The 72089-nt window shown below is 44.4% G+C and overlaps 2 long non-coding RNA genes across 2 annotated transcripts; both read left to right on the top strand.

Moving 5' to 3' along the window:
* Window positions 1-38909: 38909 nt before the first annotated feature.
* LOC111591307 (uncharacterized) lies at window positions 38910-40990 on the top strand. Its single transcript, XR_002750468.1, has 2 exons — window positions 38910-39014; window positions 40689-40990. It is a non-coding gene; the product is annotated as an uncharacterized lncRNA (long non-coding RNA).
* An 8045-nt stretch (window positions 40991-49035) lies between these two features.
* LOC111591306 (uncharacterized) lies at window positions 49036-51146 on the top strand. The gene is made up of 2 exons (XR_002750467.2): window positions 49036-49170; window positions 50845-51146. It is a non-coding gene; the product is annotated as an uncharacterized lncRNA (long non-coding RNA).
* The last annotated feature ends 20943 nt before the right edge of the window (window positions 51147-72089 follow it).

Raw genomic sequence — 72089 nt, 5'->3', positions numbered from 1 at the left:
GGTAGCCTCGGCGCACCCTCTTGTCGAGGTGGGCTCGACGGTTGCGGTGGTGGTGCTCGTTGCCGAGGCGACCCGGGGCCGCAGGCGCCGTGTTGCGCGTGCGCCCGGTGTGGACCGAGGCTTCTCGCACGAATCGGGAAGTCGCGGCGCGATGCTCCGAGGGGTACCCCTGCCTTCGGGAGGTAGAGCTTTCGGCCCGTCGAACCGCGGCATCCTCCAGGAGATTCTTGAGCTCTCCCTGGATACGCCGCCCTTCGGTGGTTGATGCTTCCGGCATCGCGCGGAGTAGTATTGCTTCTGCAGCCAGGTTCTGGCCGACCCCACTGGAAGTCGGTGGCGGCCTTGCCCTGACGTCGTCGGCAATGCGGTGCTGGATGCCCTGGGGTAGATGACGCGCTTCTCCGGCGGAGCTTGGTCTGCCCATTCCTGCCCGATGTTCTGCCGGAACTACTCAAGTGGTCCTGCTCCCTCGTCGAGCCTGGCCCGCATCTCGTGGATTTTCTTGAGCTGTGCGTCCTGACCCCCCGCAGGGACTGGGACCACAGCTAGCTCCCGAAGGATGTCAACGCGAGGCGCAGGCCTAGGGGGATCACCGCTCTCCGGCATACCAAGATGGTTGCCTTCGCCGGGACCCCCTAGATCGACGTGGAAACATTCACGACTTGGGCCGCAGTCCTCGTCACCGAAGCTGCGGCTACCATCGGAACAATCAGAGAGGCAGTAGTCGCATGCGGTCATGAAGTCCCGCATGGCACTGGGGTTACCAAGCCCAGAGAAATCCCAACAAAAAGTCGGGCTCGTCATCTTCCTCGGAACCCGAGGGTCCGTAGGTCGAGACGACCGTCAGTCTGTCCCAGGGCGACCGCATATGGTACCCCGGAGGGTTGGTACATGCCTCTATGAAGGCTTCCATCGAAGCGAGGTCGCTTGGTGGGTCGAAGCTGAATCCAAAAGGCACGAGACGGGAATCGGTCGGTACCTCTTGGTCGACGGGTGGTGACGAAGTCGCGTCAGGGGCGGACTGCACCGTTGTCTCAGGTATGAGGGTGACGCCCAGCAAGTCCTTCGCGAGCGTGCTGGCGTCGTTCGTCTGCTTGGGGTTGGCGTGTTGCAGGGAAACGGCACTCGTCTTCGTCTCAAACGCAAGGTCGAAGCCCGACGTGTCCCCCGCTAGGGCGCCGGCATCGTCGACTTGCTCGACAGCCGATGAGGTGTCGCCTCCTGCTTAGCCATGGTTGCCTCGCCTCCTCCTCCGTCGGTGGGGGAGGTGACAGGACAAACCTGGATGTTGTTCTTCCGCCATGTAGGGAAGACATCGTTGATTCCGCCGCTGGCGGGCGGGCTGACGGCCGCCATTGTCGCTGTCGCGCGGCGGAGGAAGGAGTATCATGTCGTAGCTGCCGTCGAGGGACATGAACTCAAGACTCCCGAAACGGAGCATCGTCCCGGGTTGGAAAGGTTGCTGGAGACTACCCATCTGGAGCTTGACGGGAAGCTGTTCGTCAACACGTAGCAGGCCCCTACCTAGCGTGCCAACTGTCGGCATTTTGACCTCGGGGGGTCCCTGGACCGACGAGTAAATTGTCGCTGCGTGTCTCAGCCCAGATGGGTCGGTGCGAGACGGGACACAAATGGGGGAGAACAGTAAGGGGAACCAGCGGCCTTCGTGTTGTCCTGCGCCCAGGGCGGATGGATGCGCTTGCAGTAGGGGGTTACAAGCGTTCGCGTGGGAGAGAGAGAGCGAGAGCCTTATGCGTCGGCCCGTTCTCCCGCGCGGCCAACCCTCTGTACGAGAGCCCTGGACCTTCCTTTTATAGACGTAAGGAGAGGGCCCAGGTGTACAATGGGGGGTGTAGCAATGTGCTAACGTGTCTAGCAGAGAGGAGCTAGTGCCCTATGTACATGCCGTCGTGGCTGTCGAAGAGGTGTTGCTGCCCTGTTCATGTGATGTCGTGGTTGTCGGAGGAGAGCTGGAGCCCTGCAGAAGTACAATTGTCGGGGCTGTCGGATCCTTGCTAACGTTTCCTTGCTGACGTAAGGGGCTGGGAGCTGCCGTCGTCATGGAGCGTGCGGGGTGTCATCATTACTGGTTTACTGGGGCGAGCCAGATGGGACGCCGGTCTTGTTCCCCGTAGCCTGAGCTAGCTAGGGGCAGGGTAATGATGGCCCCCCTGGCGACGTGGCCGGTCCGGACCCGAGTTTGGGCGAGGTGGCGATTCCTCCGAGGTCGAGGTTGAGTCCGAGCCCTGGGGTCGGGCGAGGCGGAGTCCATCGTCTTCCGGAGCCGAGGCTGAGTCCGAGCCCTGGGGTCGGGCGAGGCGGAGTCCATCGTCTTCCAAAGCCGAGGCTGAGTCCGAGCCCTGGGGTCGGGCGAGGCGGAGACCATCGTCTTCCGGAGCCGAGGCTGAGTCCGAGCCCTGGAGTCGGGCGAGGCGGAGCTCGTCGTCTTCTAAGTCGTGGTTGAGTCCGAGCCTTGGGGTCGGGAGAGGCGAAGTCCATCTTCCGAGGCCGAGACGGGGGCCGAACCTTAGGGTCGGGCGAGGCGGAGCTTCTTATGTCGCCCGAGGTTGGGCCTAGCCTCTGTCGACCTCACTCTGGCGAGTGGCACGACAGTCGGAGCAGGACAGGCGGCGCTGTATTCCTGTTAGGTCGGTCAGTGGAGCGGCGAAGTGACCGCGGTCACTTCGGCCCTGTCGACTGAAGAGCGCGCGTCAGGATAAGATGTCAGGCGATCCTTGCATTAAATGCTCCTGCGATATGGTCGGTTGGTGTGGTGATTTGGCCAAGGTTGCTTCTCCGCGAAGCCTACCTGAGCTGTGCCTCGGGCGAGTCAACGGTGCGTCCGTTGCTTGAGGGGATCCTCGGGCGAGGCGTGAATTTTCCGGGGTCGGCTGTCTTTGCCCGAGGTCGGGCTCGGGCGAGGCGGGATCGTGTCCCTTGAGCGGAGCCTTGGCCTGAATCGCGCCCATCAGGCCTTCGCAGCTTTGTGCTGATGGGGTTTACCAGCTGAGATTAGGAGTCTTGGGGGTAGCCCTAATTATGGTCCCCGACAAATCTGTTCATGATCGTTATAAGAAAGTTGTAGATGTTTTTCTTATCTTGCTAGTCTTAAAATTTCACAACCATAGGCCTGACAGTTTGGGAATTATGAATTTTACAAACTGATTGCTGTGTTCTGTCCACTGACAGAACAGATTTCGAAAACTGTATTGTTTGATTTATTTAAATATGGAATCACTTCTTGGTAATTATAAAAGTTATGTAGTGCTTTTGCTCAGATTTTCAAAAAGTCTTGGATCACTCTTTTTTGTGATCTCAAGATTAAGTTATGGATGTTTAAAGTGTCAAGACTGAATTTGTCCAGTTCTGGACAGCAAAGCCTTCTAATGTCTTTTATCCTAAATTGCATAGTGGATCACTTTGGAATGTTTATAAATAATTTGTAGAAAATTTCATTAGCTTTCTAGAAAGTCCAGATTCACCTATTTTGGATGCATGAGTCTCTGGTTATGAATTTTTGAAGTCGCAAGCCTGAATCTGTCCGAATCTAAATAAAACTGTCATGTATCATTATTTAACCTTATTAAGTGTTTAATTACCTTGAGATGAAAATACCAAAGTTATAGAGTGTTTAATAAGATTTCCAAAGAGTATTTGTTCACCATGTTTGGATAAATAACGTGTGAGTTATAACTGAAACAAGCAACTGCTATGCTGCTGTCCCAAACATGTTGAATGTGATTGATTGCCCTACTTTGTTGTAGCTGTCTTGAGTCGACTGCTTGTTTGTTTTGGGATTTGGCTGAACATGAGTAATAATAATAAGTGACTAGTATAATTGGGGTTATATATAAGTAAGTAGTACACATCTCACTAAGTTAGTGAACTAAATTGGTTAAGGTCTAATAAGTAGCTTAGCTTAATCAACAGTTAGCAAGTAATCAATGAATAATGAATAATGTCCTGTCATTGGCTTTCTGCTAATACTACTAAGTAACAACGTCATTAAAGTAGTACAATTTGTAATTGTGAATAAACTATCTCCTCATGTGTGTTCTCTGGGGTGTATGCTTGCAGTAGAAGGTTGTGAATGATTGTAAAACCCGATTAAGCAACTATTCCTTTTTAACTAAGTCTGTCTATGTGTAAGTCATCGTAAATTTATGCGTACTTAACTAGTTTAATAATAAGTAACCAATGAATGATAAAAGTGAACGTGGTGAATGCTTGTACTTATGATGTCGTGTTTGCAATAGATAATTATAGGAAGTGTTTGTTATTTTCCAGTGATGATTGACTACGTATGCCCGATGACGTATAGATAACTAGCGCTTGCGTACAGTTGTCGCGGTGCCTTACAATTTAATGTTTAGTTCGCTACCGTCTATTTTGGGATTGTCTTGTGATATATTTCATCATATTCATACATATGCATCCTGCATCTAATTTAGGACCGAGAGAGGATGATCATGCAAGTGATGTGGTGCCAACCACAAGTTGTAGTCGGTGGACGACCCAAGGAAGGATGGACTTAACCAGTGGATGCTTGCCAAGCGAGCACCTCCCCCAGCAAACACTACCTAAGTGTTAAATTAAAGGCAAGCCCCGGTTTTATGCATAACCGTTTATATATGCTATTTTACTACACTTAATCTTTGTAGGCTTGTACCGTGCACTTAAGTGTAGGAGTTGGTTCAAACCCTAGTTGCATGAACTCAGGATTCCTTTTGAGATGGATACTAGTATGCTAGGTCGAGTAGCTGCTATGCTAAATCAGGATCTCGGTAGAAGTCGAGTGATTTTTCTAGCACTCGCGCGAGGTCAGGAATTGGTTGTATCCAATTTTGATAACAAAATGATGATGGTCTATGGACACGGATCCATGGGGATGCGTTGTCTATGAGACGAAATTGGAATAAGGATTAACGTGTGGATACCTGTGTCAAGCGTTTGGACGTACTAAACACATGTCGGGAAATATGGTAACCGGTAAACCTAGTACCTGAGTGAAGCCGAGCGCAGACTTTATCCCTCACGCGACTTGAGACTGGGTCTCCCATTCTAGATATGGTGGGTACAAGTGCGGCCACTTCACACCGGCGGCCGGGGTCAGTGGAGCATTGTATGCCAAGGCGGTGAGGCCTGGCCGCGAACGCGGAATCGATGGGGACGGTTGACATGTGTGGGGATGGAGTGCCCTGACATGTCGTGTGTTTAGGTTTACCTTGCAAGGTTAAAACTCGATTCGAATCGTCTACTTCTCGCAGCTAATGAGACTGCTTGATCCATTGTACTCATTGAGTAAGAAGTGGAAATGAGACACAAGCAAAAGGTGTTGATTGATATAATGTTTGATATTATTTATGGATAGTTAGGTACTCATCTAGTCTAAATTATTATTCTAGAACTTGAAAAGCTAAAACTTGTTTTTAGACTCAGCTAGTGCTTTTGGCAAACCAAACCCCTCAGCCAAACAGCTGCATGGTCTAGAGGTAGAGGAGTAGACTCCTCACACCGGGTAAGTCTAGCTGAGTATTAGTATACTCAGCCTTGCTTGTGGCATAATTTTTGCAGGTACCTCCTTGATTTGGTTGATGGTGTGACTTGGCCTCCATCCCTGCCACCGGGATAGACGGTCGAGTGGGTTACTGCTTCCGCAGGAGAGGACCAGGAGGAGTAGCGTGGTCAGGCTTCGCCATGTTACTCAGTTTTCTCCATTAGTTATTTCCGCTGCACTAAAAATATTGTTATTGGTTTTGAAACTCCGATAATGTAATCAATATTGATACTTATTAAATTTGTGGTATTATGTTTTATTGTATTTCTCTGTGCCTCACCTTTGAGTGAGCTAGTGGTATTCGATCCTGGATAAGTGGCTTTATCGGACTAGATCCGAGGGACTGATGGGTTATTCCGATTTAAGTGTGTTGCTGCCTTTAAGGGTGCGACTTGGGCATTTAAGCTGGAATAATTCGGGTGGTTCTGCCACAGCTGGTATCGGAGCGAGTACCAGTACAGAGAAGTCAATAAGTCATGATTTCCAACCTTTTCTAAAGTAAAACTTGCTTAGAAACCAAGTTGGATAGATGTCAGGACGATAAGTTAGACATAGGACGTGAAGCCTTAGGAAATAGATGGGTAGCTAGGTGGCTATTTATATAGGCCATAAAGGCTACTACTACTATTAGGAAGGATGTTGTAGATGCATCTGAAAAAATAGTTAGGTCTGAGAAGACGACTAGAATGAGCATGCATCATGATTGTCGCATTATAATTGTCTCTTGTGCATCAACATGCTTCTCTCACCTTTATTCCAATAATAAGAACTTATGAATAATGTGATGTACTGCTATGTTAGGAACTATAATAAATGTATTACCTCGCGTCGGATTGGTAAGTCTTGTTAGGTCATGCTATGTGTTTCTCTTGTCTTGCTATCTAGGTGGTATTGTAATTGTTCAACCCTTTTTACAAAAAAAATGTTGTCTGTTCTGCTCATGAAAAGACCCCCCTCCAAACAGCCTTGTGGTTAGCAAGTAAAACCTTTAAAAAATTATCATGTGCTTGTTTTGGTGTTTCTAGCCCTTGTGTGTTTTACACTTGAATTTACACATGCACATCTTGTAGACCCCCATGGCTTGACCGCTAGACCAACCCAAGTCTCCATGTGCCTTGTTGTGTCAAAGAAAGAAAGAAAAATTGTTGTTTGGTGTCTAGTTGCACAAACCCTATCAAGGCCATGTTTCTTCCATAGATCCTGTCCCGAATCTTCATAAGCTTTCTGGTGCTCATCCTAATCGATCTCATGCGACTACCTCTCTTTTCGCCTGGATCTAGTAACCTTTACCTTTGTGAATCATGTTGGCTTTATCATCTGAATCTCTGGATCCCTTAATGATTCTGCTCAGTTATCTGGTTATCTGCTATAACCTGTTCTCATGTTATCAAATGTGGATCAGTCTAATATCTCATTATGAGCGTTCTCATACTCTTCTCTGAGGATCATGACGATGTTTTATTGATTCTATCTCTAAGCGGTGTGTCCATTCGGTTCAGTGGATTATGCTGTTGACCTTAGTTCTCTCATGTCTCAGCAAGTTGCCAATCTTGATCTCATGGTTGGTTCCTCCTCATATCAAATATCATACTAGTCTCTTGCCTGATAATCTCCATGTTGATCATAAAATAGTTCTCTGAGTTGAAGAAAATTCTCATGTGATGCTCTTTTACCAACAATCTCTGCTTCAACTCCGGTCACATTCTTATTTTCTGAGCCATACTCTCATAGGCTCCATCTATATGTGCTATGTGGATTTCTCATTGGTTGCGTTTGGTAATGGTGTTATGACTAACGACCGATGGTGCCGCGACGAAACCGAGAGCCTCCTATGGTGCACACATGGTTGAGCTGCTCGGCACGCGCTGGTATCACGGTTAATAGTCATGATCCATTATAAAACTATGCTGATGTGCTATCTTTTGTGAATATTCTCTCAAAGTTATCGCTGCATTTTGTCTCAATATGTCGCGATATTCTGTCCAAATCTATCTTTCGTATCATGTCAGATACTATCTCGTGAATTTGCATTTATCTTCAGCCTGGGAGCTACATGCTTCTCCACCCTTAAAGATCCTCATTCGAATCTCGGGACGAGATTCTATTTCGCGTTATGTCGGGAGATTTATCCTAATCTCGGATGCTCAGTGAAAATTTCTATTTCTCGATCACATCTATCTCCATTCATCAAGTTACTCATGAATGTTTCACCAAGTTTGGAATTATTCGATCTCAAGAACAACCAAATTTGGAGTCTGTTAAAACTTTTTATTCTTGAAGCAAACACAAATTCGAAAGTCAATCTCGTCTCGCAACTCCCATCCAGACTCATTTATTCGAACTCTAGATAGTTGTTATGTTATTCAATCGGTGTCCGAATCCACTTTCTCGATAATCGGTCTACGTCCAAATACTTAATCCGAATCCGCATTCTCTAGCGGAATCTCTGTAGTGTCAACCTCTAATTATTTCTTATGCAATTCAGCTTGCTATATTTATGTCATCATTTATCTCTATCTATCAAGTGTATTCTAAAGATTTCTCAAAGTTTGAACCAAATATTTATATGAAATTATAAATCATACGCTTGCTTGAAACTGCTGATTAAGTAAAAGCAAATTTAGACATTCAACCAAGTTATGCCAACCTTTCCAAAACACTCTATATAAACTTTACAACAAAAGTTATTGAGGGTCCATCCCAAGAAAATGTCAAGAAAATAGTCTTATTGCCTTAAAAATATAATTGAGAGCTTTATAATGATACTACCTTGACCAAAGTGAAACTTTTATTTATATTCAAGATATGAGGTTTGACCTTTAATAAACATTGTAAAACCTGTGTAATACGACAAATTTTATATTTAAACCAAGCCTTGATTCAATCTCTCAGTATCTCAAACAGTGCCATCAAGACAGAATAAAAATCTGATTTCAGGATTCGAGTTCTTCTAAGTGTGAAATCAGCATCGTTCGGGTCGACGTCTCGCGTTCCCAAATTTTTGTTGAACAACTCAAGTTTTTCTAAATATAAAAGTTGTTAATAATTAATAGGGGCACAACATATTAAAAGATGGCATTCATCCGATTCCGTTTGACATGCTTTGACACTCAGTTTTCACCAGTTTCCACTAATTTCTAACCACTGACAAAACCAATTTTCGTGGGTCTATAACTCTCTAACCAGTGTCCGAATCACCTTAAGTTCTGTACAAAAATTGTAGAGTGTAGATCAAGAAAGATATTTTGTGCAGCAACCAAGATCCGATTCTAAGTAGAAAATACCAAAACACGCCGTCCAAGGTTGTCACTGTAGCACCTGCCACCTGCTGCAGCTTGCTGACATATCCAGACCTTGGCTCTATAAATGGCAGCCCCTGCCCTCTCCCTTCTCTTCCCCCACACCATCTCTCCCCCTCTGCTCGGGCTCTCCTTGGTGTGCTGCTGTGGAGCCATCCATCTCTTCTCTTCTCCCATGGCAGCAGCTAGGATCCCTTCCCATAGCCATGGAGCCCTCAAACCTGCAGCAAACCGGAGTGCTCACGTTCAGGTCCAAGGAAGAAGAAAACTCCTGAGTCTATGACAAGTGGGCCCGAGGCGAGATGTGAGTATACAAAGTTGCAGATTTTTTTGTTATGTTCTAAAATTCATATCTTGAGTTTCGGAGCTCCAAAAATCACAAAATTTGTTTTGTTGGCTTCCTTATGAAATGCTCTAACTATTGTATCTATATGTTTGTATATTTTAGTGGAAAAGTTTTTCTGTAGAAATTCGTATTTAAAAACTGGTTTAGAGAATAAATGAACTTGCTTCTCTCCATAATTTTATTTATAAAAATCCAAAAATGATGGAACCTGTTTTGTTAGTTAGATGTTGTCATACTCCATCAAGGAAAAATAGAAAACTTATATGTTGTTCACTGTTTTCTTGGTGTGCTAATTAAATCATGTTAAATAGGAAAAAGAAGATTTATTTGCTTATTATTTTTGGATCTGTAGCTCTAGTGCTCCAAATGGGTTGATATTTTTACAGTAGACTCTTGGTGTGATGCTTGGTGACTGGTAAACATTTCATTAATTGTTGTGCATGTATGATTAAGTTAGTGATTTAACTTGTTTAATGCACCTTAGGTAGTTTTAAATGGTTTATAAATAATATCTGAGTGTAAAAATGGAAAATGGTGTTCCACTGTCCTTGCATGGTATTATATTGGCCTAAGAAAACTTAATATGGTCATGCATCCACAGAAAATAATTAGTTTTAGATTTAACTTGCTCTCACATGCTTTATTGCATTAACAATTTGTTATTTTTGTAGTAAATAAAATATAAAATCTGAGCATGTGAAATTTATATATTAGTCATGATTTGTCATTACCTATGCCTCATAAAAATTCCAGCCCCAAATTAGATAGTTTCATATGGTGCTAAAATAACACCCCTTTTATAATTACAAGAGTTAGTGAAAAATTAGAAGAAAACAAAATCATGCATGTTTCATGGAATGCTTGAGTTACACCTTAAAACTAATTAGAGATTTAATGGTTATGTCATGGTGTTCTAAAGATAAATATTAATAGTTCTTCATCATGATTTTGTGTGATGTCGGACATGTGTGCCGAAGCGTTTTATTTTGGTGAATGCGTTGTTAATGGTGTAAGGTAATTCTAGTGCACGAAATAACTCGTATAAATTTAGTAAGTCTACTTGTTGATCCTAATATGATTGTTCTAACTCTAACGGATGGTAAAGTGTTAGAATAATTTAATTCTCTAAAACGAGGCAATTCTTGAAGTAAATAGGGGCTAGTTGCTGTTTTGGACTGCACGCAATGATTTTCTCGTTTTGTATGTTTGATGAACTAAATCATGTTTTATATAGAAAATCCATATAGAAAAGTTGTAGATAACTGTATTATCTTACTTGTGTTAAAATTTGACAGCCATAAGTCTTATCGTTTAAAAGTTATGCTTTTTACAAATTCAGTAACTGAATCCGTCCAATTTCCGTACAGATTTTAGAAATTGAATTGTTCTCTTAAGTTAATGTTACAATCTGTTCATGGTCGTTATAAGAAAGTTGTATATGTTTTTCTTATATTTATTGTGTTAAAATTTCACAACCATAGGCCTGACAGTTTGGGAATTATGAATTTTACAAACTGATTGCTCTGTTCTGTCCACTGACAGAACAGATTTCGAAAACTGTATTGTTTGATTTAGTTAAACATGTAATCACTTCTTGGTGATTATAAAAGTTATGTAGTGATTTTGCTGAGCTTTCCAAAAAGTCTTGGATCACTCTTTTTGGTGATCTAAAGATTACGTTATGGATGTTTAAAGTGTGAAGACTGAATCTGTCCAGTTCTGAATAGCAAAGCCTTCTAATGTCTTTTATCCTTAATTGCATATTGGATCATCTTAGAATGTTATAAATGATTCGTAGAAAATTTCATTAGCTTTCTAGAAAGTCCAGAATCACCTGTTTTGGATGCATGAGTCTCTGGTTATGAATTTTTTGAAGTCGCAAGCCTAAATCTGTCCAAATCTAAATAAAACTGTCATGTATCACTATTTAACCTTATTAAGTATTTAATTACCTTGAGATGAAAATACCAAAGTTATAGAGTGTTTAATAAGATTTCCAAAGAGTATTTGTTCACCATGTTTGGATAAATAACGTGTGTGTTATAACTGAAACAAGTAACTGCTATGTTGTTGTCCCAAACATGTTGAATGTGATTGATTGCCCTACTTTGTTGTAGCTGTCTTGAGTCGACTGCTTGTTTGTTTTGGGATTTGGCTGAACATGAGTAATAATAATAAGTGACTAGTATAATTAGGGTTATATATAAGTAAGTAGTACACATCTCACTAAATTAGTGGACTAAATTGGTTAAGGTCTAATAAGTAGCTTATCAACAGTTAGCAAGTAATCAACGAATAATGAATAATGTCATGTCTTTGGCTTTCTGCTAATACTACTAAGTAACCAACGTCATTAAAGTAGTACAATTTGTAATTGTGAATAAACTATCTCCTCATGTGTGTTCTCTGGGGTGTATGCTTACAGTCGAAGGTTGTGAATGATTGTAAAACCCGATTAAGCAACTATTCCTTTTTAACTAAGTTTGTCTATGTGTAAGTCATCGTAAATTTATGCGTACTTAACTAGTTTAATAATAAGTAACCAATGAATGATAAAAGTGAACGTGGCGAATGCTTGTACTTATGATGTCGTGTTTGCAATAGATAATTATAGGAAGTGTTTGTTGTTTTCCAGTGATGATTTACTACGTATGCCCGATGACGTATAGATAACTAGCGCTTGCGTACAGTTGTCGCGGTGCCTTACAATTTAATGTTTAGTTCGCTACCGTCCATTTTGGGATTGTCTTATGATATATTTCATCATATTCATACATATGCATCCTGCATCTCATTTAGGACCGAGAGAGGATGATCGTGCAAGTGATGTGGTGCCAACCACAAGGTGCAGTCGGTGGACGACCCAAGGAAGGATGGACTTAACCAGTGGATGCTCACCAAGCGAGCACCTCCCCCAGCAAACACTACCTAAGTGTTAAATTAAAGGCAAGCCCCGGTTTTATGCATAACCGTTTATATATGCTATTTTACTACACTTAATGTTTGTAGGCTTGTACCGTGCACTTAAGTGTAGGAGTTGGTTGAAACCCTAGTTGCATGAACTCAGGATTCCTTTTAAGATGGATAATAGTATGCTAGGTCGAGTAGCTGCTATGCTAAATCAGGATCTCGGTAGAAGTCGAGTGACTTTTCTAGCACTCGCGCGAGGTCAGGAATTGGTTGTATCCAATTTTGATAACAGAATGATGATGGTCTATGGACACAGATCCATGGGGATGCGTTGTCTATGAGACGAAATTGGAATAAGGATTAACGTGCAGATACCTGTGTCAAGCGTTTTAACGTACTAAACACATGTCGGGAAATATGGTAACCGGTAAACCTAGTACCTGAGTGAAGCCGGGTGCGGACTTTATCCCTCACGCGACCTAAGACTGGGTCTCCCATTCTAGATATGGTGGGTACAAGTGTGGCCACTGCACGACGACGATCGGGGTCAGTGGACTATTGTATGCCAAGGCGGTGAGCCCTGGCCGCGAACGGGGAATCGATGGGGATGGTTGACATGTGTGGGGACGGAGTGCCCTTACATGTCGTGTGTTTAGGTTTACCTTGTAAGGTTAAAACTCGATTCGAATCGTCTGCTTCTCGTAGCTAATGAGACTGCTTGATCCATTGTACTGCATTGAGTAAGAAGTGGAAATGAGACACTGCAAAAGATGTTGATTGATATAATGTTTGATACTATGTATGGATAGTTAGGTACTCATCTAGTCTAAATTATTATTCTAGAACTTGAAAAGCTAAAACTTGTTTTTAGACTCATCTAGTGCTTTTGGCAAACCAAACCCCTCAGCCAAATAGCTGCATGGCCTAGAGGTAGAGAAGTAGACTCCTCACACCGGGTAAGTCTAGCTGAGTATTAGTATACTCAGCCTTGCTTGTGGCATAATTTTTGCAGGTACCTCCTTGATTTGGTTGATGGTGTGACTTGGCCTCCATCCCTGCCACCAGGATAGATGGTCGAGTGGGTTCCTGCTTTCGCAGGAGAGGACCAGGAGGAGTAGCGTGGCCAGGCTTCGCCATGTTTCTCGGTTTTCTCCATTAGTTATTTCCGCTGCACTAAAAATATTGTTATTGCTTTTGAAACTCCGATAATGTAATCAATATTGATACTTATTAAATTTGTGGTATTATGTTTTATTGTATTTCTCTGTGCCTCACCTTTGAGTGAGCTAGTGGTATTCGATCTTGGATAAGTGGCTTTATCGGACTAGATCCGAGGGACTGACGGGTTATTCCGATTTAAGTGTGTTGCTGCCTTTAAAGGTGCGACTTGGACACTTAAGCTGGAATAATTCAGGTGGTTCTGCCACATTATCGCTTCATTTATTTTTCCCTATTGTCCTCCCCATTCCTGACCAGGCAAGATCTTGTGCTAGGTTCCCTGTTCCGTGCTAGTGGCGGTGCATCCTAGCCGTCGAGCGCCCGACGGTGGCCCTCTTAGCGCTCAGCGATGACGCCCTCGCAGCGCAGGTGGCGACAGCCTTATGTGCGGTTGCGCTGCTTTTCGCTGCCCGTGTTGGCGCGTCCCGGTTCATAGCAGGGCCATCCTTGCAGTGCCCGGCGACGAAGGCTATCCTCCTGGTCGACAACCCTCTCCAACCCGGTGGCAGTATCTGCAAGGAAAACAGTACGTAGATTGCCTGTTCGTGCGATCGATTTTCTTTTTAAACGCAAATTCTTGTGCGTACATGCTTCAAATTCCGCGAGTTCATTTGGCATAACTTTATCAAAAAATATCTTTGTCGTATATCGTACTCGAATTTGTGTCACATCTATTCTTCTAGTTTGCTTGTTGATATCTATCTTTTTTCTAAATTACTACTAGTTTATCACCTTGTTTTCTAGTTTCATCTCCGTTGTCCAGTAGTTGAAGAGCTAGCGTGATGTAGATGCTACTACTGGTCTGTGAAACAATTCAGTCATAGTCAAATGAGTCAAAAAACAATTTTGTGTGATAATTTGCAATGTGAAACATATATTTAAGTTATAACCAATATTCCCAAGCAATCCATTCACCTCGTATATAGGGACGCGAAGCACGGAGCACCTCCTCGCACTCAACGGTCTCGTCGAGGCGGCAGAGGCCAATGAGAGTGGCAGCACGGTTGCCCCAGCACGCGGCATTACCAGCGATGGCATAGTTGTAGAGCCCAAGGGCCTCCTTGAAGCAGCCCTTCCTGGTCGTTCCCGACCCTCTTGAGCTTCTCCGGGTCGGTGATCGACATGGTGCGACTAAGGACTATGTCGTCGTCGGTGGCAGCGGTGGCGTGGGAGCGGATGATGCTCTCGTGGTTGTAGTTGACGGTCCTAGAGCTAAGCACATCGTGGCGGGAGGCGTGGGGTGGGGGCAGGGGTCGCGGGGTGGCGGCGAAATAGGAGGTGGGGAGCGGCTTGGCGAGGTGGCTAGATGGGTAGATGTTGCCCACGGGGAGCGCGATGATTAGCGGCAAGGTGGCATAGCTGGAGCATGCGCCAGATGTGAAGATGAGGGCCCAAAGCCGGTGCGACAGTGACCGAGGCGCACGGCCCCGTGTGGGGGCACGTCGGAGGGGAGTGGGATCTCGCTAGAGTGGCTCCACCGTGCAGCAAGGTATTTCTGCTCGCACGTGTTTGCAGCGTTTCTGTTCTGCAAATCTCTACTACTCTATAAGACTTCAATGTAGGCGTCCATAATAGTGTGCCATGTTCTACCGCGCAATCCTCTCCCTCCGCTCTGCTCCTCATCGCACAGATGCGCTCCCACCACACCACAACCGCTCTCAATTGCCTACCCCACCGCGCCAGAGCCGCAATACGTGCCTCCCCCACCACGCCCTAGCCGCAATCCGCGCCTCCCCCATCGTGCCCTTCCATCCATGGCAGTCGCTGCAATCCATGCATCCCCCACTGCGCCTACAGTGATGGCTCTGCTCCTTATCGCACGGATGTGCTCCCACCAAGCCAGAATTGCTCTCAATCGCCTCTCCCACTGTGCTCCTCACCCATGCCTAGGACAAGACCACCTCCCTCCACGCCCGCCTCGCCAATGCCACGACCACGGCCACGACCACACCCCTCCCCCCATGGCTATCGAGTCCAAGTGGTGGAACCAGCGATGCATGCGCGTCGAGGACGACGAGGAATAGGTGCTCCACCGCGGGCACAACAGGCACGGTGGAGGTGGACGCGTCGGTGGTCTTCACGTCGACGAGCACCATCTAGTTCTGGCATCACCAACCGCGATTTCCAGCACACGATTGCGCCCCCGACATCACCAACCGTGATCCCCTTCTCCCCTACCTCTCTCCTCTCTGCTCCCCACAGGTTCATCTTCGACTTACCATCTTCCTTCTCCCTCACTCACGGCTCCCCGCGGCTTTGAATGTTCGTCCGCTACCTTCCCACCTCTCCCTCACATGCCCGCACACTGGATCCACCGCCCCCTCCCCCGCGATCGCCTGGTTCCACCGAGACAACTGTGGGGCTAGGGTTTGGATTCGTGGGTGGAGCCCAAGGCTAGATTCAGCAGGGGGAGGGAGGTAGAGGAGGAGGGGAGGGAAGGGGTGGTGGGCACAGCTGGCACGGTTTACTTCATTCGCTTTGTGCTCTCCCGACAATCCAGGATATGAATTCCTGATGCAGCTTGATATTGAAGCATCCGTGCGACAATCCAGGATATGGATTCCTGAGGTTACTTCATTCGCTTTGTGCTCTCCTGATCGTTCGTGCTTTGAGTTTTCTTTTTACTCTCTTTTTAAACCACTATGTTGATATTGAAGCGCTAGATATACTGGAGCTCCATTACCTAGCCAGCTTGCTACAGTATCGCATGATGTAGATTCCCAATGTACTCTTCATGACACATGACTGATCCCCATTTAACTTAGAGTGGCTGAAATATGGAGTTGAAGTCAAGATGTTGAACAATGTTAGTTATTATTTTTCAAAGTGAAGCCAAATTTCTATATGTTTTATCATTGAAAGCACCCAAGAAAACCATGAGTGTGGGCACAAACACTGCGACTGCTCTTAAAGCATAGGTACGTTTCTTGTTTCTTTTCTTATTCCCTCAAGGAATCCATTATTTTACTATGTTGTGCATTTAGGAAAGTAAAGGCAATTTTGGGCTATGTCTTTTTCATCAGAAAGAACAAATGAACAGAGTTGTTATAGATTCCATCTATTTCTCCATCAAAAATGCATCTCAGTTGGTGAAAGAAATCGGTCGACATATAGATTCATTTTACACTACTTACAGGAACATGTCACATATTTAGGCCAATGCTACTCATATAGCTATGTATAGATTCATTTTACACTACTTACATGAACATGTCACATATTTAGGCCAATGCTACTCATATAGCTATGTATAGTGCGTTTGTTAAAGTAAAAACACCTTTTGATCTTGAAGTCCTGGTTTCGTCGTTCCTACTTTATGTCATTCTTGTAAATTGTAAACATTTCCAAAGTGTTTCTATATTAATACAGGCTGGACAGAAATTCTGCCATCAGTTTAGGAAGAAAAGATGTGTAAGTGGAGAAACCCTGCATTTGTTTTCAAAACTATTGGAAAGTTATCTCACTAATTTTCACCCTTCCTAGCTCTACGGTTCTGCATTTCTGTGTCATTGACGCTTGTTGGTGGTTTTTTGGTACAAGAACAGAGAAAATAGAATTCCCTGTTCAGAACGATCAGATCCCCAGAGAGATCCTGACAAGGAAGTATCCATCATGGCTCCTTGTCCTTGGTACAGGAACACCGTCGTTTAGTACCCTATTTATTGAGCCCTTATTCACTCTATCGAGCATATGCCTTGGAAGGTTCTACTATTTGTTTGGTTTTCTGCTGCTGATTGTCCTCTGGAAGGCTTTCTTTAGCTCTTTCGGTGTCTACTGATTCGATGTCTTGTTAGAGAATAGGCTAGGTTAGCAGCTAGGGAGCAAGGATTTTGGTCGCGACCAGGAGAGGGAGGAGGCATCGCTAAAAAAAATGTTACAACAGAACCAAAGCATGGTGAAAAATGGCAAGCAATATCCAAGTCTATTGAAAACTCGCACCTGCCTGTTGAGGCTCTTCTAAAGAAAGTTGTTGTGGTGTGCTTGCTGTAAGACAAAGTTTTAATCCGGTAGGAGCCTAGACTCACTGTTTTTATAAGGTGTTTGGTGAATGTGCTTTGTACTACCATACTTAAATTTCAGTTCGTATGAGGTATTTTATCTTTATTGTTGGGTTAGTATTTGATCATCACCAGAACTTGCATAGCAGCCATCATTTTTCCTACTATTTTCTCTGTTTATTCTTCTCAACGGGTAATAAGCACATTGTAATTTAGTCTACATTCCCCCCTTTATGTCATTTACATACTAATTTTTATTGCACTTTTTATACATTCAATACCATCTGAAAGCCATAATTTTGTACACAATGGCTATTGTCCTGCAAACCATATTAATAAGAGGTCAAGGGAGGCGTCCACAGTCAGGTCGTGCCCCCACCGTCGTGACTCTGCCTCACACTGTTAGTGCCTCTTGCGATTTGGGCCCATATGTTGGCACCTAATTTTACTTCCTTGGCATGTGTTGGCACCTAATTTTACTTCCTTGGCATGTGGCACCTAATTTTACTTCCTTGGCATGACGCATGCTATACTGGTAAGCAAATATGGTTGTATTGTCCCTAACAGTTTGGATCAGTAAAAAGGTAAAAATATTGGTCTGGGAACTTTTCAATTTAATTTGAGTAAAAGTTTAAAATTTTAAGCAAATGACTATTACTTTTTGCTTATGTGCAAGATAATCGAATTAGCTAATAATGACAAGCCATATTGATAAAAAATTTCATGCTTTAGCAAAGTAGAAAAAGTTTGAAACAGTTGATACAAATATTACAAGTTATTGCTACGATTATTGGGGACATTGTTTTATCTTCTTATATATTTCTTAGTTTTGTTTTCTTATAACAAACCTATTTGGTGGATCTACATGTGCTTGTACTTAGATGCAATGCTTGTATTATAGCTTTTTGCTTGTTATTTTTACCTTAGTACTAGGTGGTTGTTGATCATTGTCCTGTTTAGTTACTTCAGAGCAGATTACACGAGTGGCCGATGAGCATTGTATTTTACTGCATATGATGAATTTGTTTGATGCTTAAGGCTTTTAAGTTATGTAAAAATTCTTAATTTTTAAAAGATGCTAACAAGAACATAAAATGACAATTAAAATTTTTGAATTTAATATATCTTATCATAACATGTTCACTCCGTAGCAACGTATGAGCGTTCACCTTGTTCGCACGCGTGTTCTGGCATGGAAAAAATTCTGTGTTCCTGCAACAATGATGACCAAACGAGTTAAATTAAAGACTAAATCTAACAGTAGCTGTGGATAAAAGATCTGCGTTTCTGCAGCAAACGACGACCGTTCGATTTAATAAAAGATTAAATTTGGATAAAAGAAAACTGGTTCTTTTAGATTTAACTAGGTGAGTGCCCGTGCGTTGCAACGGGGAAAATAGTGCAATAATAACATATGTATAAAGCCTGGACGAGTAAAAATATGGTTTAGAAAAAGGTCTAGAGTGGAGTTTCTAAAATTCAGAACATGTTGCTTGTTTAAGATTTGTTTTTTATGTTGCACAGTTCCTTGTTGGGCGGAGAACTATTAGATACTGGTTTCAGACATAGCCTGACTTGTTTATTAGCTAACACAAATTGGAATGGTATGAAGACCCGAGAACTGCAGAAGTATTAAGTTTTTAGACATAGCCACATAATTTGAAGGTTGTAAGGAAAAGTGAAAACCAAAGCAACAATTACCTCATCAAAGAGGGCCCTATATGAATTTAGGTCATGATACAAAGGCCTTCCCTCAGTGCTACAATATTGCAGTGCTTCAATGATGTAATATGCAACTTTCAGGGAAACATTTCATCAAAGGCCTTCCATCAGCGCTACAATACTCCAGTGCGTCAGAAGCATCTTCAACAGCTGAAACAAATAGAAGTGAATCTGGATCAAGCCTAAAACTTGACCATAAAAACACATTCGCAAATTATGTAATGGGAGAATAGATATGCTTCAATTCTTAAGACAACTTCTTACTATTCTATATATAGAGTATTAAATATTAGCATCTGACGTACAACTGAGTGAGCAGTTTTAGTTATGGCTTTTATGTCCTCCTTTCTTGTCCACACCTTGGACATAGAGCCAGCATCTCTACTGAACTGTGTTGAGGACCTATAAATTTGCTTCAATTTAGTATACATAGAAGAAATATATGTGAGTTGAGCACAGTTCACCTATCCTTCATGCAAATCAAAACTCTTCCAACTTCTTCTTTTGCCTTTGATTCAGGAACAGTCCTTCCATGCTTCTCCAGCTTCATAAACAATACTTTCTCAGTTGGTTCATCGAGTTTGAAAGCTTACAATACACTGCAACACATCAAAACAATGACTTGTTACACCGAAGTGGGCATGTTTTCTTGAGTGCAAATAAGCAGTCATAGCAATCTGCCAATCTAGCAAGTGAATTGTCATGACACAGAATCTATAGAACAATAAACAATACAAAAGGGGTCATAGTTCACATTTTAGGATTTTTAGCCTTTGACAGTGGCACACAAGGAGGGCAAGATACTTTGGGGTAGATCACAATATTAGCAAACAATAGCACACATATGCACGTTCATTGATATGTAGATGACAAAAACAATGGATGTGTCTAACTGTGAACATATACTACACAACATACTTCATGCTGCATATAAAGGACCCATAGCGGCCAGATCACAACAATTACCAGGTAAGCTTCATGGTTAGCAACAATCCTCCTGATGATAGTACTTGTAGTCATATCCAAGGGACTCTCCAGTCGACGTTAAATGCTCATAGCCATTGGAACAACATATAGGTTTAAATTATCCTACAATATGCGATAGGAACAATTAGTTATCAACGGTGCAACATATGTGTGTTAAAGTAAAGAAACGGTTCTTACAAATACTATTCGATAAAATGTTGTAGCATAAAAACTCTTTGCTAACAACAAATACAAAATTAAATATTTACAAATCAAATTCTTACTTGAGGTATGGCAGTCATTATCTTCATGAAGGAAGGATTTTTTTGACAAAATTCCCTAAATTTGTTCTATCTATTTTTCCTTACTACGAGAAAGAAGAAACTCATTATTTGTTCTACTATTTTCACAAAGATGTTCATATTCAATGGGTGGTGAAAACACATAAATTGGTATGCTTATGAAAGTTCAATAATCTAAACAGAGTCTAGAACACAAAGGAGGGACAAATAAAATATTTTTAGGCAGGATATAATACCTGTTTTGAAAAGAATCGCCACAAGACCAATGTGAGTGCAACTGTTGATAATAGATTACACAGCAAACCTTGGGTTCCTACTGTCCATATAAGAAAGCTGGAATACTCAGGATGGCGCATAAACCTGTATAAATAAGCCGAATATATAACAAATGAAACTTCTAAATCGTTGTAGGGCAAATGTGGAGTAGTAACTCAATAACTTTCGAGCTATTGCAAAAAGTAAAGATTCATTTACCTATACAGTCCATGCGTGATCAACTGATGCTGATCTTCATAATAAGTTCTTATAACGTGCATGAAGGCACGTCCAGCTATCACTACAACAAATTTATGGATTTTCACCGATAATAACCATTAGAAGGCCAATATTAATAACAAACCAGAACTCCTTTACTTCCGGGAAACTAAAAATTTCTGTCAGGCGTTCCAGCAATGCAAAACCCATTGCCAATACATACTGCTTGCTAATAAGAAGTGTTGCATCAGAAGGAACTTCATTACTAACAACACTGCCAAAAGTAAAGACAGGATAATGTGAAGTATAATATAAACTATAATAAATAAGGACCAATAAACTAATAATCAATAGCATCAACATACACAAGCCAAATGCTTCTTCAGGTGCTGTTTGATCAGTGTCTAGTTGCTAAATAAAGTTTTGGGCTTTTGGATGTCTTATTTGAATACTAAATATATCAACCCCAAAAAACTTGGTGAACTATGTTCTCCCATGGTATTAATGCTATGCAGGAATCTGAAATTGAATACCAAGATACACATTTAGTTTAGCTTTGTGAACTGTTGGAAACAGAGGTCACTATGTTGTATTTTGCTATAGAGCGGGATATTTGAGTTTTTTTAAATGTCACACAAGAGAATTAAGAATCTGATGATGTGTGACACTGATTTCGGACTTCTTCAGTTCTTGCATTGCACATCCTCATACAGTTCCTTACTGTTATCATCCACCATGCGGGCACTTGTTTTTAACACTGGACTATTCATGTCCTTATCTTTTGGTGCTCATTTTTAGGACATATTACTTAGAGATCAAGGTAGTTCAAGTTGGGGGTTCTCAAAGAGAAAGAAATTGTTATGCACGTTCTTTTGGGACAATGCCATTTTGCCAAAGAAAAAGAACATATAAAAGATAAAGGATAATTTTCTCCCAAGAACTGCAAAATGAGTGGTTCCCTATCAAAGCCACATATGGCTAAGCTAGAGAATGCTTGGAGACCAGAGGCATGCAAAAACTGTAAATTTGAGAGTTGGGACAATAAATTGTAGGCATTGACCTCCCCTTGTTGTGACCTAGACCATCTCTAAGCAAAACAACACTACTGGGGATCTGCATGACAAAAGGAAGACTTAATCTCGATATGTAGTGAAGAGCAAACCCAGAGTCCAGGCTTGTAACGTGTTAAACTTGGAGTACTAAACAGAGAGGAAGAGACTGGCCCTGCTACCATACAGGTTGCCTGGCCACATTTTGACGATTTGTTATTAAAATGTGATAAGTAATCTAGACTCTAGAGTGACAGTTTTAGGCAATTCGTACACGAAAAATGGCGTGACCCAATAGGGAATTAATTGATGGTTGCAAGAATGGCAGTTGCGGTATATAGCGAGAAATACCGGTAAGGTAGCAGCTTCCAGGAAAAGAGCTTACATCTCATCGGTGCCGTAGAACCAGACAAAGAACTTTTTTGGCGTTGGCTTACATTCCCAGTCCTCGGGCTTGCTGATCTGTGCAGACACAGAATTTAGAGCATTAGCCGAAGCGAGGCAAGTAGACACGGAAAGGATGAGGTGGGAAGGGAGTGAAACCCACAAACTTGATAGGTATCTCATTCTTTTGGGACTTTGACCAGAAAGCTTCATGATAGCCTACAACATAAGTTTTTAAGGCATTGTTCCAAGTTACATCATAATATGATAGATGATAAAGGAAGAGAAAAAAGGAGTGAAGTAATACTTTTGCACGACTCAAGGCAACTTCATGTGAAATTAGAAGCATCGTGAAAGCATATGGTTATTTTGTAATAAACACCGCTAAGCAAGTAGGATGTAGTTACATGAACAATTCAGTTGTAGCCTACACATTGAAATCCTTCGAACTATATAAAGCTGCCTCAAATGTTGTGGACAAGGAACTAAATGGATTGTCGAGCGCATTGTCCTATATTATCAATGGATCTAGTTGTTGAACCGAGAAGCACCATACACCAAAATTGCAAGCTGACTGTAGCAAAATAATAAACGAAAAAATGGGAATCAAATACTAAAGAACATTGAGATCTTCAAAAGGAAAAAATGGTCTGCCGGATCAACCTTCATCCGAGTACTCATGATTATTTGCACAAAGGTATTCAATACCAATTGGGTAATCTATGTTGTAAAATAAGAAAATATATTTTTAGCTATGTTTTAAAAACAAGGTCAACAATATGTCATGTATAAAAAATCTTGGAGTACCGCATCAATTTTCAAAAGGACAAACCAAAGGGATTAAATATATTGGGCATAGATGATAGAATCAAAGCGAAAAAAGGATCGAATGGGCCTTGAGCTGTCGCTATCGAAGAGGATGCTGAAGACAATTATATAAAATAAACAACACATATATTATCATTTGCCAACAACCATTACAATGTTACTCCCCACTAATTAAGGTTTTTTTATGGAGGACTTTCACTCGGAGAGGACAATGTTGAATGTGGAGTAAGCTCATTCAACATTGTCCTCTCCCGGTGAAAGTCCTCTAGAAAAAAACCTTATTTTTTGAAAGGATTTTAAAACCAACTTTAAAATTTCTAACCGAACAAACATGACGATCTTTCTGTGAATTTAGCTATTCCATAAATTATATACTTTTCAAAAGAAATAATTTAGATTAGCTAGGTATGTTTGCTTCTTAGAAAATGATTCTAGCAACCTACATTTTCTCTTTAAAATAAATATGGTAGCTGTGTTAAAGTAGCCGTATACTTATTGTAAACAACCCTCGGATGGTATTTTGGCTCTTGTCATTGGTGCTTTCTTCTCCAATTTCTCACTCCTTTTCTAGCATAACGTCAAGTCGTCAACCAAATCGTTCTTGTGTGCCTCGCCGGCGGCATGGCTGTGTTCCCTCTACCTGATTTGCATGTCCATGGTGGCGTACATCCTCTGCACTAGTTTTTTTGGAAGTAGCATAAGACTATGGGCTGGCTAGCATAAACAAGATAAGATAATGGATATTCTATTTACAAATAAATAAAACATTTGATTTAAGTTGGCACCAAAAAATACCATCTCTGGTTTCTAATAGAATACTTGTATAAAAATACCTGAAGATAAGCTGATAAACAGGAAACGAGCAGAAAGTAGAAGAAGATAACTTTGCAAGTTCTACCCAAAGTTTTAAGCACTGACTGGTCCACCGACGGGAAATCGAGGAAGAAATAGTTTAGTTTATGAAACTTGAAAAACACCAGCAAGTAAATGTGGGCCCCATCATTAACAAAGGTAGAATTGTAACATGCCAACTAACAAAAACTGTGTTAGTATGTTTTCTGTCTGCAAAATAGTCAATATGTTCTACCTCATTTCCTGTGCACAACTGTGTTTCCTATTCTCATGCTTTACAATCATTTTGTTTCATTGCCAAATCCCTATGTGGTGGAGATCATGAATATTGTGCAAGACAAAAACTTAGTTGGCAATAACCAAGGTCAAAATTGTAGAAGGAATATGTTAACAGAATATCATGTAGAACTACAATATTCTGATTATCATCACCTTCATAACAGGGAATGGACCTATCTGTTCTCACCTTGATAGAGAAAATACCAATGCATCAGTTCATTAGTATAGCGCAAAATGGAAAATAGAAAAGAGAGAAGCTATTTATCCACATCTTTGTCAATTAGGATTTTTCTTTCCATAAATCTTTTAGCTTGGGTGACTGAGATATTCTGTATAATGGCGTCGAGGAGAATCATGCATAGAGTAAATAAAGTGTGGAATATGTCCCAAAATGTGAAAGCATTGTTCCAACATAGATGATATACAAAATGCACTGGACAGATCCCTATCAGCTACCAAAAAATGATAGCCGCTCATTTTAAAAACTCAAGCTCTACTTCATAGCTAAGATATATCTAGAAAACCCTACTTGATCAAGGGACCCTAACAAAGGAGGCAACTGATGCCCAGGCTCCCGAAACAACAGCACATGATATGTTTCATATTCTTAAAATATGTCTAGAGTTAACACCAAACCATGTGATAAATACTAAATAATGTATGCCAACATAGTGTGGGGAACATGTAATAGCAGTATGGGTCACTTATGAACACTAACTAACCTTTTCAATCAAAGCACAATAGGATGTGTAACGTGCAACATAGTTGTTGCTAACATATTTTCAAGATCAATGTTTACAAATTTTCAAGATCAACATATTTTCAGGATGTGTAACCTGAAAGCAACCCTTCCTTCCTTCCTGCCTTGAGCCAACCCAACCTGCATAGGCTTTCTAGCAAGCTGTCCTAGGCAGCATTACTCCCATGGTGTCTATTTCCTCGTTAATTCTATAAGAACAGGCTAGAATAGAACATTTGAAAATACATAGAGTATGAAATTTTGGTGGTCAGGATAGCACAAGTAATCTACCTCATGTATGAAAACTACATACTGGTAAATAGACCTTTAGCCATGAATTTAGTACAGAAGTTCACTCTATGAATGCAATAGCTTTCACCAACACACATTAGAGCGTTCTAATCAAGTTGGCCAGGAAACAATGACATTTCAAACTACTACAAAACATGCATCAAGGTCAACAGAATCAATTAGCAGTATGCTAGCGCTGGTGGAAGTGTTTGGTACTGCTAGAGAAATTGAGAACACCAAAATAGAATCAAAGGCAGGGGCACAATAATTACTCCCCCAGATCCCCAACACACATTTGAAAATACACCGAGTATGAAATTTTGGTGGTCAGGATAGCACAAGTAATCTACCTCATGTATGAAAACTACATACCGGTAAATAGAACTTTAGCCATGAATTTAGTACAGAAGTTCACTCTATGAAATTGCAATAGCTTTCGCCAACACACATCAGAGCGTTCTAATCAAGTTGGCCATGTGAAAGTGCATTCATCCCTTTTGTGAGTTTTGGTGATTTGGATAACAACACATTTAAAGGTCTAACAAGTTTGCTAAGTGTTGAACAGGAAATTCAGTATGATGAACATACTTGAATAGTGTATAATGATCAGTGAACAAGGTTCAACACAAGGTCAAATAACCAGTGAGACAATGCAAATGGATATAATATGGTCTCTATATTGGTTTGAATATATGGACAAGTCCTGAGAAATCACTATGCATAAATATGATCATAATAGAGGTTGAAGTGATTAAGAGGATTGATCAAGCCAAAGTGAATAAGATATGAGGAATCGTGAATTGGCTTGACCATATTACTATTAGTCCATATATGAATATATGAGAATCAAACTAGAGCTTGATTATCTTAGCAGTTATATCTAGATGACATTCAAGCAAGGTTCACAATATTGAAGAAATGATTCTCTCAATGGATGCTCAATAGGATGTGACTCAAGAATGGCTTGATAGGGTGAAGATAGCAAGGAAAGGGCTTCGAGGAACTAAGCGAAGGTGAAGGTCAAGCGACGGCTTGTAGACCGAGGTACCATGGCTAAGGTGAAGAAGAGAGTACTTGCACTAAGTCGATGAACTAATCAGCTATAAAGAGTTACAACATGTTGATGCATCAGTAAGGTGACTTGAAGCCATGATTTGAACTCATATATGGTGAAATGGCATAAGTCACAAGCTCGATTTGTGTTTGCTTCAAAAGGTGAGACAAAGATGTTTGTGATCCTTATGAAGCAACACCATGGAGAAATCACACTTGAGACACCAATGACTCAAGGAGTTTACTTAATTATATTTTATTTGACTTGAGTATAGGAATTGTCGTACTATCAAGGGGGATCCATAAAGAAGGTTGGTGTTGGTACTAAAGCTCAAAATCCTTGATCTAAAACTTCCATTTTACCCTTGTTAATTCGTAGTGAAAGTATGTAGTACAACCTTTTTAAGTCTATCTTGGCCAAAATTGCTTTTTGGAAAAATAGGTTCAACCGGTTTTAAAACAGGTTCAACCGGTTTTTGCACTATTCACCTTTTTGGAAAATACTGGTTCAGCTGGACACTCAACCGGTTTTTGTCTGGTGGAAACAGGTTCAACCGGTTTTAAAACAGGTTCAACCGGTTTTTGCACTGTTCACTTTTTTCTGCCAGTCTGCTGTGTCAGCCAAAAAGTTGTGCGCAACTTTTTGAAATACCGGTTCAACCGGTTTTGGGACTGGTTCAACCGGTTTTTGGGCAGAAAAGTCAAAAACGGCTAGTTTTGGAGCCCCGCCTATATATACTCACTCCCACCTCTCTCCTCCATAGAAGAGCACGACTTGGACTCCATTTCTAACCTGAGAAACACCTCCCACTCTCTCTCACACACCTCTTGCCTCTCCCATTTCAAATCTTTGGAGAGAAATCTTTGAGTGAGATTGAAGAGCTGCGATTTTGGTGCTTCATCTCTAAATCCCTCTTGCTCTTCTTGATTGGAGCTTTGGTACTACATCGAGTTCTTTGTGGATTCATTACTCTTGGAGTTTCTAGCTCCTAGACGACTAGGTGTCTCTTGTGAGTCTCCAAATCTTGTGGAAGACCACAAGAAAGTTTGTATTACCCGCTCGTTTGAGCAAAGATTAGTGTGTGGGCTTGACCTTTGTGGTCGGCAAGGGAGGATTAGGGTTGAAAGAGACCTGGCTCTTTGTGGGCGCCTCAACGAGGAAGTAGGGCACCTTGGTGGTGTGACCGAACCTCAGGATAAATCTTGTGTCTCTTGTGTTCTTGCTCATTGTGTTTGTTTGTGTTCTTCGTTCTCTCACCATTCCGTGAAAGATTGTTTATATCTTTTTGGTGTGTGGATTTTGAGAAGTGCCCTTCTCAGATCTACTACTTTGAACCCTGTGGATCATTTAGAACATCTCATTTCCAAAGTTAACTGGGTGAATTTCAAGATCAATTCAGTTTTACCCAGTTTGCTTCTAGTTTTTGTTGAAAAAGTTTTATCTTGCCTATTCACCCCCCCTCTAGGCAACTTTCAATTGGTATCAGAGCCTAATCCTTGTTCTAACGCTTAACCGCGTGAGGAAAGATCATGTCGGGGGGACTAAGAAACAAAAGTGCTTCTAAGCTTGAAAAAGTTGAGGTTGCCTCGACTTCATATTTTGGTGCAGATGTTGATTGTCACACCCGGTTTTAGAAGGCAAACCGAATGCGAACCATGTACGTGCCAGGATCAGTTATTCACGTACACAGCGGTTACATAACATGGACATCATCACACAGTTCTCAAATAGTATTAAAAGGGGAAATAATAGTCGATTACATCATACGTCTGAGACGTCCATATAGTCCTTACAATAAATCAAAGTGCGGAAAAGAAATGTAGATAAACGCGGCCTTCACAGGCAGCCGACTGGGGGTTGCCGCTAACCCACGCCTAGAACTCGTCGTAGTCTTGGAACTCCTGGAAGTCTCCTTCCACAGCTTCATCTTCGCTTGAGCAGTGGTTGCAATGCTGACAACCTAGGGATGGGGGGGTTTGGTGTGTAGAGCAAGGGTGAGTACACATCAAAAAACTCAGCAAGTATCCTGTTTGGCTGTAGTGGACTAGCTTTATGTGGGGGATAAGTCAAGCAGTTGCTTTTAGTTGGTCAGATTATTATTTACTAATAGAAAGCCAGGTTTTAGCATTAACCCAAGTTATTAGCCCGATGTACCCTTTCCAAACGGAAAGAATACCACTTACCAGCACCATAGTCATAACCAAAACCATCGATCTCATAGCCACTTGTACCATAATGTCTCTGATCAAGTACCACTAATCACTGGAGCTCCCTTGGCCGCTCATAACCGTGAGCACGGCTGATATATCAGTTTTCAAACACTCTGCAGAGGTTGTGCACTTTACCCATAAGCCGTGATTCCCTCTTGCCTCGGGCCGATCAAACCCTTAAACACTACCAAGGTGAACAGGCAGGGTCTCACTACGTAGCCTTTACAAAGATTCCCCGAGGCTGTAGCCGCCCGTTAGGTTTCCTAAATGCACCGCACTCCTCCCCAAGGGGCGAACCAAACTTGGCAGAGCGAGCCGCATACACCGAGCCCCATTAACGGCACGACAGCTAAGCGAACTACACCCCGGTTCCTCTAATTATTCAGCTAAGGGCATCCCATTCCACCCTCATGGTTGCACTGTTTTCCCGGGCAATCATCCAACGAACAGGTCCTTACGGAGAGGCACTCGAGAAACCGCTCGAGCCCCCTTGAAGGCCACAAGTACCACATCATAATAAGAAGAGGGAAAACAGCGTATCATAGATAATCTCATCATGTTCATTGATTAGAGTTTGAGCAATAGCATAGAGCTAAACAATAATAATCCAACCCAAATAGGTAAACAAGGACATGGATAACAAAAGCTAGTCAATCCTTAGGCATAAATGTGTAAAGCGGGAGGTGAATTAAAGAATGAATAGGACAGATATAGGTCAAGGGACACTTGCCTCCACCAACCGACTGCTGCTCAGGGGCTTCTCCTACGAGTTCCTCGGGCTCTTCGACCGGATCGTTCTCTATGCGATTGCAAGCATACATACATCCATCCATTCAAATTAGGGAACAAACAGTACACCATACAAGAGAACAAATGAAGTAAATATGCATAGAATATCACATACGATAATGAACTTACCATGGTTAGAAAGAAATGAGAAAAGGTCTCGCGAGAGTTAAAGCTTATGCCCGAGACGCACTATGGGTTGATGAATAACTAGACGTCACATGTTCTAATTCCAATTGGTCTTAACAAAAGAATTAGCTACATGCACTAATGTAAACGTGACCACTTTTAGTAGATTAACATTAAATGAGTTAGGCAATTAGCTATACAAATTAACTAACGTAACCAATTTCCAAATTGAGACTCCTATCTTATTAATATAAACACGTGATTAGCGCGCATAGGACACGGGGGGTAGACGGGGCGTCTGAGGGTAGACGGGGCACGACGGGTCGTGCCAAGGCACGCGCACTACGCGAGCACGCGCGCGAGACCGCACGCACACGCCACGAACTAGCCGTGCGCACGTCGGGGCCGAGCGCTAGCCGAGCTCAAAGCCGCGCGCTAAAGGCACGCTGGGCCGAGCTCGAGGCCACGCCGGGGCCGTCACGACGCGAGCAAGGCACGGCGGGGCGAGCGGGCAAGCACGCCGGGGCAAGCGAGCACGGGCGAGCGAGGACGCGGCCGGGCGAGGACACGGCCGGGCGAGGCCGGGCGCGGGGGCGGGTGGCCGAGCCGGGGCGCGACGGGAGCGGCCAAGCCGGGGCACGGGGCGGCCGAGCTCGCCGGAGCGGCCGAGCGGGGCACGGGGCGGTCGAGCTCGCCGGAGGGGGCGGCCGAGCCGGGGCGGGGCCGAGAGGGCGCGGGGCTCAGGCGGCCGAGGGCGGCGCGGACGGGGGCGGCCGGACGCGAGGGACCGAGCGGGGCTCGCGCGGGGGCGGCCGGTGTAACACCCCTAGTGTTATGAGAACTAAAAATTTGTCATGTTATCATATGCACTTGCATTAACTTGTTTGATACACCTAGAATGCATTCATTAGGGTAACAAATTTGCAAAAGGTTGGATTGTGTCATTTCGAAGAGAGCAAGAGAAATTCAGAGACCTCGTTTGAAATCTAGTACAAGCAAACAACTTTTAAACCAATGGAAATTTGGACATGAGCTATATACACCAAAGTTGGGTTTGAGCATAAGGCTAACCTTGCTTTCAGTAGGATGCAATAAATTGATGAAACACTTGAAGCAGATCAAGTCCAATTTTAACTCTAAACTAGCCCAAAAGTGGATTTTAAGATCTAGCTAAGTTTTGCTAAAAGTTCATATATCAAAGTTGTGGAGCTTGGAAAAGTGAACAATTTTCATATTTGGAGCTCTCCAAGTGATGTGGGAGAATTTGAAGTAATTTGCAAAAATTCAGATTTGGGTCAGTTGAGATCAGCCCAAAGCAGTTTTGTTTATCTGTTTTTGAATCCCTGTAACTTTTAATCCATGAGTATTTTGGAAACAGTTGTTATAACAAACCTGTAGAGTAACTATAGGAGAACAATGTTTATGAAATGTGGTAGCCCTAAAACCATATTAAACTAGGAGAAAAACTGGTCCAAGCACGAGTTGATAGAAATTGTGGTTTTCAGACTTAGTGCAATAACCTGAATCTGAATTTTAGTGTTGTGAGTGCAGTTTTGGAGCTTTTTTGTGCCTAATCCATAAGGTTTTAGACTGTGGGTTCTATAAATGAATTGAAGACAATATATTGATGAACAAATCTCTTTGAGAAGGTTTGGCTTGGGGATGAATGGAAAATAGAGTGAAAGCTGTCCAAAAATGGGCTGTCAGTTTGCACTGCCTGAATTTTTGTTCAGATTAGCTGAAAATTGAATTGCAGCAGGTTGCTCAGTTTGGAGCTCTTCTGTGACCAATTCATGAGGTTTTGGGCTAAACATTGTATAGCAGAGTCAAAGACCAGATGATGGTGAACAAGTTTCATGAGAGGAGTAGAGCTTGCTATTGTGTAAAATGTGGCTCAAAATTGGACTGTCGATTTATTTGGGCTGAATTTTGTTCTATCTCTGAAATCTGAATTTCAGTGTAGAACGCCTAGTTTGGAGTTGTTTTGTGATCAATATGAGTGGTTTTAGACCATAGTTTCTGTAGAGAACTTGGATACCAAAGTAAGTTGAACAAGTTTTATGAAGTAGCAGGGGTTTGTAAACTGGGGAGTAAAATATGTCTAAATCCCCTTTGTCAGACTGACTGGATGCTGCTTCAAGTAACTGAAGCTGGACGTTTGTGTTTTTTTTGCGGGCTTTGGTGCTCTCCTGTGCGTGATCCGTGGAGTTTCTGTTATAGTTATTATACCAAAGTGATAGAGCGTGGATCAGTGCACAACTTTAATTAAGACTGATTTGCAAGTTGTGTTGCAAATAACGGATTAGGACTTGCTGGAACCTGAGCTGTCAGACATGCTGGGCATTGAATATTGTTCAGTTTTGTGTAACCTGTCTCAGTTTGGACAGCTAGGAGAGGAAGGAGGCGGCATGCCCATGCTGCACGACGACAGGTAATTGCTTGCTTGTTTCCTGTATGCTCGGCGTGGGTAGCAGAAAGAAGTTTTTTTTTTCGTGAACGCGCAGGAGAGCTGCGCATCATTAAATTAAGAGAAGAAACAGTCCAAAATGGACCAAAGTACAATGGCACAAAAGGCCAAACACAAGACCACCAAAACCTAACCAAACACAAGACCACTAATACATGCTACACACAGGAATGCAGCTGCCCTCTGCACATGGAAACAGCGAATGCAGCTGCCCTCTGAACACAGGCCGCACACCCACACAACTTCTCTTCACTAAGCCCCCAATAGAACCCTTGATCTGAAATTTGCAGCACCAGGACCCAAATCCTCAAGATGTCTAGCACCGGCAAGCCTCCAACACTCAAACTCATCCAGAAAAACTGATTTTATTCCCTGAAAAGAAGGCCTGACGTCATCAAAAACCGCCTTATTACGATGCAGCCATAAACACCAAGCCCCCAAGATGATGATACTGTTAACGCCTCTTCTTTTGGATTTGTGCACTTGCTTACACACCTTCTCCCACCAGTCAGCAAAATTGGACTCATTAGAGGCAGGAGAAAGATTAGCCAGCCCCAAGGAAGAGAGAATGTAGAACCAAAATTGTCGCGCAAAAATGCAAGTGCAAAGGAGGTGTTGGATATTCTCCGAATCTTGATCACATAAAGGACAAACCTCAGGATAAGCCAACCCTCTTTTCTGCAGTCTATCAGCTGTCCAACATTTATTTCTTATTGCCAACCAAAGAAAAAATTTGCATTTGGGTGGAGCCCAAGTCTTCCATAACCTCTTCCATGGTTCGAAGGTAATCGAACCCATGAAAAATGCCCTATAACACGACTTCGAAGAGAACTGACCAGAGGAAGAATGAATCCACACATGTCGATCCGCCTCCTGAGTGAGCACCACTCCCCTTAAGGCATCCCAAAGGCTAAGATATTGCTGCAGCCCAAGCAAACTAAGTGGGGTCTCAATGTCACTGATCCACTGCCAATTCTGAAGAGCATGGGCCACCGATCTAGAAGAAATAGCTCGTTTCCCAACATTAGCCACAACAGCAGGGGCAAAATCTTGGATACAAGACCCATCCAACCACCGATCTGTCCAAAATAAAGTATTATGCCCATTACCAACCAGAGAAACAATAGAAGCAGTAAAGAATCTCTTGACAATTTGTTGAATAGGCAAGTCCAAACCAGACCACGGCTTGGTAGGATCAGTTTTTTCTAGCCATAGCCATTTAGCTTGTAGCGCCCAACTCTGGTACAGCAGGTTAGAAATCCCAAGCCCACCGAGATCCAAAGGCCTTGTAACAATGTCCCACGACACAAGGCAATTGCCACCATTTACCTCCTTTCTTCCTTTCCAAATAAATCCTCTCCGAATCTTATCTATAGAATTAATCACCCACTTGGGGATTTTCATTGCAATGAGAAGGTAGATCGGGATGGCTGAAAGCACAAAGCGCACCATAGTTGTCCTGCCAGCGAAACTAAGCAACCGAGCCTTCCAATTAGGAAGTCGGTCTGCAACTTTCTCGACCCAAACCATGAGATCAGATTTTCTGAGCTTTTTATCTGAAATTGGCAGTCCCAAATAAGTGCAAGGAAAGGAGGAAGCAGTGCACTGAAGAGTATTGCAGCCCATCTGTACCGCCTGCTCATTACACCTGATTGGGATAACAAAACTTTTTTGCAAATTAGATACCAATCCCGTGGCTGAACCAAAGCAGTCCAAAATCGTTTTGACACATTGAAAATCTTCCTCAAAAGGTTGAACAAAAAGGACCACATCATCAGCATAAATGGACAGTCTGTTACGGATATTAGCACCCTCCAAGCTGTGCAGCAGCCCCCTATTTTCAGCCAGGTTAAACAGACTGTTGAGAATATCCATAACCAATACGAACAACATTGGAGAGAGAGGATCACCCTGGCGAAGCCCTCTCCGGTGCCTAATAGGAATACCAGGAGACCCATTCAAAAGCACTTGCGTAGAAGAAGAGGCCAGAATATTGGAGATCATATTTCGCCACACAGGACCAAACCCAAGATATGAAAGCACTTCAAGCAAGAAGGCCCAAGAGACCGAGTCAAATGCTTTGGAGATATCCAGCTTCAAGAGCAAACTAGAGACTCTCTTCTTGTGGAGAGATTTAATTGAATGCTGCACCAACATAAAGTTATCGTGAATCGATCGGCCTCTCACAAAGGCACTCTGATTAGATGCCACCAACTCCTGCAGATAGGGTCCCAATCTATTAGCAAGCATTTTGGTGACCAATTTAGCAAAACTATGAATTAAGCTAATTGGTCTAAAATCTTTTGCAGACAAGGCATCAACTTTCTTAGGGAGAAGAGTTAAATAAGCTGAATTCAGCATCCCCAACATGTGAGTATTCCCTTGATGGAGTGAATTAATGGCAGCCAACAGATCTGATTTAATAATATGCCAACAACATTTGTAGAATTTTCCAGTAAACCCATCAGGACCAGGAGCCTTATCAGCAGGGAGAGCACCAATAGTGTCGCGAACCTCCTCCTCAGAGAAAGGTGCCTCCAGGGAACTCAAATCAATTGCATCTCTGTGGCAAGCAGCGAGGTTAAGAGAAAACGGTCTCTGAATATTAGAACCCAAAAGATTGGAGAAAAAATCGTCCAGAACCTCCTGCATATGTTCATGGCTGGTGACAGTCCTCCCATCATTCTCCAAATGGGAAATAAAATTTCTCTTTTTGCGGAAGCGAGCCTGTAGATGAAAAAATTTTGTGTTGGCATCTCCATCTCTCAAGTAGTGCAACCGGGAACGCAAGCGTGCAACTGTCCTTTCTAAAGAAGCAAGAACAAGGCAGTGCTGTTTCAATTTCTGCAGCAACCATCGCTCATCTGAGGATAACGGCCTGCTGTCCTGCGCCATCTCCAACCTGTGCAGCACCTCACGAGCCAGTCCCAGCTGAGAATTGACATTTCCAACCGCACTATGACCCCAGGACTGCAACCTCCGCGCCAATCTTTTAAGCTTCAATGACACCCTCTCCAGAGGGCAAGAAGACTGAACCGGTTGATCCCAGGAAGCAGCAACCTCCTCCAAAAAACCGGGGAGTTTAGGCCAAAAATTCTCAAAATGAAACCTACGCCTCCCCCTAAGATCCGCATTGAGTTTAAGGATTAGAGGACAGTGGTCAGAAATTTCAGAGGCACTGCTGTAAAGAAAACAATCAGGGAAAGCCTCCTCCCAACAGGTAGAGCAAAAAACATGGTCCAGCTTAACTAGGGTGGGAACCGCCCGCTGATTTGACCAAGTAAATCTTCTACCATTCAAGGGAATCTCCTTCAAATCGAGGGAACCAATAAGGCCTCTGAAATTGCCCAAAGAAGACCTGTTAATATTAGAATTATTCTTGTCTTCTGACTTGTAAATCTGATTAAAATCACCAGCTACTATCCACGGACCCACACAAGTATTTCTAATATCTCTTAATTCTTGGAGAAAAGCAGGTTTCAAACTGTCTTGATGAGGTCCATATACCCCAGTGAACCACCAAAGAGGACCATCTGCACTTTGCAACTGAACTGAAACAGAATTGTTTTTGATAACTGAGGCCGCTGAGACAAACGAACCATCACGCCAAGCGATTAAAATACCTCCTCTGGACCCATGGGCAGGATTAAAAACAAAATTACTGAACCCGGACCCAAGAATAGTAAGAATGTTAAAATCTGAGACAGAATCCAATTTGGTTTCCTGAAGACAAACAACAGCAGGTTTAAGGCTTACAACCACAGACTTGACAGAATCTCTCTTAGCACGACTGTTGAGACCCCTGACATTCCACACCAAAAAACAGCCCGGCTCCATGGAAAATAGTAAAACAAGCAACCAAGACGGGGGCAGAACCAGCTCAGGCCTGCACCACCTGGGGCACCTCCCAACCAAACAGAGCTGCCAGGGCAGCAATATGATCGTTGGACAGGGCAGCATCAAACAAGCTAGCATACTTCCTAGCATCTTGGAAAGAAATATTTTCCTGCTCATCACAGAAACCCAAAAATCTGCACACTTTAGCAGCGGATTCAGAGCCCAACTCAGGGGGAAACTTCGCAACCCTCCTGCTACGCCGTGGCTTGAAATTGCTTGGTATTGTCTTTCTGCGCTTAGCAATCAGAGGAGGAGTAGGCAACAGCTGAGACGTCGGCAACACGAGATCGTTTCTGAATTCCAGCAATTGGGGTGATATCACCAATTCCTCAACCACCAGTGACTTCTTCCTTCTGGAATAGACCTTGAAGCATCGCGGCTTGGTACTTAACCAGCAATTCAGCGAAGGTCCCGACCTCCCAAGCAGATTGAAGAAAGAATTAGAAGCAACTTGTATGTCTGCAGCACACAAATTGGAATCAACATCAGCCAGGGCACTCGGGAGAATTGCAGCATCAACTGGATCAGCGGACCCAGGCGCCGTCAACTCTACAACCGCAGCACCAGGAATAAATGGTACAGCAGACCCATCCAAGCCATTTGGGAGAATTGTAGCATCAACTGGTCCAGCAGGCCCAGGAGCCAACAACTCTTCAACCGAAGCACATGGGAAAAATTCTGCATCAACAGGGGCAACAGACCCAGGCACAGCCAACTCATTAGCCAATACAACCGGGGGTAATGCGTCCATGACAGGTTCAGCAGCCGACGAAGAAGAGGTTCGCGGCCCAAGCCTCGAATGCACCGAGTGCCGAGCTGTAAGATCATGCCCAACAATGCGCCGCCTCTGCTGAAACTGATCCATGTCATCTTCATCTTCGACAACAGGAGGCAATGCCTCAGACATGTCCCCTGCCGGCCAATCACCAGGAGTAATCACCCTCACAGAAATGGGATAAACCAAAGTGCGAGGGACAATGGATCCATCCTCCCCAACAATAAGAGGTTCCTGAACATGTAGATCAATTACCGCCGGCAGGCTATCCGGAGAGAAACACCACGCTCTGAGCTTGAGAACAGCCATATCCATACTGTCAATTGAATCTGGGTGAAGTCCCTGAACCATGCACAGACCATCCAACAGGAGCTCAGCAGTTCCAACCCCCCATAGGTGAGCAGGGACCCCTTCCAACTCGATATCCATAAGCAGAGGCAGGCTGCCCCCCCCCAGAGGCCAAGGCATGACGAGACCAACGCCTGAGATGCAGCCGGACGGGGGGAACGAAAAGCGACTGCCCAACATTAATGGCACGCGAAGCCAGCTCCTCCGAGGGGAAGAAGACCAGGAATGAGTTCGACACAGCACGTCGTAGGTGGAGCGCGTCAGCTTCAAGCGAAACCCTTGATGCGAGCTGCTCCAACACCACCGCGGCGCAATCAGAGCTCCCTGGCCCAAGAACAGAGACGACTAGCACTCGACGAAGGTTAGCCTCGGCATGATCAACCTCCCTGGATCGACGAAGGAACTTCACAACACGAGCAGGCCCTCCAGGCGAATGAACAGACTCCTCCTGACCAGAAACAGCACCGGCAACCTTCCTCCTCCTCTGTCCACGACGAGTACGCTTCTTCAGCCCACCAGGAAGGACTGCCTCCATTGCACCAAGGGGAGCCGTCACCGAAGAGGACTCCCTGGAGACCGGTCGCCACGCCTGGGCACGTCCAGACAGAGAAGCGGCCCCCCTACTGACTGGGCGCCACACCCGAGCAGGTCGAGAGGGGGACAGGGGCGACCGCCGGGAAGGGCACGAGAGCGCCCGATGACCAGGCCGCCGGCAGGAGAAGCAGCGAACTAAACTCTGGCACGCAGCAGCACGATGGGAAGAGGAGAAGCAATTGAAGCATTTCCCGCGCAAGTCGACAGGGACAGGTCTTGGCAGGGGCCTTGAAGTTCCAACAGTGGCACGTCGAGACCGGCGACCTTCCACTCTTATCCAGCCATCGCCATCAACCACCTCGGCGGCGCCACCAGAAGCTGGAACATCAGCAGCCAGCAACACCTCCCTGTAGGAGCGCCTGGACGCGCCGCGAACCAGAGCAACCGCCGAAGAATGGCCGCCCTCGTCACTCCAACGTTGGGCCTTCGAACGCCCGCCAGGGCAGGGGAGAGGAGAAACGGCAGCAGCGGCCGACGCCGGGGAAGAAAGTGCAGTGGCCGCCGGCCTCGGAATGAGAACCGGCGTGGGGCTGGTAGAGGAAGAGACAGAGACAGGGGCGTCGGCCAAGGCAGGGAGGCGAACGACAGGTGGAGGGAGCCGAGGAGGCGGGAGGGGAAGCGTCATCCCGCCCCGTCCCCTCGCAGAAAGAAGTTTGAGTGTAGGTTCTGCTGGCCGAAGCTTTTAGGATATGGAAAAGCAAAGATCTCCACGTCTCTGTGTGCTCCACAGGTGCTATTTCAGATTGAAACTGTGGGCAGATTTTTGTATTGGGGTAGCGGTGGGAGATTTCTCTGGTGCGTGGATGAGCAGTTCAAGATAAGAGAGGATGTTGCTAGGAGTGTATCAGGGTGTGACCGGAATGTTTCTACTAGCCAAGCCGTGAGATTCACGCTGTAAAAATCTAAAGCGTCATAGTTATCCACAGAGACCTCCCCTGCCTGCTTGTCTCCTGCTGCTGCCGCCTGCCGGTGCGACGCCGACCAATGTTTTTCAATGAGCCATAGCCTAGGTTGTGCGTGGTGCCTTGGCGTGGAGGCCGCGTGTCCAGCCCATGCAGCTGTCGACCGAAACGTGAATAACCATCATGTGTGAACATGCTCGACGTGCTCCTGTTTCTTTGTTTCCTTGATACTGCCTTATTTCCCTGCTCGGTGGAGTGCTCTGGCGCCTTGCTGTTGCTTGTAGAGTTGGACGAGAGTTCTTCGTGTCCATGCTCTCGCGTCTGTGTGGAACTGCGTTACCCCGTTCAACTCGCCTGAGGCCGGGGTTGCTGTCGTTCTCTCTGAGCATGTGACCGCACCGGCCGCAGCTCCGTCTCACCGTGGCCAGGCAAGCACAGCCGTATTTCATGTTGTCGTTTCAATATTTTGATCCCTTATAGAGTAGTGATACTCATCGGTCTGGCCGTTTCATCTTTACTGCTCTAGCGCATCGGGAGCGTCGCGACGCCGCCGTTGAACACCGTCTGTGGCCGCGTCGCCGTTGCTGTCCTGATTCTAGCTCGGTAGCGAGTGCGTGAATGCCTCGGTCTGCTTCGTGGTGAGCCGCCGTTCCATTCCCTGCTATTTTTTTAGAACCCTACTACTACGCCTTCGTGCCATAACGTCGTCAGGCTTGGAGAGCGCCGCCGTAACGTGGTTGAGCTTTGGGTCGTCTGGCACCAGTTTTCTCTGGTGCTGGGCCGACTGGGCCAATTTCAGCCCTAGCTCCGTACATGATTTGTTTTTATTATTTACCATAGAGCTTGTGAATTTTGCCTAGAACTTCAGAAAAGAGTAACAGTTGTGGGGTAAATTTTGTTGGACTCGCAAAAATGGGTTCTCTAGGTTAAAAAAATAATTTTAGGGGTTTTTAGGCAGGTCCTTAATTTTTTAAATCTCTTAGTGAAGAATGAAGTTGCTTAGCAAGTTTTGGATAGTTAGATGAGTTCTAAGAGTGCTTAGCTCCCTAGTACATATAGCTTGTAGGTTTGGTCTAGGAGTAATCTGTGTTGTCTCCTTTGCAAGTTGCATATTCCCAGCATAAGCCAGCATTCAAATTCATATCATTCATGTAGAGTACCAAGAAGAAGTGATTTATGAAGAAGGAGCCTATTCCAGTTCTACTGATCTAGTGGTGGATTCCATCTAACTGCTTATCGTAATAGAAGATCTCAGATTTCCTCCTGTAATAAGGCAAGCCCCGGTGCATTTGCCCTTTCCTTGCGTTTTAAATGCTTTATCACCTGATATGATGCATTAGGTGATAGGAGTTGTGTGATAAACAATTGATGCATTACCATTCCTTGAAAATTCCTAAATCCCTGTTTCATAAAAAGAATTATTACTGCTTAGTCCTGCTTAGAAACTCAAAATTCATTTGTTTTTCAAAAGAATGATGTGTAACATTGGTTATGGGATTTTGATTCAAAAGTGAAAGCAAACTTATGATGATGAGTCCATCAGGGCTCCGGATGGGTTCATCATCCGAAAAGAGTACCCCTGCCGGGTACCAAAAATGGGGAAATGGTTAATAAATCTAGACCAGGCGCTGAGCAGACAGAGTCGCCCGTCTGTGTTGATTAAGGACCGTACCGTTGACTGGCCTGTTGTGGTTGAGACTTTGCAACTAGCCACATACCCTGGTATGGGACAGGGTAAGCTTGAACCTGGCTATTCCATACGTGAAGAGACAATCGCGCACTGGGAGTGGAGAGATGGCGGGAGTAGCATGTACCCTCCTGGCATAGTAGCACGCCTGGTAGGGTAATGTGCTCTCGGGTGGCGCGGACCTGTTCATGTAGTGGAGGACTCCATGGGAACGGTTGACATATGCAAGGGTTAAGTGCTACATATGTCGTGTGGTTAGAGATCCCCAGCTGGGTATAATCGGTTCGAATCGTCGTTGCTCCTCGGTTATGGAGACTCATCCCGGTGACCATCATCGTAGTTAGCAAGTGAAATATGAGTATGAATAAAATGCAGCTAGTATAGGCCAAGTGCTTGAACTAGATTAGGAAAAATCTAGATTCAGGTAAATACCTAACTTGTGAAATAAAACTTGGCTTAGGGATCAATTGGTAGTAAGCTTTTCTGCCAAAAAGGGTCTTCGATAATTGATAAGCTTTACCTTGAGTCCCAAAATCCAGCATACCCTTGAGAGTCTTTTCTTTAGTCGGGTAAGTCTTGCTGAGTAATTCCATACTCAGGGTTTTATCCCCTGTTGTTTTTGCAGGAGAAGTTTTATTCCCTTATCTTTTGGTTAGTTACATCAGGTGGAGGCCTGGAAGCTTAGAATGTTTATGTATATCTCTTATGGAAAGGCTTCACCCTTCCAATTATTTTAATCAGTTATGCACTTTGGGTACTATCAGGACTTGTAATAATTACAATTCTTCTTATGTTGTAAAACTTGAGCTTTGGAAATGTAAAATATATTTTGTAAAGCCTTCCGCTCTATCTCTGAAGTGTGTGTGTATCAAATGTGATTACTGTAATGTACATGTTATGTGGGAGATCCTTGGGATGATGAGTTCGGGTTGATGAACTCGATAGCCTTGTTAAGTTACACGGTACACGTGCACAGCCATCTGAGGCCGTTAATGGCAAGGATTGGTGCATGTGGGCCTGATAACTTGGAAGGGCTGTCACAGCGTGGTATCGGAGCGATCCCCCATTAGCATGGATATTAAAGTAATCATTTGATAAACTCCAAAATGATTTTGAGTCTAAATGATTTTTATAAACTTAAGAATCTATAATCAAGGCCTGATAGTAGAAGTGCAAATAGTATGTGGTTAAAACTAAGGACTATTAGGTGGCCTAGTTTAATATGCTAACCACTAACCCACAACCTGGGAAGGGTAATGCATACATGTGTAATGTTATTTTTAGTGCCATTCAATTTTGAATGGATCGACGCTCAGGTAAGGTGAGATGTGAGAGCATGACCGAACAAACATCGGTCTAGGGGAGTGCTTAAATGTGGCACTGGACTATATACATGTTACACATATGTATATATGAAGGTTGCGATGTGGAGTAATTACTTTACTGGGATTCAGTACCCCATGAATGTGTATGGGTATACAAACATGGGAATGCTGAGAAGTGTAATGAATAGTTACCACAATGGGTTGCCCTGTGGTTAAAGTGTGGCAGCGGCGCCTATGCGTGGCTCGGCGCTTAATGAGGAGCTGGCCTCCATATAGAAATATATGGAGTATAAACTGTGACAAAATCTGTGAATTGCATCATGGGGTTCGGGCTGTAATGAAATTTTCTGCAGGTACACTAACTAAACACTAGGAAAGTGCGACTAGTGTACAATGACGGAGTGAGTAGGTATGCCACCGCCATAGAACGTGATAGCCACTATGTGTCGGCAAGAATCGTGAGGACGAATAGGACGAGCATGCATCATGACATACACTTTTAAGTTAAACCCCCTCTGTAGCAGTTTCCATGCGCGTTTTACCCACCCTGTTCATGCTACCTATCTTTGCTTTTCTATGCTATCCTTTCCTATTCATGAAGATTGGAAGCTAAGTCTCCTTTTGTCGGCAGAATGAGGACCCGCTCTGCAAAGGATCATGGTGTTGGTGTTTCCCAAAAGAATGTTGATGCATCCAATCCATCTCCGGCATCAACTTTAGATGATGTTGTGGCTCAGCTTGCAAGTGTGAATGCTATTCTTCAGCAAATAGCCCAGCCTGCAACATCAGTTCAGCATGGTCGTTATGATTCTGATGTTGCTGTCCTCTACAAGGAGTTCCTCAGTACGCAACCACCAGTGTTCTCCAAGGTAGAAGATCCATTGGAAGCAGAAGATTGGCTTCGAACGATTGAACAGAAATTGGGACTCATCCGTTGTGATGATATCCAAAAAGTTCAGTGTGCTACCCAACAACTTCAGGGTCCCGCTGGAGCTTGGTGGACCGAATACCTTGCACTGCAGCCAGAAGGTCATCAAGTTTCTTGGGCGGAGTTCTGTGAGGTATTTCGTGCACATCATATTCCGAAAGCCCTTATGGAAATAAAGTTCAACGAATTCCTAGATCTAAAGCAAGGTGAAGAAGAGGGTGTGATGGGATATTTTGAGAGGTTTACTCGTCTATCCCAGTATGTCTTGGATTTTGTGAATACTAATCAGAAGAAAAAGTTCTATTTCTTGCGTGGCCTTAACGAGAAGCTCCAACGTTTGATGGCAACTAGTTTGGCTGAAGATTTTAATGAGGTGGTCAGTCAGGCTGTTTTGGGTGATAACAAGATTCGTCGTCATCAGGAATCTAAAAGAAAGCAACTTGTGGAGGAATCCTCTGGTAGTGTCAAGCAGTGCCGGAGGATTGTTTATCAACCTGTTTATCATCCTCGTTCTTTTCTACCCCAGTTACCTAGCTCACAACAGTCATGTGAAAGACATGCTATTATTCCTTTTGTTCCACATGAGCCGGATGTCCTAGACATTCATTTTGAAAATATTCCGGATAATATCAATTCGTGTGTGAATTGTGGAAAGTCAGGACACTCTATTCTGGATTGTCGCTTCCCTAGCCGAGTGAGTGAGCGACAATCGCTTGTGACTCTTTCTCGCGGTAGCCAACCGAAAGCAAAGAAGAAAGAGGGTGTTCTTAAAATGGGACAAGTTCATTATACTAAGATCAAAGCTATTCCTGAGGGTGAACCAGTTATGCTGGGTGCTTTTCCAGTTGCCAATCACTTGGCTAGTATTTTGTTTGATTCTGGTGCTTCCCATACTTTTATAAATCGGACATTTGTGTTAAAGCACCAGTTGTCTTTGGAGGTGGTAGAGAAGGGATATAGCATACAATCTCCTGGAGGGCGTTTGCATACTAAGGAGATGGTATATCAGATACCCATAAAGCTAGTTGGTCACATGTTTCCTACCAATATGCTAGTTCTTCCAGATCAGGACATAGATGTGATTCTGGGTATGAATTGGCTTCGACAGCATGGGGCGGTGATCGACGCTCTACAAAGGACGATACAGTTGGACTCACCTAACGGTAATTATAAGTTGCTGATCCGATTACCAACTCTTAAGAGAGCAGTGGAAAGAGTGTGTGCTGCTACAGTTAAAGAGGTCAAGGATATACCTGTTGTCAGGGAATTTCCAGATGTGTTCCCTGAAGATTTACCAGGTTTGCCTCCAGAGCGAGACGTGGAATTTGTAATCGAATTGCAGCTAGGTACTGCACCCATATCCAGAAGATCATATAGGATGGCACCTAAGGAGCTAGCAGAACTGAAGACTCAGTTGCAAGACTTGCTCAATAAAGGTTTCATTCGCCCAAGTTCATCGCCTTGGGGTTGTCCTGCTATCTTTGTGAAAAAGAAGGATCAAACGCTCCGGTTATGTGTGGACTATCGACCACTCAATGAGGTGACCATAAAAAATAAATATCCTCTTCCGCGCATTGATTTGTTGTTCGATCAGCTTTCTGGAGCTAAAGTGTTTTCCAAGATTGACCTTAGATCAGGTTATCACCAGATAAGGATTCGTCCGGAAGATGTTCCCAAAACTGCCTTTACTACCCGATATGGTCTTTATGAGTATTTGGTTATGTCTTTTGGCTTAACAAATGCTCCAGCTCATTTCATGTACTTAATGAATTTGGTATTCATGCCAGAGCTGGATAAATTTGTGGTTGTGTTTATTGATGACATTTTGATATATTCCAAGACCAAAGAAGAACATGCAGAGCACTTGCGGGTGGTGCTGACAAGGTTAAGAGAACACCAATTATATGCTAAGTTCAGTAAATGTGAATTTTGGTTGGACACAATTCCGTTCTTGGGTCATATTTTGTCTGCCGAAGGTGTTGCGGTCGACCCAAGTAAAGTCAAGGACATTTTGGAATGGAAACCACCTACTACAGTGCATCAGGTCCAGAGTTTCCTTGGAATGGCGGGATATTATCGTCGTTTTATTCCAGACTTCTCGAAGGTATCTAAGCCTATTACAGAGTTGCTAAAGAATAATGTGAAGTTTAATTGGTCTCCAGAATGCAACGAGGCCTTTGAGAAGTTAAAGAAGCTGTTGACAACTGCACCCGTGTTGGCTCAACCTGACATTGAGAAGTCATTCGATGTTTATTGTGATGCTTCAGGCACGGGCATTGGATGCGTGTTAATGCAGGAAGACCAAGTGATTGCATATGCTTCACGACAACTTCGACGCCATGAGGAGCATTACCCAACTCATGATCTAGAGTTAGCTGCAGTTGTCCATGCGCTCAAGATTTGGCGCCATTATTTGTTGGGTAATACATGTCATATTTATACCGACCACAAAAGTTTGAAGTATATTTTCACTCAATCTGAACTAAACATGAGGCAACGAAGGTGGTTAGAATTGATCAAGGACTATGATCTTGAGGTTCATTATCATCCTGGCAAGGCTAATGTCGTGGCAGATGCTTTGAGCCGTAAGTCCCAATGTAACTGTCTTTCAGCCAAGCCTTTAACTGTGACCTTGTGCCAGGAAATGGAGAAGTTAAACATGGAAATAGTACCACAAGCATCAATAGCCAATCTCCAGTTAGGATCAGTTTTGATTGATCAAATTATCGAAGTCCAAAAGATTAATGTCGGGATAGCTCATATGAAGGAAAGGATGATGATTGATCCAACCACACAATTCCGGGTAGATGATAAAGGAGTTCTTTGGTTCAAAGATCGTTTAGTAGTTCCAAAGGTTCCTGAGTTACGGCAGCAAATACTTGATGAAGCTCACCTATCCCGGTACTCTGTCCATCCTGGGAGTAATAAAATGTATCAAGACTTAAAGCAACGGTTTTGGTGGACTAAAATGAAGATAGAGATTGCTCGATATGTTGCTAGATGTGATATTTGTCAACGAGTAAAGGCCGTACATTTGAAGTCTGCCGGACCATTGCAACCCTTGTCTATCCCAGGTTGGAAGTGGGAAAGTATCAGTATGGATTTCATTGTCGGGTTACCCAAAACCTCCAAAGGATATGATTCTATATGGGTAATTGTTGATCGACTCACCAAGTTGGCACACTTCTTGCCCGTGAAAACTACTTACTCAGTCAAGACTTACGCAGAATTATATATTGCTCGGATCTTAAGTTTTCATGGAGTCCCTAAGATCATTGTATCTGATAGAGGCTCACAATTTGTATCTAGATTTTGGAAAGAGTTACACAACTCGTTAGGAACCAAACTGATTCATAGTTCTGCTTATCATCCTCAAACGAGTGGACAGACTGAGAGAGTGAATCAGATTCTAGAAGATATGTTGAGAGCATGTGTTCTTACTTTCTCAGCAAAGTGGGATGAATGTTTACCATTGGCAGAGTTTTCGTATAACAATGGTTATCAGGAAAGCATAAGAATGGCACCTTTTGAAGCCCTTTATGGTCGAAGGTGTAGGACACCATTAAATTGGTCAGAGCCGGGGGAGAGATGTTTCTTTGGACCTGATCTTGTAAAAGAAGCGGAGGAAAAGGTTCAAGTGATCCAACGAAATCTGCAGGTGGCACAATCTCGTCAAAAGAGTTACGCCGATAAAAGACGCCGATCTCTGGTTTTTCAAGTTGGAGATCATGTGTATTTAAAAGTGTCACCAATGAAGGGTGTTAGTCGTTTTGGTGTCAAAGGGAAACTAGCACCTCGGTATGTTGGTCCGTTTCCAGTGATCAAACGGTGTGGACCTGTGGCCTATAAAGTGCAACTGCCAGAGAATCTTTCAGCAGTGCATAACATATTCCACGTGTCACAGTTAAAGAAATGTCTTCGAGTCCCCGAGCATGTTGTTGAAGTTTCAGATGTCAACCTTGAACCAGACTTGACCTACTCAGAATATCCCATAAAAGTTTTGGATCAAAAGGATCGAGTTACTCGAAGAAAGGTGATTAAGTTTTATAAGGTACAGTGGAACCAACATTCAGAAGATGAAGCCACGTGGGAGTCGGAAGACTATCTAATGGAGAAATTTCGTGAGTTTCTAGTCACTTGTAAACCGTAAGTTTTGAGTAAATTATATTTGATGTAAACCAACAGGGACACACCCCTGCCATGTAAGAGAAAATGTAAGATAAGTTGGTGACGCATTTCCTTTTCCATTACTTGGCCTCGAAATTTAATCTCGGGACGAGATTCCTTTTAGGAGGGAAGGATGTAACACCCCTAGTGTTATGAGAACTAAAAATTTGTCATGTTATCATATGCACTTGCATTAACTTGTTTGATACACCTAGAATGCATTCATTAGGGTAACAAATTTGCAAAAGGGTGGATTGTGTCATTTCGAAGAGAGCAAGAGAAATTCAGAGACCTCGTTTGAAATCTAGTACAAGCAAACAACTTTTAAACCAATGGAAATTTGGACATGAGCTATATACACCAAAGTTGGGTTTGAGCATAAGGCTAACCTTGCTTTCAGTAGGATGCAATAAATTGATGAAACACTTGAAGCAGATCAAGTCCAATTTTAACTCTAAACTAGCCCAAAAGTGGATTTTAAGATCTAGCTAAGTTTTGCAAAAAGTTCATATATCAAAGTTGTGGAGCTTGGAAAAGTGAACAATTTTCATATTTGGAGCTCTCCAAGTGATGTGGGAGAATTTGAAGTAATTTGCAAAAATTCAGATTTGGGTCAGTTGGGATCAGCCCAAAGCAGTTTTGTTTATCTGTTTTTGAATCCCTGTAACTTTTAATCCATGAGTATTTTGGAAACAGTTGTTATAACAAACCTGTAGAGTAACTATAGGAGAACAATGTTTATGAAATGTGGTAGCCCTAAAACCATATTAAACTAGGAGAAAAACTGGTCCAAGCACGAGTTGATAGAAATTGTGGTTTTCAGACTTTGTGCAATAACCTGAATCTGAATTTTAGTGTTGTGAGTGCAGTTTTGGAGCTTTTTTGTGCCTAATCCATAAGGTTTTAGACTGTGGGTTCTATAAATGAATTGAAGACAATATATTGATGAACAAATCTCTTTGAGAAGGTTTGGCTTGGGGATGAATGGAAAATAGAGTGAAAGCTGTCCAAAAATGGGCTGTCAGTTTGCACTGTCTGAATTTTTGTTCAGATTAGCTGAAAATTGAATTGCAGCAGGTTGCTCAGTTTGGAGCTCTTCTGTGACCAATTCATGAGGTTTTGGGCTAAACATTGTATAGCAGAGTCAAAGACCAGATGATGGTGAACAAGTTTCATGAGAGGAGTAGAGCTTGCTATTGTGTAAAATGTGGCTCAAAATTGGACTGTCGATTTATTTGGGCTGAATTTTGTTCTATCTCTGAAATCTGAATTTCAGTGTAGAACGCCTAGTTTGGAGTTGTTTTGTGATCAATATGAGTGGTTTTAGACCATAGTTTCTGTAGAGAACTTGGATACCAAAGTAAGTTGAACAAGTTTTATGAAGTAGCAGGGGTTTGTAAACTGGGGAGTAAAATATGTCTAAATCCCCTTTGTCAGACTGACTGGATGCTGCTTCAAGTAACTGAAGCTGGACGTTTGTGTTTTTTTTGCGGGCTTTGGTGCTCTCCTGTGCGTGATCCGTGGAGTTTCTGTTATAGTTATTATACCAAAGTGATAGAGCGTGGATCAGTGCACAACTTTAATTAAGACTGATTTGCAAGTTGTGTTGCAAATAACGGATTAGGACTTGCTGGAACCTGAGCTGTCAGACATGCTGGGCATTGAATATTGTTCAGTTTTGTGTAACCTGTCTCAGTTTGGACAGCTAGGAGAGGAAGGAGGCGGCATGCCCATGCTGCACGACGACAGGTAATTGCTTGCTTGTTTCCTGTATGCTCGGCGTGGGTAGCAGAAAGAAGTTTGAGTGTAGGTTCTGCTGGCCGAAGCTTTTAGGATATGGAAAAGCAAAGATCTCCACGTCTCTGTGTGCTCCACAGGTGCTATTTCAGATTGAAACTGTGGGCAGATTTTTGTATTGGGGTAGCGGTGGGAGATTTCTCTGGTGCGTGGATGAGCAGTTCAAGATAAGAGAGGATGTTGCTAGGAGTGTATCAGGGTGTGACTGGAATGTTTCTACTAGCCAAGCCGTGAGATTCACGCTGTAAAAATCTAAAGCGTCATAGTTATCCACAGAGACCTCCCCTGCCTGCTTGTCTCCTGCTGCTGCCGCCTGCCTGTGCGACGCCGACCAATGTTTTTCAATGAGCCATAGCCTAGGTTGTGCGTGGTGCCTTGGCGTGGAGGCCGCGTGTCCAGCCCATGCAGCTGTCGACCGAAACGTGAATAACCATCATGTGTGAACATGCTCGACGTGCTCCTGTTTCTTTGTTTCCTTGATACTGCCTTATTTCCCTGCTCGGTGGAGTGCTCTGGCGCCTTGCTGCTGCTTGTAGAGTTGGACGAGAGTTCTTCGTGTCCATGCTCTCGCGTCTGTGTGGAACTGCGTTACCCCGTTCAACTCGCCTGAGGCCGGGGTTGCTGTCGTTCTCTCTGAGCATGTGACCGCACCGGCCGCAGCTCCGTCTCACCGTGGCCAGGCAAGCACAGCCGTATTTCATGTTGTCGTTTCAGTATTTTGATCCCTTATAGAGTAGTGATACTCATCGGTCTAGCCGTTTCATCTTTACTGCTCTAGCGCATCGGGAGCGTCGCGACGCCGCCGTTGAACACCGTCTGTGGCCGCGTCGCCGTTGCTGTCCTGATTCTAGCTCGGTAGCGAGTGCGTGAATGCCTCGGTCTGCTTCGTGGTGAGCCACCGTTCCATTCCCTGCTATTTTTTTAGAACCCTACTACTACGCCTTTGTGCCATAACGTCGTCAGGCTTGGAGAGCGCCGCCGTAACGTGGTTGAGCTTTGGGTCGTCTGGCACCAGTTTTCTCTGGTGCTGGGCCGACTGGGCCAATTTCAGCCCTAGCTCCGTACATGATTTGTTTTTATTATTTACCATAGAGCTTGTGAATTTTGCCTAGAACTTCAGAAAAGAGTAACAGTTGTGGGGTAAATTTTGTTGGACTCGCAAAAATGGGTTCTCTAGGTTAAAAAAATAATTTTAGGGGTTTTTAGGCAGGTCCTTAATTTTTTAAATCTCTTAGTGAAGAATGAAGTTGCTTAGCAAGTTTTGGATAGTTAGATGAGTTCTAAGAGTGCTTAGCTCCCTAGTACATATAGCTTGTAGGTTTGGTCTAGGAGTAATCTGTGTTGTCTCCTTTGCAAGTTGCATATTCCCAGCATAAGCCAGCATTCAAATTCATATCATTCATGTAGAGTACCAAGAAGAAGTGATTTATGAAGAAGGAGCCTATTCCAGTTCTACTGATCTAGTGGTGGATTCCATCTAACTGCTTATCGTAATAGAAGATCTCAGATTTCCTCCTGTAATAAGGCAAGCCCCGGTGCATTTGCCCTTTCCTTGCGTTTTAAATGCTTTATCACCTGATATGATGCATTAGGTGATAGGAGTTGTGTGATAAACAATTGATGCATTACCATTCCTTGAAAATTCCTAAATCCCTGTTTCATAAAAAGAATTATTACTGCTTAGTCCTGCTTAGAAACTCAAAATTCATTTGTTTTTCAAAAGAATGATGTGTAACATTGGTTATGGGATTTTGATTCAAAAGTGAAAGCAAACTTATGATGATGAGTCCATCAGGGCTCCGGATGGGTTCATCATCCGAAAAGAGTACCCCTGCCGGGTACCAAAAATGGGGAAATGGTTAATAAATCTAGACCAGGCGCTGAGCAGACAGAGTCGCCCGTCTGTGTTGATTAAGGACCGTACCGTTGACTGGCCTGTTGTGGTTGAGACTTTGCAACTAGCCACATACCCTGGTATGGGACAGGGTAAGCTTGAACCTGGCTATTCCATACGTGAAGAGACAATCGCGCACTGGGAGTGGAGAGATGGCGGGAGTAGCATGTACCCTCCTGGCATAGTAGCACGCCTGGTAGGGTAATGTGCTCTCGGGTGGCGCGGACCTGTTCATGTAGTGGAGGACTCCATGGGAACGGTTGACATATGCAAGGGTTAAGTGCTACATATGTCGTGTGGTTAGAGATCCCCAGCTGGGTATAATCGGTTCGAATCGTCGTTGCTCCTCGGTTATGGAGACTCATCCCGGTGACCATCATCGTAGTTAGCAAGTGAAATATGAGTATGAATAAAATGCAGCTAGTATAGGCCAAGTGCTTGAACTAGATTAGGAAAAATCTAGATTCAGGTAAATACCTAACTTGTGAAATAAAACTTGGCTTAGGGATCAATTGGTAGTAAGCTTTTCTGCCAAAAAGGGTCTTCGATAATTGATAAGCTTTACCTTGAGTCCCAAAATCCAGCATACCCTTGAGAGTCTTTTCTTTAGTCGGGTAAGTCTTGCTGAGTAATTCCATACTCAGGGTTTTATCCCCTGTTGTTTTTGCAGGAGAAGTTTTATTCCCTTATCTTTTGGTTAGTTACATCAGGTGGAGGCCTGGAAGCTTAGAATGTTTATGTATATCTCTTATGGAAAGGCTTCACCCTTCCAATTATTTTAATCAGTTATGCACTTTGGGTACTATCAAGACTTGTAATAATTACAATTCTTCTTATGTTGTAAAACTTGAGCTTTGGAAATGTAAAATATATTTTGTAAAGCCTTCCGCTCTATCTCTGAAGTGTGTGTGTATCAAATGTGATTACTGTAATGTACATGTTATGTGGGAGATCCTTGGGATGATGAGTTCGGGTTGATGAACTCGATAGCCTTGTTAAGTTACCCGGTACACGTGCACAGCCATCTGAGGCCGTTAATGGCAAGGATTGGTGCATGTGGGCCTGATAACTTGGAAGGGCTGTCACAGCCGGGCCGGGGCAGCCGGGGCGCGGCGAGGGGCGGGCTCGCTGGAGCGAGGCGCGCCGGGGCCGGGGGTGGCCGAGGCAGGGCGGCCGAGCGGCGGCGAGGGGCGGGCGGCCAAGCGGGCGGCCGGGCGCGAGGGGCCGAGGGCGGTCGAGCCGGGGCCGGGGCCGAGCTCGCTGGAGGCGGCCGAGCTCGCCGAGCCGGGGGTGGCGCGGGGAGGGCGGCCGAGCGGGCGGCCGAGCGCGGGGCGGCCGAGGGCGACCGGGCGCGGGGGTGGCCGGGGTCGAGCTCGCCGGAGGCGGCCGAGCTCGCCGAACCGGGGGCGGCCGGGCTGGGGACGGCCGGGGGCAGCGCGGGGAGGGCGGCCGAGCGGGCGGCCGAGCGCGGGGCGGCCGAGGGCGACCGGGCGCGGGGCTGGCCGGGCGCGGGCGAGGCCGGGGCGGCCGGGGCCGGGGCCGAGGCGGGCGCGCCCATGGCGCGGGGGCGGGGGACACCGGCGGGAGGGAAGGAGGAGGGAGGGGAGGAGAGGAGGGAGGGGGAGGGAGAAACCTCACCGGAGAGGGCGGCCGGCGCGGCGGCGGCGCCGGGGAGGGGCGGCGGCGGCGCGGGGGCGGACAGGGGCGACGACGGCTAGGGTTAGGGTGAGGGAGAGAGAGAGAGGGGGGATGACGAGCGGGGCCCGCGGGGAGGGGATTTTTGGAAAAAAGAAAAGGGGAGGGGGCGGTTGGGCCGGCTGGGCCCAAAGGGGGTGGGGGGCGCGCGGCTGGGCCGCTAGGCGGCCCACGGCGGGAAGAGAAGGGGGGCGGCTGGGCCGCCGCAAGGCCCACGCGGGGGGAAGGGGGGCGGCTGGGCCGAAAATGGGGAAGGAGGGGGGAGAGGAGAAGGAAAAGGTTTTCTTGTTCTAAAATCTATTTTCCTCTAGATGAATGCATTCACATTTTTAAACAATCAAAAGGTATGCATGGTTCGGCATGGTGCATCACACAAAATAAAATATTTTAGGGTTTTGCTTTACATGGGACCTCAAGCCGAATCCCGCTATACTTCAGAAAAGATCAAGGTTTAGCAAGGTGAAAAGAGAAAAGGAAAGGGTAACGCCTGAATTTGGTGAGGGAAAAGAAGAAAAAATTCTACCCCCAAATTCAGGGCGTTACAAACCTATCCCCCTTAAAAGAATCTCGCCCTCGAGATTCAGGGTTGGCTAGCAAAGAGCTCTGGGTATTTAGCCAACAGATCATCTTCACGCTCCCAGGTTGCTTCTTCCTCAGAGTGGTGATTCCATTTGACTTTGCACGTTCTGATGGTCTTCCTTCGAGTGACTCTGTCTGCAACCTCAAGGATCTGCACTGACTTCTCAACGTAGGTCAAGTCCTCCTGGACTTCAAGACCTTCCACTGGCAACTGCTCTTCTGGCACACGCAAGCACTTCTTCAACTGAGACACATGAAAGACATCATGCACAGCGGACAAATTCTCTGGCAGACTGAGCTGATAGGCCACTTCTCTACGCCTTGAGAGAATTTGGTACGGACCAATGTAGCGGGGTGCTAGCTTGCCTTTGACTCCGAACCTTCTGACTCCTCTGATCGGTGACACTTTCAGATAGACAAAGTCTCCGACTTTGAAACTCAGCTCTCTTCTTCTTGTGTCTGCATAGCTTCGCTGCCTCGATTGCGCTATCTTCAGATTCTCTCGAACCATCCTGATGTTCTCTTCGGCTTCGAGCAAAATGTCTGGCCCAAACACTTGCTTTTCTCCAGGCTGATCCCATTGCAACGGAGTTCTACAACTCCTTCCATAGAGTGCCTGAAATGGTGACATCTTCAAACTGGCCTGATAACTGTTGTTATAGGAAAACTCTGCATAAGGCAATCTCTTGTCCCATCCGGACTGATCTTGCAACGCACAGGCTCTCAACATGTCTTCAAGAATTTGATTTGTTCTTTCGGTCTGACCATCTGTCTGCGGATGATAGGCTGAACTGAAATTCAGATGCGTGCCCAAGGCTTCATGCAACTGCTGCCAGAAATGAGAGGTGAACTGCGTTCCTCTGTCTGACACTATCTTCTTTGGCACACCATGAAGACAAACGATCCGAGACATGTACAGCTCTGCCAATACTGCACTGCTGTAGTTGGTCTTGACAGGTATGAAGTGGGCTGACTTGGTTAAACGGTCCACTACTACCCAAATGGAATCGTAGCCAGCTCGAGTGCGAGGCAATCCGACTATGAAATCCATACCGATTTCATCCCATTTCCACTGAGGGATTTGCAACGGTTGCAACAATCCAGCAGGTCTCTGGTGCTCTGCCTTAATTCTTCGACAACTATCGCACATAGCCACATGCTCTGCGATTTCCCTCTTCATTCCGTACCACCAGAATTTCTTCTTTAGATCCTGATACATCTTCTCACTGCCAGGGTGAATCGAATAGGCTGTCTCATGAGCTTCCTTAAGAATCAACTCCCGAATAGACTGGACATTAGGAACACACAAACGGTCTTTGAACCATATCACACCTCCTGTATCTTCTCGAAAATCTTTGCCTTTGCCTTCTAGAATCAGTCGCCGGATCTCACTGATCTTCTCATCATTCTTCTGCGCTTCTTTGATTTCGCGCTCCAAGGTAGGTTCCAATTCAACTGTGACTCCTCGCGAATTGTTCAGAAATCCGAGACTCAACCTGTCAAACTCCTTGGCCAACTCGTAAGGCATCGTACGAGCGACCATCAGATTGACTTGACTCTTCCTGCTCAAAGCATCTGCCACTACGTTCGCTTTGCCTGGATGGTAATGGATCTCCAACTCATAGTCTTTGATCAACTCTAACCATCTTCGCTGCCTCATATTCAACTCTGACTGGGTGAATATGTACTTCAGACTCTTGTGGTCTGTGTAAACATCGCATTTCTGTCCATACAAGTAGTGCCTCCATGTCTTCAGTGCGTGAACCACTGCTGCCAACTCTAGATCATGGATTGGGTAGTTCTTCTCATGAACCTTCAACTGTCGGGACGAGTAAGCCACAACTCTTCCCTCTTGCATCAACACACATCCTTTTGGTGCCATCTTTCTTTTCCACAAACAAGACAGGAGCGGCCCAAGGCGAGGTGCTTGGCCGGATGTAACCTTTCTCTGACAGCTCATTAATCTGCTTCTTAAGTTCAACCAACTCTGGTCCGGATATTCTGTAAGCTCTCTTAAAGATGGGGGCGGTTCCAGGAAGAAGCTCTATAGCAAACTCAACTTTCCGCTCTGGTGGCATACCCGGTAAGTCCTTTGGAAACACATATGGGAATTCGGACACAACCTTGATACTCTCAATTGGGTCTACTTCACTGCTATCAACAGCTATCTGATAACAACTTCCTTTCTTTGGCTCAGGCGGGACTAACTCGGTCACCACTTCCTCTCCTAGTGGGGACACCAACTTGATTGTCCTTTTATCACAACTGATAACTGTCTGATACTTATCTAGCCAATTCATCCCTAGGATGACATCTATTCCCTGAGTACCCATTACTATAAGGTTAGCGGGAAACGCTATCCCCCTTATTTCCACACTTATATTCAAATAAATGCTATCGGCTCGGATTCTACCACCGGCTGAGTCAATTTGAATGGGGGTTGACATGGTAGTAATTGGAAGACTATGTGCTTCTACCCATGATGCAGTAATGAAAGAATGTGTTGCTCCAGTATCAAATAACACTTCTGCAATATGGGAGTCGACTGGGAACATACCTACTATCATGCCGGGGGTCTCCTGAACTGCTTCAGCCTCCAAGTGGTTCAGTCTCCCATGATTGTATCGTGGCTGAGAGTGGTTGCCTGCTCCAGGCTGAGGCACATTCTGCTTTGCTGGGGTATTGGGGCCTGACTGCTGCTGGGTTGCCTTCTTCGGACATTGCATCACCCAGTGGCCTTGCTCTCCACAGTGGAAACATGCCCTGTTTCCAACCTGAGCTGGTGCTGCCTGATTGTTCTGCTGGTTTGCTGGGGCAGGAAGACGAGGTGCCTGCTGATTCTGCCTCTGAAACTGACCTCCTGACTGATTGCTCTGACGGTTCTGGTACTGATGCTGAGGATACTGCCTTTGGAACTGCTGATGCTGCTGAGGTGGACGCTGGTTCTGCCTGAACTGCTGAGGTTGATTGCCTGAGAAACGAGGACGATTGCTGCTTCCAGGCTGGGGTCCACTGATCTTGCGCTTACGATCCTCCATCTCCTTACGCTTCCTCTCTGTCATGATTGCTCTGTCAATCAGGTGTTGTAATGTCGGGAAGGTATGATTCATCAGTTGGTACTGCAGAGGGTCAACCAAGCCTCTCAGAAAACGGTACTGTCGCTTGGCGTCGGTGTTGACATCTTCAGGAGCATAGCGAGACAACTGCAGAAACCTGTCCCGGTACTCACTGACAGACAACGGCCCTTGCTTGAGGGCCAGGAACTCCTCCTACTTTACTGTCATCAGACCTGCAGGAACATGGTACTGACGAAAGCTTCCTCTGAACTCTTCCCAAGTGATGGTGTCGGGGTTGGCGTGGGTGGCGAGATAAGACTCCCACCATGACTGAGCTGCTCCTCTCAACAGACGGGGACCATACAGGACTTTCTCTCTATCATCGCACTGAGCGGTGTGCAACTCCCGCTCCACAGTGCGCAGCCAGTCTTCAGCATCCATGGGGTCAGAAGAATGAGCAAACGTTGGTGGATGACCTCTCATGAATTCAGCACGCTTGTCCCTGGGCATCTGAGGCATCTGAGGCTGGAGTGGTACTTGCTGCTGCTGCTGCTGAATGGCGGCCAGAGTCTGACCGATGGCTTGGACTGCCTGAGTCTGCATCAGAAACATCTGCTCGATCGACATTGGGGGCGGGGGTGGCAGCTGCTGTTGCTGGGGCACCTCCTCCTGCTGAGCGGCTCGCTCCTGCTGAGCACGCGTTCCTCCTCTGCGCTTGTTCTCTGACATCTGCCGAATGCAACCACACATCAGAACTGAACTGGCAAATCTTGCAGCATAAGAAAAGAGTATAGAATCCTCCAACAACACTGAACAAATGAGCATCTTCACTGATCTCCAACACAGACCACACAGCTTCTCAGATCAAGAGGAAAGTGGAATAAAAGGTTCCCCAACTAGATAACTAACTCCATTAATATAACAGGTAAACCAAAATGTAGGGGATACCCACACTCTGGTGACAGTCATTACAAAGATCCAAACCAAACATAGTTCATCATGACAAACATAAATGCACAGGATATAGCAAACTACCCTGTCTAACTAAGACTAACTAAGAGCGAGACTAACGCTAAGACTGAAGCTTCTACGTATATATATTTTATATTAATTACAAGATCCAACTCTAACGATCTATGGTTCTAGATTTATCTTGGTCTTGCAGTCGGGATTGCCATAAGGCTGGCGTCCACGCCGAGGTGAGCGGTACGGGTGCTGAGTCCCGATGGGAGCGGGGGAACCATCATCCAGGTGACGACGTTCCGCGCGCTCAGCCCGCAGCAGGGCGATCTCAGCACGAGCCCTACTCAGCTCGTCTAGTGCATGGTCCAGCTACGTGTTTAGCACGGCGGCTAGGTTGACTGTGCTGCTCAACCTAGGATTGTCCTCACCGACAGGTGAAACAATCACGCCTCCTGTGCTGCCAGATGGACGGCGGGGGTAATACTTTAGGTCAAGACCGTCAGCTACCCCACCGAGAACCGAGCAGTAGTGCGAAAGCGCACGCCGTGCAGCATCTTGCATGGCTGCCTCAGCTGAGTCCCGCTCAGAGATAGAATAGTGCTCTGAGCAGACCTCAGCACCCTGGAGACTGTTCTCCGGATGGCGCACCAAGCAGGTCGCCTCCCAGCGGTCCGGGTAGACCCCGCGACTGTGCTGGTAGACCACACAGCGATACTCGATGGACCAAGTACGCCGGTTAAGTGCCCGACGTAGCAGGGTGTCGAGCGCATCGTGGAAGTGACACCCGCGAGCAGCGTCGCGAGTGATGGGTCGAGCAACCCATCCTTCCGGCTCATGGTCAGCAGAGAAGTCGGTGTCGTGGCTCGAGCTGTCGTCGCCACCTCCGTCGTCTGGGTCTCCTCCAGCAGCTACTCCAGAGGCTGGGGCGCCCAGTGGTGGTGCAGGGGGCGCCTCCAGGGGAAGCACAGGGGAGCAGCTCCTCACGGACTCTATCTCCTGTTGGAGCGAGAAGGAAGAGCCCTGCTGCTCCTGTCGTCGACGTTCCTGCTCCTCATGCAGGCGGTGGTGCAGTCTCTCCAAGTGGCTGGACTGTCCGGCCACGGGGCGGCGAAGCGGACGCTCAGCAAGGCGGGAGGGTAAGAAGGGGATGACGGGCTTTCGTGCAGTGTGTCTAAGTCGAGCCATCTACAAAAGACATCGCAAGCAAATGGGTGAGAACAAAATTAATATGACCAGCAAATAATGAACCATAAGTAAATGAAGGATTAGAATAAAACATAATTTTCAGCAAGGTATAATATATAGTAGAACATTGGTTTGGTCGGTATGACCAACTTTTGAAGGGATATCAAAGTCAAGGCAGAGACAGAGGTCTATAGTCCTTAGAACGACCATTCTATTCTAGGTTAGCGGTCCTACAGTCAGCACAGCTTTGATACCACTTATGTCACACCCGGTTTTAGAAGGCAAACCGAATGCGAACCATGTACGTGTCAGGATCAGTTATTCACGTACACAGCGGTTACATAACATGGACATCATCACACAGTGCTCAAATAGTATTAAAAGGGGAAATAATAGTCGATTACATCATACGTCTGAGACGTCCATATAGTCCTTACAATAAATCAAAGTGCGGAAAAGAAACGTAGATAAACGCGGCCTTCACAGGCAGCCGACTGGGGGTTGCCGCTAACCCACGCCTAGAACTCGTCGTAGTCTTGGAACTCCTGGAAGTCTCCTTCCACAGCTTCATCTTCGCCTGAGCAGTGGTTGCAATGCTGACAACCTGGGGATGGGGGGGTTTGGTGTGTAGAGCAAGGGTGAGTACACATCAACATACTCAGCAAGTATCCTGTTTGGCTGTAGTGGACTAGCTTTATGTGGGGGATAAGTCAAGCAGTTGCTGTTAGTTGGTCAGATTATTATTTACTAATAGAAAGCCAAGTTTTAGCATTAACCCAAGTTATTAGCCCGATGTACCCTTTCCAAACGGAAAGAATACCACTTACCAGCACCATAGTCATAACCAAAACCATCGATCTCATAGCCACCTGTACCATAATGTCTCTGATCAAGTACCACTAATCACTGGAGCTCCCTTGGCCGCTCATAACCGTGAGCACGGCTGATATATCAGTTTTCAAACACTCTGCAGAGGTTGTGCACTTTACCCATAAGCCGTGATTCCCTCTTGCCTCGGGCCGATCAAACCCTTAAACACTACCGAGGTGAACAGGCAGGGTCTCACTACGTAGCCTTTACAAAGATTCCCCGAGGCTGTAGCCACCCGTTAGGTTTCCTAAATGCACCGCACTCCTCCCCAAGGGGCGAACCAAACTTGGCAGAGCGAGCCGCATACATCGAGCCCCATTAACGGCACGACGGCTAAGCGAACTATACCCCGGTTCCTCTAATTATTCAGCTAAGGGCATCCCATTCCACCCTCATGGTTGCACTGTTTTCCCGGGCGGTCATCCAACGAACAGGTCCTTACAGAGAGGCACTCGAGAAACCGCTCGAGCCCCCTTGAAGGCCACAAGTACCACATCATAATAAGAAGAGGGAAAACAGCGTATCATAGATAATCTCATCATGTTCATTGATTAGAGTTTGAGCAATAGCATAGAGCTAAACAATAATAATCCAACCCAAATAGGTAAACAAGGACATGGACAACAAAAGCTAGTCAATCCTTAGGCATAAATGTGTAAAGCGGGAGGTGAATTAAAGAATGAATAGGACAGAGATAGGTCAAGGGACACTTGCCTCCACCAACCGACTGCTGCTCAGGGGCTTCTCCTGCGAGTTCCTCGGGCTCTTCGACCGGATCGTTCTCTATGCGATTGCAAGCATACATACATCCATCCATTCAAATTAGGGAACAAACAGTACACCATACAAGAGAACAAATGAAGTAAATATGCATAGAATATCACATACGATAATGAACTTACCATGGTTAGAAAGAAATGAGAAAAGGTCTCGCGAGAGTTAAAGCTTATGCCCGAGACGCACTATGGGTTGATGAATAACTAGACGTCACATGTTCTAATTCCAATTGGTCTTAACAAAAGAATTAGCTACATGCACTAATGTAAACGTGACCACTTTTAGTAGATTAACATTAAATGAGTTAGGCAATTAGCTATACAAATTAACTAACGTAACCAATTTCCAAATTGAGACTCCTATCTTATTAATATAAACATGTGATTAGCGCGCATAGGACACGGGGGGTAGACGGGGCGTCTGGGGGTAGACGGGGCACGACGGGTCGTGCCAAGGCACGCGCACTACGCGAGCACGCGCGCGAGACCGCACGCACACGCCACGAACTAGCCGTGCGCACGTCGGGGCCGAGCGCTAGCCGAGCTCAAAGCCGCGCGCTAAAGGCACGCTGGGCCGAGCTCGAGGCCACGCCGGGGCCGTCACGACGCGAGCAAGGCACGGTGGGGCGAGCGGGCAAGCGCGCCGGGGCAAGCGAGCACGGGCGAGCGAGAACGCGGCCGGGCGAGGACACGGCCGGGCGAGGCCGGGCGCAGGGGCGGGTGGCCGAGCCGGGGCGCGACGGGAGCGGCCAAGCCGGGGCACAAGGCGGCCGAGCTCGCCGGAGGGGGCGGCCGAGCCGGGGCGGGGCCGAGCGAGCGCGGGGCTCGCCGGAGGCGAGGCGGCCGAGGGCGAGGCAGACGGGGGCGGCCGGAAGCGAGGGGCCGAGCGGGGCTCGCGCGGGGGCGGCCGGGCCGGGGCAGCCGGGGCGCGGCGAGGGGCGGACTCGCCGGAGTGAGGCGCGCCGGGGCCGGGGGTGGCCGAGGCGGGGCGGCCGAGCGGCGGCGAGGGGCGGGCGGCCAAGCGGGCGGCCGGGCGCGAGGGGCCGAGGGCGGTCGAGCCGGGGGTAGCCGGGGCCGGGGCCGAGCTCGCCGGAGGCGGCCGAGCTCGCCGAGCCGGGGGCGGCCGGGCCGGGGACGGCCGGGGGCGGCGCGGGGAGGGCGGCCGAGCGGGCGTCGAGCGCGGGGCGGCCGAGGGCGACCGGGCGCGGGGGTGGCCGGGGCCGAGCTCGCCGGAGGCGGCCGAGCTCGCCGAGCCGGGGACGGCGCGGGGAGGGCGGCCGAGCGGGCGGCCGAGGGCGACCGGGCGCGGGGCCGGCTGGGCGCGGGCGAGGCCGGGGTGGCCGGGGCCGGGGCCGAGGCCGAGCTCGCCGGAGCGGCCGAGCTCGCCGGGGCCGAGGCGGGCGCGCCCATGGCGCGGGGGCGGGCGACGCTGGCGGGAGGGAAGGAGGAGGGAGGGGAGGAGAGGAGGGAGGGGGGAGGGAGAAACCTCACCGGAGAGGGAGGCCGGCGCGGCGGCGGCGCCGGGGAGGGGCGGCGGCGGCGCGGGGGCGGGACGGGGGCGACGACGGCTAGGGTTAGGGTGAGGGAGAGAGAGAGAGAGAGGGGATGACGAGCGGGGCCCGCAGGGAGGGGATTTTTGGAAAAAAGAAAAGGGGAGGGGGCGGTTGGGCCGGCTGGGCCCAAAGGGGGTGGGGGCGCGGCTGGGCCGCCAGGCGGCCCACGGCGGGAAGGGAAGGGGGGCGGCTGGGCCGCCGCATGGCCCACGCGGGGGAAAGGGGGGCGGCTGGGCCGAAAATGGGGAAGGAGGGGGGAGAGGAGAAGGAAAAGGTTTTCTTTTTCTAAAATCTATTTTCCTCTAAATGAATGCATTCACATTTTTAAACAATCAAAAGGTATGCATGGTTCGGCATGGTGCATCACACAAAATAAAATATTTTAGGGTTTTGCTTTACATGGAACCTCAAGCCGAATCCCGCTATACTTCGGAAAAGATCAAGGTTTAGCGAGGTGAAAAGAGAAAAGGAAAGGGTAACGCCTGAATTTGGTGAGGGAAAAGAAGAAAAAAATTCTACCCCCAAATTCAGGGCGTTACATTGATCCTAGGGCAATAGATCTTGCCATGAGAATCGCCGAAAGGATGTTCCTCAAAATGAAGGAAGATGAGGCGAAGAACAAAATTGAAGAAGAAAATGATCGATGGAGACCAAACGACGAATCCACCTCTTCACAAGGTTCGTCTTTCAAATCCACTTCTCATATGTGCTTTGTTGCTAATGAGAGTGACAGTGAAAGCGAAAGTGAGGATGAGGAGGAGCATGAAAGTGATAGTGAAGATGAGGATGATCTTCAAAAATTCTTCGCTCCACTAAGCAAGAAGAACCGGATGAGCTTGCTCAAACTCATGAAAAGAGCAGAAGAACAAAAGGAAATGCTTCATAAGCAAGAAGATATCCTCATCGAAAAAATCAAAGACTTGGAGAAGTTGACCAAAGAGCATGAGAAGCTAAAGTGCTCTCATGATGATTTGGTCCAAAGGTATGAAGACATTTCAATTGAGCAAATTAAAGTTGTTCATCATTCATCATATATTGCTCAATTAGAAAATAAAAATGCTATGCTCAAGAACACAATAGAAAAGATAAATATTGAAAATGTAGCTTTGCAAGAAAAACATGATATGCTTATGTACTCTCATAATAAATTTATGGATTCACATATCATGTTAGAAATGGCTCATGAGGTTGTGTTAACTAATTTGAAATCATACCAACCTCACATATGCACATGTACTCAAATAGAAACTATATTACCATGTGCTAACAATTGTTGTTATCAAGCAAGCCAATCTTCCATTGAGCTAGAAATTTCAGGAATTAGTGATATTTCTATCACACAAGAAAATAAAGAGCTCAAGGAAGAAAATGAGAGGCTAAAAAGGAGCTTGACTCAATTGAAGGGAAAATGTCATGCTCAACCTTCTCAAGATAACCGTGATAATATGGTGAAAAAGCTTGAGAAGGGGACAACTGTGGCATGCACAAAACCCCTTCAAAAGAATACCAAGCTTTCCAAGAAGGGCATGCGCAAAATTCATGGTGAGAAAATTAATGCTTATATGATTTGCTCTAACAATGTACCTATGTGCTTCAATAAAGAAAGATCAAAGAGAAGCGATAGGAGGTGCTATGGATGCAAGGAGAAGGGCCATGAAATTGATTCATGCCCCCACATGAAGAATCAAGACCTTGAACGATCAAGAAAGATGACCATCAAAAAGGATGAAAGCAAAAGTCAAATGCATTGCAAGGACAAGCATCGAATTTGCTACAATTGTCGTGAAAAAGGTCATCTATTCAAGGTTTGTCCAAAGGGTAAAACTCCTAAGCCTAACTTGTCAATACATTCAAATATGCTTAGGAGACCCAAATTTGACTCTTGTGCTAGAAAGGTGATGAGTTCACCATATTCTAGGACCAAGGCTATTTGGGTGCCTAAGTCCTTATTGGCTAACCTTGATGGACCTATCATGAGATGGGTACCAAAATGTACTTAATAAGTTTTGCAGGTACCTAGAGATGATATGAAGCTTTGGGGTGCTTGAGCGGTTTAACTCAATTCTTATCTCAAGCTATCAATCTTACATTGTCTATCCTTTAAGATTGACCCAAAGATGAATTTAGTTGTTATATCACTAACTTCATATTTATCTCTAGCAAGAACTTGTGTTGTAGGGAATAAGGATTAACCTTTGTGGGAATCAAGCAAAAGGCCTACAACCAAGTGATATCCAAAGGATGGTAACAATTAATTCTTAAGTGCACATTGCTTTTAATTGGTATATTCCTTTGTGTCTTTTGTAGCCACATAGGAAAAATGAAGCACTTGAGAATGAACTTAAGAGATTTTACCTTGCTTTGGAAAGGATCTAATTATATGGTAGATTGCAAGTTCATATTTTTATATTGTGACAATCTACATGCTTTAAATTGATTATATGTATCTTGTGGCATATTTCAAATTAATTATCGTGTTATTGCCATGACCTAGACATAAAGAGGATTATCCCATGTTCTTAAATGAATAGAGTGCTAAGTAAGAAATTCAAATTCTTATAGCACTTACCAAATGGGGAATTCTCTATATGACTAGAGTTGTGAGACTAATGTTTCTATCTAAGTGTTTATGTAGTCTCACAACATGAGAATGTGTTTCCCAAATGGAGTGTGCCATTCAACATTCAAAGAAGATCGAACCAATACTATGTGATGTATTCATTCTTGTTTAAATTGGTTTTGAGTCTTCTCCATTAATCACTCACCATGTTATGAATTAGAGTTGCCCTATAAACTTAATTAAATAATCATGCTACTTTCATATTTTTTCAATTGATGTTATGCATGATGCTTGTAAGGGTAATTTAGTTCATATCATGAGGTTTCCTTATTTTAGTAACCTTCTTGTCATTCATATACTAGAGGTTGCTAAATAGGAAACTATTGCTTGTGTTACTAATGCAATCTCTTTTAAGCTATTTCATGAAATTCATAAGTAGAGATTGTGCTCTTTCAATTGGTAAAATCACAAGCTTTAAAGGTTAATCTTCACCTAAAAGAAAGATTAGGAATGCTCAAGGCAAAGGTATGGAACTAATTGCTTCAATTGGTAGTTGATCAATAGTAGTTCCTTTCAAGTGGCATACTTTCAATTAGTAATAATCTATTTTATGAAAAGAAATGTCAATATGAAGGTTAAATTCCTTTTGGATTAAATTTGTAAATTGGTGCATATTGTTAATTCACTCATACATGTGCATTAACTTAAAAGGAATTTAATTTATGCATTTATGCCTCATAAATGATGATTTATTTGACATTCATATATAAATATCATCATTCATTAAATACTTCATTGTATTACTAATACCTCTTTTCAAAGTGCTTTTTTTACTAGTTTTAAAAGGAAAAGAGATAACAAGCTAAAGAAGGAAGTCTCCACAATTGAAGAAAAGAAGAATACTTAGATGACACCATCTCATATAGTAAGATCTTTCAATTGATATAACAAATGGTACATTCTATATGGTGGTAAGTATTCTTAGGCATAAGTTAATTCATTGCAAATTTTTCATGCCTTGACCAATATATGTAATGTACTCCTCTTGAGAATCTTCATTGAAATGAAAGTGCATTTGATAAGTCATTCAAATACTTGATGCACATATCTAGTGGGAGCACATTATATATATCTTGTGTCGTAGAGAATAAGTTTCCCTTGAGTAAGCTATACTAAGACAATCCAAAATGGTAAATTTGTATCTCATTCATATGGATTGTAATCTTTGTTTTCTAAATAGCTACTCTTGATGCAGTTTAAAATTCCCTTATCGTTAAATCTAAAAGTGCATAAGAATCTTTTTGTTGATATTCATAACATACATATGCACTAACATGGATATGATTTTTAAATTGTAAAAGGTACAATTAGTGATCCATACTCTCTAAAATTTGGAAACCCATATTTTCATATCTTAGAAATCTACTTAAATCGGTATCCATATGCTTCACATTGAATTGGATCACTAAGTTGTAAATTCCATGCATAACTTGTCTTCATGTTATGAATGCTTGTGCGACTAACCTTGATAAGCTAGGTGCACCCAAGGTCAAGCTAGGTTCATCATCGAGAAGGCAACACAACGATGTATCAATAAAAGGAGAAAAGGCTCCTATTCTTAACTCTTGCTTTTATCTGTGTGATTAAATATTGACTTGAAACCATGTAAGATGGTTGTCAAGTATATGTGGGTGCCTACACAAAGAGAAAGGCCACAATAAGGATTGTGTGGGTACTCAAGGCTCTTACTACTAATCTCTAAGGACCCAATTCAAATTGGGTACCAAGATATGAAGCTTAAACTTGTTTTGCAGGATCACTCCTTCTATGGATCAAGTTGGGTGCTTGATAATGGATGTATAAATCATATTTGGAGATAGTAGCAAGGGTGGTAACAACTGAATCTCAAGTGCATATTATTTTCAAATCTTATCTCTTTTGTGACTTGTGTAGCCACTAAGGAAAAAGAAGCACTTGAGGATATACATCAGTTGTTGATTATGAAATAAACGTCCAATTGGAAGATGAATGAATATTATCATATGGTCAACAATCCAAAATTATGTGATGTATTCTCTATCTAGTTAATTTGGATTTGATTCTTCTATATTAGACACTCACCATAATATGGATTAAGTCAGCCCTTTAGACCTCATTGAACAATCATGCATATTATCCATGTCATTCAAAATATATTGTGCATAAGGGCTCAAGGGAAATTTAGTCCATATTATGAGGTTTCTCTATTTTAGCAACACGCTTGCCTTCCACATATAAAGGGTTGCTAAATAAGAAACTAGTGCTTGTGCTACTAATGCCATCTCTTGTGTTGAGTTTATCCATAGAAAATCTATGTTAAGAGATGGTGCTTGTTTTAAATTGGATAAATCACAAGATTAAAGGATACTATTCAACTAAAGTAAGATGAAGTTGATAAGAGGCCAAGGTATGAAAACTTACTCTCATTCAGTTGCTTTAGTATTCTATCCTTAGTGGAATGTACCATAGTATAGGTTAAATTCCTCGCAATACAAAATGTTCAATAGTGCATATAACTTTGACATCAACTATATGTGTGCACTAATTTAAAGGAATTTAATCTATCCTTTTGGGTTTCAAGAATGATGATTCATTTTCCATCCACATATAAGGATTATCATTTGTGAAACCCTCCCTTGTGTTTCTAATGCTCTCTTTTCTAAGTGTTTCAATAAGGTCCTTCCAAGTGCTTTCAAGATGGATTGAAAATCTACGGATATAAGAGTCTTAGTTGTTTCAATCATTGAGTTTCAATTGATCTCATATCAAGTATGATCGAATCAAGAAAAGATGAAAAAGTTCATGATCACTTGGTTGGATGAAATCGTAAAGGGAAAAGAAAGCACAGTGATTCAAGAAGGGAGTTATATTTTTTTTGTCAACCAAATAATGAAGACGTAGTGACATATTTATGTGATATCCTTCATTATGAGGTTTGAGGCTCATATTAGCATGCTTTGCCCTTTAGGATTTCAATTGATATACTTTCAGTTCTTAAACTTCAATTGGCTTAATTTTCATCATCTATGTAAAGCATGTTATGTTAAACCAAGATATAGTGCAAACATCTCCTTTAACCTCGTATTGTTGATGTGCATAAGTGTACTTTGTGTACTCTTGCATGCACAAATTGAGGGAGAGTTTAACCTATATCTTGTGAGACTAATGATTTATTTCAAGTTCATGTTGTGTAGTCTCACACCTTGGATAACATCAAATGAGGATGAATGGTTCCATAGAAATAAAAATGAGTTTCTCTTGATCGTGTGAAGAGGATAAGTTTCTCTTTGAAATGCCAAGCCTATCAAAAGCTAAGATGGAAATTCATGATTATAATGGAGATCATGTGGCGTAGAACAAAGGTGTGTCACTCCATGAACTATTGTTTTACATTTCTGTATTTAGGCTCTTACATGCTAGTGTGTGCATGTATATGCAATATCTTAAGTCACATCATAAGGTTGCACTTGTGGTGATGATTAAAGAATCTCTAGATATTTGATTAATACCTCTTGTGGTGATGTCATAAGTTAGTATTAAGTCATCTTAGTGAGGTATGAGTCAAATATGCTAACTTCTCAAGAATCTTGGCTTAAAATATTGCATATTATGTCTATTAGTATACCTTTGATTATGAGTAATTCCTTCAATTGGTACTATTTCACATTTTCATACATTATTTGTACCAAGGTTCAAATTGTAAAACTCAATCCCCTGACCTCACAAGTCCAAGTGCATAAGCTAAACAAGTATTCATCACTTGTATGCATACATTTAGGGGGAGAATGGTCTATAATTTGAATCTTTGAGACTAACTTCATTTTCAAGTCTACTATGTGTGTAGTCTCAAATTAGAAAGGAATCTTCAAGCAAAGACAATCGCTTCCACTGCAAATTTTGATGGGTATCAAGATTCACCTTCGATTTAGTATGACGATCTTCATTTGATATCTTGGACTTATGTCACAATTATGCCAACAAGAGCTTGCAAATGAATTCTAAATCCAACACAAGTCTGGAAACCCCTTGAAAAGGTAAAATGCAAAGGTACATCACTTATGACACTTATCCATTACCTTTGTGCCATCTAAGGATCATTTTCATGATAGTGTGTTCACATCTTGCTTAATCATAATTTCTATCCTTTATATTCTTTATATCTTTTTTTGGAGATTTATGACAAAGGGGGAGAAATTGTGCATTAAAGCTTACATTTTGTCTTATGTAACTAAGTGTAAGAAGACTTTTGAAAAGGGGGAGAAATAATTGACAAAAGGGGGTTGAATCATAAAACATAAGATGAAGGAAATTGATGAGTGCATAATATGTCATGAGCATCACGTTTATTTATGACACAAAGCACCCTATGAATAGTATGAAATAAGTTGTCTTCACTCTTTGACCCAAATATGTGGTTTTGGCATTTTGGCATTTGAGTACAAAATTGGTATTTTCTGAAATGCACATATTTAGGGGGAGGAAACTATATCATAGGATTCAAAATCTTATTTATCAAATCTTATGTAAGCTTTAAATGTGTTGTCATCAATCACCAAAAAGGGGGAGATTGAAAGTGCATTCATCCCTTTTGTGAGTTTTGGTGATTTGGATAACAACACATTTAAAGGTCTAACAAGTTTGCTAAGTGTTGAACAGGAAATTCAGTATGATGAACATACTTGAATAGTGTATAATGATCGGTGAACAAGGTTCAACACAAGGTCAAATAACCAGTGAGACAATGCAAATGGATATAATATGGTCTCTATATTGGTTTGAATATATGGACAAGTCCTGAGAAATCACTATGCATAAATATGATCATAATAGAGGTTGAAGTGATTAAGAGGATTGGTCAAGCCAAAGTGAATAAGAATGAGGAATCGTGAATTGGCTTGACCATATTACTATTAGTCCATATATGAATATATGAGAATCAAACTAGAGCTTGATTATCTTAGCAGTTATATCTAGATGAAATTCAAGCAAGGTTCACAATATTGAAGAAATGATTCTCTCAATGGATGCTCAATAGGATGTGACTCAAGAATGGCTTGATAGGGTGAAGATAGCAAGGAAAGGGCTTCGAGGAACTAAGCGAAGGTGAAGGTCAAGCGACGGCTTGTAGACCGAGGTACCATGGCTAAGGTGAAGAAGAGAGTACTTGCACTAAGTCGATGAACTAATCAGCTATAAAGAGTTACAACATGTTGATGCATCAGTAAGGTGACTTGAAGCCATGAATTGAACTCATATATGGTGAAATGGCATAAGTCACAAGCTCGATTTGTGTTTGCTTCAAAAGGTGAGACAAAGATGTTTGTGATCCTTATGAAGCAACACCATGGAGAAATCACACTTGAGACACCAATGACTCAAGGAGTTTACTTAATTATATTTTATTTGACTTGAGTATAGGAATTGTCGTACTATCAAGGGGGATCCATAAAGAAGGTTGGTGTTGGTACTAAAGCTCAAAATCCTTGATCTAAAACTTCCATTTTACCCTTGTTATCCGTAGTGAAAGTATGTAGTACAACATTTTTAAGTCTATCTTGGCCAAAATTGCTTTTTGGAAAAACAGGTTCAACCGGTTTTAAAACAGGTTCAACCGGTTTTTGCACTATTCACCTTTTTGGAAAATACTGGTTTAGCCGGACACTCAACCGGACACTCAACCGGTTTTTGTCTAGTGGAAACAGGTTCAACCGGTTTTAAAACAGGTTCAACCGGTTTTTGCACTGTTCACTTTTTTCTGCCAGTCTGCTGTGTCAGCCAAAAAACTGTGCGCAACTTTTTGAAAAACCGGTTTTTGGGCAGAAAAGTCAAAAACGGCTAGTTTTGGAGCCCCACCTATATATACTCACCCCCACCTCTCTCCTCTATAGAAGAGCACGACTTGGACTCCATTTCTAACCTGAGAAACACCTCCCACTCTCTCTCACACACCTCTTGCCTCTCCCATTTCAAATCTTTGGAGAGAAATCTTTGAGTGAGATTGAAGAGCTGCGATTTTGGTGCTTCATCTCTAAATCCCTCTTGCTCTTCTTGATTCGAGCTTTGGTGCTACATCGAGTTCTTTGTGGATTCATTACTCTTGGAGTTTCTAGCTCCTAGACGACTTGGTGTCTTTTGTGAGTCTCCAAATCTTGTGGAAGACCACAAGAAAGTTTGTATTACCCGCTCGTTTGAGCAAAGATTAGTGTGTGGGCTTGACCTTTGTGGTCGGCAAGGGAGGATTAGGGTTGAAAGAGACCCGGCTCTTTGTGGGCGCCTCAACGAGGAAGTAGGGCACCTTGGTGGTGTGACCGAACCTCAGGATAAATCTTGTGTCTCTTGTGTTCTTGCTCATTGTGTTTGTTTGTGTTCTTCGTTCTCTCACCATTCCGTGAAAGATTGTTTATATCTTTTTGGTGTGTGGATTTTGAGAAGTGCCCTTCTCAGATCTACTACTTTGAACCCTGTGGATCATTTAGAACATCTCATTTCCAAAGTTAACTGGGTGAATTTCAAGATCAATTCAGTTTTACCAAGTCTGCTTCTAGTTTTTGTTGAAAAAGTTTTAACTTGCCTATTCACCCCCCCCCTCTAGGCAACTTTCACCATCAAACAATGACATTTCAAACTACTAAAAAACATGCATCAAGGTCGACAGAATCAATTAGCAGTATGCTAGCGCTGGTGGTAGTGTTTGGTACTGCCAGAGAAATTGAGAACACCAAAACAGAATCAAAGGCCAGGGGCACAGTAATTACTCCCCCAGATCCCCAACACACATTTGAAAATACACCGAGTATGAAATTTTGGTGGTCAGGATAGCACAAGTAATCTACCTCATGTATGAAAACTACATGCCGGTAAATAGACCTTTAGCCATGAATTTAGTACAGAAGTTCACTCTATGAAATTGCAATGGCTTTCGCCAACACACATTAGAGCGTTCTAATCAAGTTGGCCAGGAAACAATGACATTTCAAACTACTACAAAACATGCATCAAGGTCGACAAAATCAATTAGCAGTATGCTAGCGCTGGTGGTATTATTTGGTACTGCCAGAGAAATTGAGAACACCAAAACAGAATCAAAGGCTAGGGGCACAGTAATTACTCCCCTAGATCCCCAACACAGTGACCTCCTAATCACAGAACACTAACGGAGAGGAGACAATATATTGGCAAGGGCAGATGTACCGTTCGCCTAAACTTAGTGGCGACCACGAGATCCTCTGACGCCGTCGTCCTGTCCCGATCTCTCCTAGCCTCCTCCATGTTCAGCGTCATCGACTTCCTCGACATAGAGCTCCTCCATGTCCAGCTCGTGCAAGTCATGAAGAACTAAATAATGATAAATCTCACTCCTGCAAGGAACTGTAAGAAAGGGGCGAGAGGTCAGGGTGGGTTCTGACCTGAAGAAGATGCAGTCTAGCTCCGCCATTTCACCGCTGCCGCAGGCTGCATGGCTCACATGCGGGTTGTGGGGAGGCTCAAGAAAGGCGCGACAGAGGGGAGAAGGAGAGCATGATGCAACACATCGACCTAACCTCGATGTCGCGCTTCTTGTCAGCCGTCGTAGAGTACGCAGTGGATCAATCGTGTGGGTGGATGATACTTGCGGGGTCGTACGCCTCCGTAACTACCGTGCGCTGAGGCTGACCCTCGTGGGGCCGTACGACACCGAGGCCGACCATGCTAGGTGTAGGAAACGGGTGACGCCTAAGAGGGGGGTGAATTAGGACTTCTAAAACTTTCGCTAAACTAGGCCACAAATAAATCCCTAGAGCAAAACCTATGCAAATAGTCAAACTAGAATGTGCAAACTAGGTTTTGTCTAAGTGTTGATATCTCTACCGCAATGGCTAAGTTTCAATCTACACTAAATAAGTATGAATACAAGATTGAAACTTAAATGCTTAATATAAATGCGGAAACTTAAAGAGCAAAGTAGAGAAGCAAACTCTCGTGGATGACGCCGGTATTTTTACCGAGGTATCCGGAACCGCGCAAGGTCCCGACTAATCCTCGTTGGTGCCCCTACGCAAAGGGAAGCCCACGCGAGGGCCAAGCACGTCGGTCGAGTAACTCCGTAGAGAGTCGCGGGCCTTCTCCACATGCAAGTGGTGCTCCGCTTCCGGCTCCTCTCGGACGCTCCCCGTCGTCTCCACTATCGAGCTTCCGGTTGAAACGCCATGGGCCTCGTTCCCTCCGGTACACGGTGGCGGCCGTGACACAAACACGGTTGTCACGGTCTCGCAAGACTCTCACCCCACTCAGTACAATTACAACGGCTCACGCAAGAGCCGAGGGGTTGTGAGGTTTATCTAAACTCACTCAACAATCTAGGGTTCACCTAGAGCAAGCGCTAAAGCGGTCTAACTAACCTAAGCACTTCGCAAAGCACCTACGCTAATCCTTGAGTGATTCTATTAAGCACTTGGGTGTAAGAGCACTTGGGAATGTCTACTATATGCCTTGGTATGTCTCTTGTGCTCCCACACTTGGAAATGGCCGGTTGGGGTGTATTTATAGCCCCAACACAAATAGAACCGTTGGAGAAAAGCTGCTGCTTTCTGCGGCACACCGGACAGTCCGGTGGTGCACCGGACAGCGCACTGTAGCATGTCCGGTGCGCCTAGCCGTTG

The sequence above is a fragment of the Zea mays genome, chromosome 4, assembly GCF_902167145.1.
Source record: "Zea mays cultivar B73 chromosome 4, Zm-B73-REFERENCE-NAM-5.0, whole genome shotgun sequence".
NCBI classification, from domain to species: domain Eukaryota; kingdom Viridiplantae; phylum Streptophyta; class Magnoliopsida; order Poales; family Poaceae; genus Zea; species Zea mays.
This window is presented reverse-complemented; position numbering and strand designations above follow the sequence as displayed.